At 43.2% G+C, this 60,573-nt stretch overlaps 4 protein-coding genes across 8 annotated transcripts; all 4 read right to left on the bottom strand.

Annotated features, from left to right (window-relative positions):
• Positions 1 to 4,025: 4,025 nt before the first annotated feature.
• On the bottom strand, positions 4,026 to 9,404 carry LOC143334885 (uncharacterized). The gene is made up of 7 exons (XM_076753839.1): positions 9,145 to 9,404; positions 7,621 to 7,719; positions 7,273 to 7,425; positions 6,961 to 7,086; positions 6,717 to 6,749; positions 6,007 to 6,159; positions 4,026 to 5,882 (listed from the first exon to the last, which is right to left on the bottom strand). Exons 1-7 carry the CDS (start codon positions 9,332 to 9,334, stop codon positions 5,173 to 5,175), a joined length of 1,464 nt encoding a protein of 487 aa, XP_076609954.1. The 5' UTR covers positions 9,335 to 9,404; the 3' UTR covers positions 4,026 to 5,172.
• A 164-nt stretch (positions 9,405 to 9,568) lies between these two features.
• LOC143335345 (progranulin-like) lies at positions 9,569 to 12,596 on the bottom strand. Its single transcript, XM_076754702.1, has 6 exons — positions 12,425 to 12,596; positions 11,979 to 12,128; positions 11,554 to 11,853; positions 11,178 to 11,351; positions 10,258 to 10,401; positions 9,569 to 9,968 (listed from the first exon to the last, which is right to left on the bottom strand). Exons 2-6 carry the CDS (start codon positions 12,126 to 12,128, stop codon positions 9,840 to 9,842), a joined length of 897 nt encoding a protein of 298 aa, XP_076610817.1. The 5' UTR covers positions 12,425 to 12,596; the 3' UTR covers positions 9,569 to 9,839.
• A 640-nt stretch (positions 12,597 to 13,236) lies between these two features.
• fam133b (family with sequence similarity 133 member B) lies at positions 13,237 to 22,472 on the bottom strand. 4 transcript variants are annotated; one of them, XM_076754703.1, is made up of 11 exons: positions 22,326 to 22,472; positions 21,409 to 21,506; positions 20,058 to 20,136; positions 19,759 to 19,878; positions 19,635 to 19,667; positions 19,339 to 19,410; positions 17,198 to 17,296; positions 16,996 to 17,037; positions 16,809 to 16,901; positions 15,385 to 15,435; positions 13,237 to 15,040 (listed from the first exon to the last, which is right to left on the bottom strand). In XM_076754703.1, the coding sequence occupies exons 1-11, from the start codon at positions 22,347 to 22,349 to the stop codon at positions 14,945 to 14,947; spliced, it is 807 nt and encodes a 268-aa protein (XP_076610818.1). In that variant the 5' UTR covers positions 22,350 to 22,472; the 3' UTR covers positions 13,237 to 14,944. The 4 variants fall into 4 exon arrangements, with proteins under 4 accessions (XP_076610818.1, XP_076610820.1, XP_076610819.1 ...); XM_076754705.1 differs by having other exon boundaries at positions 16,812 to 16,901; XM_076754704.1 differs by having other exon boundaries at positions 16,996 to 17,034.
• A 706-nt stretch (positions 22,473 to 23,178) lies between these two features.
• Positions 23,179 to 58,952, bottom strand: cdk6 (cyclin dependent kinase 6). 2 transcript variants are annotated; one of them, XM_076755244.1, is made up of 8 exons: positions 58,821 to 58,952; positions 54,489 to 54,858; positions 51,225 to 51,360; positions 46,119 to 46,286; positions 33,344 to 33,453; positions 27,059 to 27,109; positions 26,626 to 26,761; positions 23,179 to 26,506 (listed from the first exon to the last, which is right to left on the bottom strand). In XM_076755244.1, the coding sequence occupies exons 2-8, from the start codon at positions 54,710 to 54,712 to the stop codon at positions 26,354 to 26,356; spliced, it is 978 nt and encodes a 325-aa protein (XP_076611359.1). In that variant the 5' UTR covers positions 54,713 to 54,858; positions 58,821 to 58,952; the 3' UTR covers positions 23,179 to 26,353. The 2 variants fall into 2 exon arrangements, with proteins under 2 accessions (XP_076611359.1, XP_076611358.1); XM_076755243.1 differs by lacking the exon at positions 58,821 to 58,952 and adding an exon at positions 55,711 to 55,866.
• Between the last annotated feature and the right edge of the window lie 1,621 nt (positions 58,953 to 60,573).

Raw genomic sequence — 60,573 nt, 5'->3', positions numbered from 1 at the left:
ATCTCTGGTATTGTACATTAAAGCAATGGTGTGAAGCACTGGAGGTATCCTCCATTAAATGGCCAAGCTTGAGATAACATAAAAAGCTGTAACCCACACAGCATGGTATAAACAAAGCGTTGTGCACTATAATGTGCTAAATAAGATTTTAGTGGTCTCCATCTTCATAAAGCTGGTGCTAAAATAGAAATGGCTTTTCCTTCTAAATGTAAGAGAATAAAAGAAAATGGATACCAGATTGGTGTGTATACGCGTGTGTTTCAGTATCCTCTTTAGTGTATCGGTGGCATAGCTTCAAAAGTCCCCGTCCCCTCATTATAAAACTGGAACAAACTGGCTTTGCCAGAGAATGTGAGGGTAGCTAACAAGACCAGTCTGTGCGTGCATGTCTCTGTGTGTGTGTGTGTGTCTCAGTCTAACTTCATATTCAACACAGATCCTAAAAAGAGCGATCTTGCCAAGCCACACAACCCCATTAACTCAGAGGGAGGGATGAAGCGAGGGAGGACGAATGAGAGGGAAAGATTCAATTGGATGGAGCTTTTCTGCAGGCCTAAATTTTGAGTCTAATGGACTTACCATTTATAAACTCAAAAACGAAACACAGCCTAACAATCTTTCTGCTCCTACAGTTGGCGTTACAGATTTGCTTCTAAAACAGAAATAAAGAATGATGTTTGGGAAGCAAAGCGTGCAAACAAACAACCAATGTGTTGTCTATCCCACTTGCTTGCAGTGGGGATACTCTCAGGAGCGTAGCCCAAAGATGTTTACAGAGCACATTTGTTGCCATTTCCCAAACAGAATTAAATCTTTCTGTGAACAGTGAGGATTCATGTGCGTTTAAAGATGTCATCAGGATTCTGAAGCATAGTCAAACATGTGCACTAAGCAGGAAAACCCAAACCAAGCAGACTAAGATGAGCATTCCTCAACATGGGCAACAATATATTTTGTGATGTTCTGGACGTGCTTTTATGAGGCAGGTGGAGCTCGAACACCTGCTGCATTTATGAACCCGATCTCATCACAACAAGAGCATGCAGGCACAAATATCCACAAATAAAATGCCAATATGAGCTTTACTTCATGTGAGACTCAATGAGATAGGGCGCATGTGTAGGTGAAAGCATGCAGCTTGCACTGACCTCTGCTCTGACCCTGCCACAGGCTACACTGTGTGTAATGTAATCCCAGTGCAGAAACATGTGTGGGCGTGTGTGTGTATGCATGTGATGGGACATATACTCACACAGACAGCAGCAGCTTTTAAGATGCTAACATTTAAAGATTGCAAAGGTTTTAAAGATCAAGAAAGGATAATGTGATAAAGCTTTGCTGTCCGGACATGTGGAAGGTGATACTTCTCATTTGTTTTTAGTCATATTGGAATAACATATACAGTGTGTATATCCTTACACTGCCCTTGCACATTGACTGTGTCTACTAGCAGAGCCATAGACATGATGATAAGCCAGACACTCAAAAATGGGGACCTAAAGCAATTGTTCTGTATACTGTAGAACAACTGATGTATACTGTGCACATTTCACTTGTGCACAAAGATGTTGCATGGTGTTTAGAGGCTCTTTGTCTGAACTATGCAATGTGGATACATCTAAAAACAAACACAAACAAAACTATAATATGCTCTTTTTTATGGTTGACCTTCTGTTTTCATTGAGTTTGTTAACTCTTAAAACGCCTCTACCATCTCGGCCCTCTGACAGGACCATAGCCGGGTTAGGACACTCTGCATGCTCCTAAGCTACAGGATGCCCTCTAGAGGATAAACAGAAGCCCTTGCCAAAACTGACACTCACTCTCCAGTCATGTCCTCTGAGTGCAACTATTTTTGTCCATTTGTCCAGTTATCTGTCAGCCAGCACTACAGAGAACAATAGAGAATAGAGGGGGGACCTAATCACACACACACACTTCCGTTCGTTGCATTCCTGCTGACTGCTCGGAAGACTGGTCAGACCAGGACAGGCCACAGAGCAGCTCAACCACTGACCCACTTTGACTCAAGTTCAAATTTTTACTGAACTTGACACTTACAAAATTACATTTTACTACGATCCTTGAGAGCCACCACAAAATCAAGCATAGACCAGCACTTGTCTGCCACAATTACTTCAATGGGTACAACTAACAATTGTTTTCATTTACTCATTATAACTATTATTATTATGGATATTACTAATGAATAATTTAGCAAAAATTAATAAATAATGCCCAATGCCTATCACAACTTTAAACTGCAATGACATGAGATGGAGTAGAAAAAGCAACATATCGTATTTAGAAAGCTGTATCCAAGAAATATTTGACAGTTTTACTTAGTGACACAAATTGTTAGTAATCACAATAATGTCAGTTTTTCTGTTGCTAATTGGCTGAATGAATTGTTTTCTTGGGTAATTCTTCTATTCTATTCTATTCTCTCTATCTGTCAAACACAAACAACAAAACTATCTGGTGATTGGACTCAAATATTTAGCAATTTTTCTTCAAAATGTGATGCAGCACACATATCCATGTCAATGTGACTGACTACGCTTGACATAATAGATCAAAACAAAACAACTTGTGCGACTGAAAGTGTTTAAATCCTCACTACAATGCCCCATGCACCGCTGTCATTGGTTCGCAGCAGTGTTCACTGACAACTGCTTTAAGCTTGTGGAAAGTGTCTAATTCGTGGCCACAGCTGGGGACTTGAACCAGCACCACCTGCTATTTGGTCTGACAGCTCTTTGTTATCTCCAGCAACAGGTGACCGGTCGCAGCTACCCCGCAGAAAATGTGTAGGGAGCTGAACTAGACAGCTGACAAAACAAACTCCCCAGGCACAATATCGGCTTGCAGTCAGTTGGCTAATTCGGAAACATGCAATCCAACTCGAGATGACACGTCTCACTAACTTTATGTTAATAAGCTTACAATAAGGTGACATAACGTTAATATTAGTCCTCCGTGACTTCAAGCTGCTAACTAACACGAGCAAAGGAATTAGCCACCCTGTTAACCTCGTAGCTATCCAGCTGTGTTCACCAGTCCATCACCACCATAAAAAGCAACAACAGCGAGTCAAAAACACCCAAGAAAACTAGTAAATGGCCGTGCAACTATTGATCAATTTGACACGAAACTGTGCGTTTTAACCGTGCTAAGTTAACCAAAGGAAACAGGTGACTTCATGTTGGTAGGATTCCCATGTTAAATGGTTTTCTGTTGACTGGTTACCGCTAGCTAGCTAGTTAGCATGTGTTCACGTATCAGTTGACTTAACGGTAAGAACGACAGCAACAGTACGCGACATTAACTTCGCCATTAGACCTTTATTTTTAAATTTTCAATCACCAGACTGCTTCAAATCACTATAAACTGTTTAATGTCAATAAAGTTAAGCTCTCACTTAAATGAACCATCGATGTGACACGGTGCGGACTAACGTTGCATGAAAACATTCAAGTTTTACAGAAAAAAAGACACTAACGCGTTAACTTAACGTTACATGTTAGCATAGCTAACATTATAGATAGATAACGTTACCTGGTCTTGTATCTTCAACACAGCCATATTCCCCGTGTAACACCGAAAGGAGGGAGTAACTCGCCCGGGAGTTACTATAAATTAACCGGGGGGGCGGAGGGGACTGACTGAGGACAGACTCTCCAGAGCGGAGTCAAACGCTGCCGCTTCCCCCCTCTTCCTTCCTGCCGCGGACAAAGTCACCACATCATGGGACGTGAATGACAAAACAGGAACGTCGGGACCGAAACACAGCAGTCAACAAACTGCACACAACACATACATAACCGCAGTACACGCCGTTGACAGCTCTGGAAACACAGTCTCTTCAGCAACAACAGGCTGAAGGGAAAACCATAAATTCCGAACATTTACATGGACATTTAAACACTACACCTGCAGTATTTTACTGTTACTTCATCATAATTCTATTTCCCGCAACCCACAGTGCAAATGTCACATAGAAATGACTCATATATCCACATTGATTGTTCTTTTTTTTTTGGTATTTGTAGCGCTTCCAATATATATTCATTGTACTACTTATATGAAATATTGCAATTCAAAAGTGGCACATTCCTGTCTGACAGACATACATTTTCTGCTTTTGACAATGTCATAATGATAAAAAAAAAAATCATTGTCACACAAGCTCAAGCAGTGGTGGAAGAAGTATTCACATCCTTTGTTTAAGGAGAAGTACCAATACAACAATGTAAAAATACTCTATCACAAGTAGAAATCCTGCATAAAAAATCCTACTTAAGGAAAAGTACCAAAGTTATTAATAACAAAATTAAAGTAGTGGTTTAACCCCTCATGTAAGACATCATTACATTATTTACACTGAAGCATCAATGTGTAAGCAGGAAAAATGACGGGTGGAGCCATCTATTGAACTCATAGACATCCGAAATGTGCTGTAACCACGACTATGCTGCTTTTTGTAACATGTCAGAAACCAAAAAGGTTGGAAGACACTGGTTCAGTCTTTCACAGTGTGTTGTACTTTAAAAGTTGATACCTTATTCATTGTGACAAATCTTCACCTCAAAAGTAACTACAGCTGTCAAATGCAGTGGAGTGGAAAGTACAATGTTTCTCTCTGAAATGTAATGGAGGAGAAGCATAACATAAAATGGAAATACTCAAGTAAGTACAAGTACCTCTAAATTGTACTAAAATATAGTACTTAAGTAAATGTACTTAGTTGCTTTTCACTACTGAGCCCAAGAGCTCTTAGTACAGTAACGAAAAAATAAATTATTCCGACAGTGAACTTAAACCAGATTTCAAGCTGATGTTTACTGTACTGCAATGTACATCACTTAAAAGTAAAACCTGTTTAGTGTTGTTGTGATTGTATCTGCCTAAAAGCCTCTCACTTCCAAACTGATGATTTATGAATACATACAGGGAAGAAAAGCAAAACACATGAACACACACATTTGCAATGATATACAATGAGCATCAACACACTGCTCAGCATGAGGACTGAGTGAATCCTTCCATAAATACACCACTGGACTAGTATCTCCCACTAAGTAGATGTTACTGCAGAGGATCAGAATCCGGCAATCAAGGCAGTTTTTGACGCATTCATGACATCTGCAGGATTTTGCCCATATGTAGTTTTCAAACTGAAGACATGACATTAAGACCCTTTGGTCCGTGAAATCTCCTATGCTGTTTGAGACGGGAATTATTAGAAAACTGTTTGCCACATATACCACATTTGTTTCTCTTTGTGTGGCTTTGAAAGTGCTGGACAAAACTCTCTTTGGACTCTAAACGTTTTCCACAAATTCCACACATTCGAGTTTTATCCACTGCGTGTGCTTGTGCGTGTGTCTTCAGTGTGTATATGTAATGAAAAGTCTTTCCACAGGCTTTACAAGAATGAGGGCCTGTGGCGTTCTGACTGACAGATAACTGTGTTGATTTCTTTATATTTAAACTCAAGGGCGGTAAAGATCTTTTCACAAGCTTTCTCCTCTTTGAACTGGGTGCCTTCAAACCTGAAGGTGTATGGTTTGTCTTCCACTCCTCAATCTTGTCGTCAGTGTTGTGCTGATGTTCCCCTGCTTGCTGCCATATCTCACCAACTCCACTATCAGGCTGAGGTTCCAGAGGCTGAGCTGATGAATTACAAAGAGGATGTCCCTTGCTGCTTTCCTCACTGTTGATTTTAGTGGGATCTTGAATATAACTGCCCACACAGACGATGTTGAAGGCAGAGTATTGGGTGTGATCGGTCTCCAGACTTTGTTCTCCCATTTGACTGTTTTGTATTTGCTCACCTTTAATCTGCAGTTGCTCTGAGTTCTGCAGCTCAGGATGACTCACTGTGGATAAAGAAAAAAAAAAAACACAACAAAAAAATGTGTTCAGTTGTTTGCATCAAGTTTTAACAACAAGTTTTAACATGCAGCGAAAGTGAATTCTGCATGCCATTCTCTCCCACCAGACCTAGTCTCGACATTTCCTGTTCCTCTTTAATTTGAAGCAGCAGCGAGGTCTTTTCGTCCTTCTGGTCCAGACTGCTGAGCTCCTGCTGACACCAGGGTTCAGGACTCAGGGGAGCCTCCTCCTCAAAGGCAGAGCCAGAGGGCTGATTGACCTCTAAGGCGAAGGACAGAGCAGTGCATTTTATTCCCCGATACAATGACAAATGTCTCTTTCTTTACAGTCAAAATATTTATCTGAAGGCCTCAGTCAATGCACATCTGTGGCTATACCACCCATCACATTGTTTTAACAGATTTTCACTCAAAAATACATAAATGATCAAAATAATGCTGACGCTGATTTTATCTTCAAAACAATATGTTTTGCCTCAAAACACTTCACAGCAGTTTGAGGCAGACATGGTATACTGTCGCAAAGGACAGCTCAAAATATGCCTCCAGTAACCGAAAGCAAACAGAAAAAGGGAAGAAAACACTTATTATGTGATTATACCAGAATTCCTCAGAGAGTAAAAACACGAATAGCCAAGCTTCTTTCTTGAGATGATGAATGGAGAGTTATGCAAGTGCTGTATTTGTTTTTTGGACTTATGCAACAATAATTTCCAATTAATTGCACTGCAGTGTTCAGAGCATTATTCTGAAACTGACAAGGGTAATAATTCATCATTTGCAAGCAACTGAGGGGCATCAGACAGACGGTGTACTAACCTGCATCTTGGCTTTGCTGCAGTATTGCATAGCCTGTAAAGTCAAAAAGACACAGCAATATCCGATCACATCAATAATTACTTTACTAATAAAATAATAAAATGGTTTTTAGTACTAGAATAACAACCATTAACCATTATTATTTGCAGTGGCACTAGCACACATCTAAAGCAGAACTGAAACAACAAAGTACAGGAATGGTAAAATAACAGCAAAGTCGAGAATGCCAAGAAATTGTACTTACAATGTTGTTTAGATATGTGCCGCTCAAAGTTACATTTCCGATAAATGATCTTCCTGCAATATGGGCAGTGCCAGTGACTTCTGCGCTGGATCCGGTCTTTGCACATACACGGTACAACAAATTTTTCTGGAAAGAGAAAAGAAAGCCTATTGACCACTAGAAAACACCTTTAATAGCTGGGTGCTTATAAGAACATTGTTTTAGCATGTCTTAGCACACTCCCAGGGTATGAAAAGCAGCCAACACACTTGAAAATGTCTTGGCTAAGATAACAAAGTATCAGATTTTGATTTCAGTTTTAATAAAACTTACCTTTGCCACCCTCAGTAAAATGTACAGCAAATAGATAATGCTTCCTCATTAGGTGCGTCTCAGTGGCTTCAGTTGTCTTCAGACAGTAGGGACAGTTGCCTTTGGCTGCAAACTTTAGAAAGTCGGTGCGTGATGTGAAGACACACTGCAAATCTGGAAAATAAATGAGGACCTAGTTTAGTGACAGTATGGTATTAATTAGAAATGTGTTTGCAGTGACTGACTAGGTGCGTCACACTGGTGTGGCTAATGGTGCTTACTGTTAATTTTCCAATATTTTCCTCACAAGACTTCATCAAGAATTGATTTTACGTCAGAGGAGGATTTATTGTTAGACTTAAGTCCTACCACTGGAATGGCCGGGGCCTTTTCTGGCCTTGCGGGGCGGACTTGAATCTGATGAACATGGGCTGGTGGCAGCAGGGCTTCTTTGGTTGGCATGGCCTGCTGCAGAGAAAAGAGAAGAACAAAACAGTTTGGGGTTTGGGACAGGGATGTAAACATATTGAGATAAGTAACAACAACAACAACAAAAAGCTTGTAAGTTGTTCTGTTATATTAAAAACTGTTTTCTGAGGTGTTTACTCACAACAATTAACTCTGTTCTAGGGTCCAGGTAAACCTTGACAGCGTGACAGTGACCCTGAAACTGAAGCAGCTAAATGGAATTCAGCTATCATTAATTTATTATTTACAACTGTGCTTTTCCTGCAACCACATGTGAAAATGTTGTCAGTGAAAAAGACCCGCTGAGAGATGTTTTACTCGACACATGTGTCATCATCAAATCTGTCAGGAGTGACATGATTCGAGCCTGTATTTTCTGTCATTGACAAGTACCAACTTGGTAGGTGCACAGAATGACTATGCTACTGCTGAGGCACCGGTCACGACATGCATTGTAATGCTTCAGTTTCCAATGATGTGTTGTCACTCTGGTTTATTGGTGTATTATGTTTAATATATAAATTGTGCATAATCCTATATAAATGCAAAACTGCCAAAAAAAAAAAAAAAAAGAAAAAAGAAAAAGATAAAGAAAAAGAAAAAGCAAGTAACTCTTGGTGCTGCTCCCATTTCTGCATCATACACTAATATCACTGCTGACAAACAATTATTGTGCTGCTGGCATGCGTCACTTTGAAGCAGCTAAACTAGTGGTGCTGGCTGTGTTGATGTCCACAGCTAGCAAACCATGTTCGGACTCGCATTATGAATAACAACCGTAACATTGTCCAAATATGTGTGTCATGTGTATTTTACGATCTTAGTAGCTGTTTCAGTAACTCAATTAACGTTGGAGCCAGAGTTCAATGCGTAACATGCACAACAAGGTAAGATGTCAAACACATGAACGCACTCGGTCAAATCAACAGCAACAGATAGCACCTGTGTTTAGTTCGAAACGTTAGCTCTCTCATATTTTATCTACTGTTTTGAGAATTGACATATACACACTAGTTGTACACTTAAAACATGCTACCTCTGTAATGAGCATAACATTACAGCTAGCTAGCTAACTAACTACGAGTTTTAGGGGTTTTCTTCTTCTTGAACGTTGCCTCGTTCAGCATTTCAACTAACATCAAACCAAAACCCAGAAAAATAAGAACGTGAGACATTTCCTAGTTTCTTCATGGTCAGGAAATATATAACGTTAATGTTACGAAACAACTATTTTAACTTGACAACACTCTGCACCAATGTTTGAAGCTAGCTAGCTAAACAGACCCTAAGTGAGTGCCAGCTCGTTTTTCAATCGTTTCAACATGAACGGTCAGATATGAAAAGCGGTGAAACTAGTTTGTAGACTCGGGGGGGTCAGAGGACGACACCCGCCGCCTAGAGCGCATGTAGTTCGGATGGACCAACCTTCTTTTTGTGGTAACTTGGCTTTGAGGATCATGTCCAGCAGAGAACGATGGCGGTCGTTTTCTTCCTTCAAACGGCAGGTCTGCTCCTCGTAGTCCGTCATAGTTTTTTCGATAGCGCCTAATATTTCTGAAGCAGCGGTGTGAAGCCGCTCGGTGACAAATATTTTCAGGTCTTCGATTTGACCCATCTTTCCACCTTTTGTAAACACGCTCTACCTCCACCAGGAACGACGTACACGGGAAGTGAGCCGAAGTGAAAATGAAATTTCCGTTTAACCCTTTCAAAGTAAAAGCCCTTTGTTGAAAATCACAGTTTTAACTTATTGTAGTTATAATAATGTGTGTAATATATTCTGGGGAAGACAGGTGATCCATCACCAGGTGACACCTTCAGTTCAGGCAGCATGAAGAAACAGTTCACTCACATTTTTATATTGTTTATTTAAAAATGTTCCAATGTTTGTAAGTGTTAAAAAACTGTTTAAAAAACACTGTCAACATACTTACTGCACTACCACAATGGATATAAACTGTTGTATGAAATCTTGCTTAGCTGTTTGCTAAAATGAAAGTTAATACCCTATCCCACTATTTGTGCTAATTTTCTCTATTAAGGTTGTGATGCATTGTTATCTGAATATGTAGCAAAATAATAAAGAAGCTCTCACAGTGCACAAGCTTAAGAACATGTCCTCAGTCTGTTTTGGCACGTTCCAGTGGTCCTGAGGGAATCTGAGAGAGCCTCTTCCCGCATGACAAGGAGGTGGGGTTGCAATTATATCCATAATCACAGCAGTGCTGACCGTCCGCACAACACTGACCCTGAATAGGAATGAGGCTTGGTGTTAGAAAAAATACAGTACTGACAGGTAAATTACTGCAGTAAAGACGATAAGCACATTCATTTCTTGTTTTTATGGCAAGAGCAAGGACATTGAAGTCTATGTCAGCTGAATCAGTCTGCAATGTATATGATGTGGGTCATTTTATAGCTCTGTACATTAAACCCTCTATATTCCTGTTTGCCTAAGCACTTTTATCAAATCATTTTCCTTCAGGGCAATGCGGCATTATTTCATGATGGCTTTAATATTTGATGCACAATCCATACCAGCTGGTAGGGACAGCAGCTCCATTGGCCACCGGATCCTTTGCAGCAACTTGTCCCTTGTGCGCAGAAAAACTTGGAATCACAGCGAATCACTCCAGCCTCGTGGTTGTTGCTGCTGGCTTCTGTTAGAGCTGCCATTGGCCTCTGCCAAAGGTAAGCACAAACTGAGCATTATACACTGGCTATTATCTAAATATTTAATCATAAAGATGTATTCATTTATATTTTAGCTAGCTAGTCCTTTGTGATTTTTAATGACAGATTTTTGAATTCCCTAAAAACCTGGTTTATTAAGTATTTCTCAACAACATCAAATATTAAAAGAAAATTACGCAACGATCAAAGTAAAATCTGCCAGTTATTTGCAAACTGTGTTGCTTTGTAGAGCTCAGTGGAGCAGAATAATGTGATTTAGGTGATATGCAATTCTCAGAAGATTTGTTATTAAGTAAAACCTTTCATATGCATGTTGTATGTAGTCATTTGATCCATTAGTAATTATTGCAGCACTTTTAAATCTAGGGAAAAAAAATATCCTGGGGTATTGTATTACTGGGAGTTTTATTTATCAGGATTTGAACACTAAAAAATGCAGCTAATCTGCTTTTTTAGGACTTTGTATGTCGGGTTTGATTAACAATGCCTTGCCAGTATAAACAAGCCAATACCTGTCATCACATTGTGATTCAGATGATGCTAAATCCTGATTGGTGTACAGAAGGACGTGACTTCACCTTTTTTCCAAGTGAGCTTACTTCAGACCAGCGGAAAAAAAAGCAAGAACAGAAACCAAGGAATGCAGAAAACTCATGTGAAACAGCCAAAAGTGTCAAAAAAAAAGTATCTTCATGTATTCCATCACTTATAATCAGAAGCCAATTGAGAAAACATATACACCACATATAGAAAGAAACATTTACCTCTTGCAGGCTGCTCTTGTCCTGTGGAGCAGAGATGAGAGTGGCAGGGACTGAAGACAGAGCTTGTTTGGGGGAGAAAGGATATCTCAGGCCCTGCCTCACACAGTGCGTGTAAGTGTAGTCACAGTCGAAGCCGTAAGGGCAACAGTGGAAGCCATCCAGACAACACCTGCCCTACAACACACACATTTTACACCAACAGTCAATCCAGATTAGGACCAATACTCCTTCAGATTAAGACACTAAACTGTGATCACATAATAATAATAATAATAAAAGAGAAGTTTGGTTGCAAAAAAACTTTGAGTTCATTCCAGCAGTAGATATAAGGGATTTCATCTTGTCTTCTTCCACAAAATTATGGAGATCAACTCACGGGAGAGTAAGGGCAGCAGAACCAGGCGCCTTTTGGGTGTCTGCAGCAGGTGGTGCCGTCGGGACAGACGGTGTAGCCGTCACAATAGACTACTGAGCTCCTGTGTTGATCCGAGACGTGGTTGTTTTCAGGCTCCTGGAGGCTTGATACAGGTCGGACTGGAGGGCTTGGTTCCTCCACAGCCTTCCTCACCATGGGTATGCTCAGCCACGGCTGGTGCTCTTTCTCACACATCTGGGTGACCAGGTTACAACGAAACCCGGAAGGACAGCAGTGGGCCAAGTCAGAGCAGCAGACGGCCTGAAGGCGCACGGAGACGCGACACGCGCACAGATTACGGGAGGAATATTCCCAGCAGTCCTTCACACCAAAATGTTAAATCTTAATAAATGATCATGCTTTATGCATTGACAAACGTTGTTTACATTTGGGTATGGACAGCAGCTGTAGCCATGCCGAGTCATGCAGCAGGTGTCCAAATCCGAGCAGACATTCCCGTCAGGACATGTATTGGAGCAGGACGCGAAGGGCGCCGCCAGCAGCGCCGCGAACACGCACAGAGCTGTCCTCAACATCTGCACGAGAGGATTCACATGGAGTGCCGATGGATGGGATACAGCGCGTGCAGCAAGGGGGAAATAAAATAAATATCTGATTTTGTGAATTCAATGCGAAACTTTCACTCTCTTTCTTCACCTACGTATGACTTTCAGTTTCTATACTGGCCTTGACGAAAATCTTCCTTTTCCTCAAAACAACCTTACTGAGCAGTAATAATACACAGAAATGAGTAGGTACAAAGCACTCACTGACAGTTCGGCAAAGACAGGCCCAAGATTCAGTGGATTTTTGATTTTTCTTTTTTACTAACCTTGTGCAAGTGATTCCACAGCTTACTGTAAAGCGTCTCACACTTCCTCTATAGTGAGACTACAGACAGGCGCTCTTTATATGGCAGGTTAGACACTCCCTCTGGGCAGAATCTGGATCTGGACCTGAGCATCACACCCCTGGACCCTGCGACGGCAGCTCAGTGGAACTACTTCACATTAGCTGACCATACTTGGATAAAAGGAGGGTTGGGGTAATCATTGCTTCAGGCTGCAAACACACACCCTCACCTCTCAACGACTGATCGCGAGACGAGCTCATACTAACCTTAGGCACTATTATATTGTTTTCATCACATGATCCGCCTGTAAAAACCTAGTTCAAAGTGAAGTATGCTTTTAAGAAACTGTTTTACAGTTCAGTAAACACAGCAGTAGAATGTAATTGCACTTAAGTACATTTTACACGTTATATGTACTTGAGCACTGTACTTTTTTACTCCACTGCATTTAGTTACTCTGCAGATGCAATATTTTACATACAAAACATAGCTGGCATATCAATGCTTAAGAAATGATAAAATATAGTAATCTCATAGGGGTCACTCTGCTTAATGAGCACCTTTACTTTGTGATATTTCAGGTACACTGCTGCACATACAGTGCAGAAGGGAAACACATATCAAACAGGTAGGCTGGTTACCTTCTGGTTGATATCCTGTTTGTTGCAGCACTGCTGACCTCAATGTAAGCTGTAAGGAAGTAAGACAGTGAGGTTTCTTATGAACAATGGCAATAAAAGCCAAAGCAAGAAGAAAAAAAAAAGAGACACAAAAAAGTCCCACAATAGAGGTTGTAAGTAACAGCAATAAAGGCTAAAACAATACTTTATTAATGAATTCCCATTGTTTATACAATTACACTGTAGTGTAACAATTCAGAACAATTATCCCTTGTATAAATGTTGACTGTGTAGCTCACATTTCTTATTGTAAATCCAACTTCAATATGAGGCTGGCGAGACATCAGGTCTACATGCATGACACAGGCACTAGCAGAACAGCCTCATCTAGCAACTAGAAATGCAAGATGTCAGGTTTCAAGCGGAGAGAGGAACTCCGACAGGTCAGCATACTGAAGGTGAAGGAACAGTGCGCACGCAAAAGTTTGGGACCCCCTGTGAATATTCGAGAGAGTAGCAGATGAACTGATCTCCAAAAGTCATCAAGTGAAGGATGAATCATCTTCTTCAACATTGTGAATGCATTATTTTTGTTTTGTATAATTTGAGTAGAAGAAACGGAAAGGAGCACTATGCAAAAGTTTGGGCACCCCAAGAGATTTGAGCTCTCAGATAACTTTTTTTTTTTTTTTTTTTACCAAAGTCTCAGACCTAAATTAGCTAGATAGTGCTACGGCTTGTTCACAGTCATCATTCGGAAAGGCCAAGTGTTGCAAACGTCAAAGCTTTATACATACTCTGACTCCTAAAACCTCCTCCCAGCAATCAGCAGCCGTGGGCTCCTCTAAGCAGCGGTCTAACACTCTCAAGTTCAAATAAATTATGCCCACAAAGCAGGAGAGGCTGTAAGAAGCAAAGTGTTTTCACTCAGTTGTTTCTTCAGTTTGTATTGTAATGTAATAAATAGCTGTCAAGAGGAATGGTGGAGGTCAAGTTAAGGTTTGGAAGACCGAGAAAACTGCACAAATATGACCTTCATGGAGCAGTGATCAGAAGAAAACCTTTCCTGCATCCTCACAAAATTCAGCTTCGGGTGTTTGCAAAGGAACATGGAAACAAGCCTGATGCATTTTGGAAACAAGTCCCGTGGTCTGATCTGTAGACAGACCTCAGGAAAGCAGTACATGCAAGACGACCCAAAAATCTCACCGATCTAGAAGCCCTTTGGTAAGGAAGAAAATCCCCCAGACCAGAAGTGAAAGAGGCTGACTACAAAAAGCACTGACAGGCTGTGATACTCGCCAAGGGGGTGTTACAAAGTACTGACCCTGTAGGGTGCCCAAACTCGTTTGCTTCGGTTTGCTTTTTTGTCATTTTGAAACTAAACTAAAAGATGGAAGTAAAAAAGTAATCTTGCTTCAAAGATTAAAGAACGTCATGCCCTTTGGAAATGTGTTCATCTTTTCCTCTCTTAGCTATTCACAGTAACAAACTGGGCCTGGCAGGGATGCTCAAACTTCTGCATGCCACTGAAAGTGCTGGTTACACTACAATCTCCAAGATGGGGGGGGTGGGGGGGTGGGTATGTGGAACTCACTTCAGTCCTGTTGTTGAGGATAAATCAAAAAAAAAAATATCCACAAAAAAAAAAAAAAAAAGCATGGCAATAAAAATCAACGGAGGATATGTACCAGTAGTTGCCACTGAGAGGGATGGGAGGGGCTCAGGGACTCAAAGAATCCCAGCATTACAAGTCTGTCGGTCTCTTGCTCGAGCGTGATGACTGGAGCTGGAGAGGAGAACTTTTTAGAAGTCAAAGGCAAAAATAACACTACTAGTGAACTGTCAGGAGGACGAGGGAACCGTACAGCTACGGTCGTTAGTCAAGCTCCGAGTCTGACTGCGATGCTGCCTTCTTTTTCTTTTTCCTGCCGTGTTTCTTGTGCTTCTTTTTCCTCTTCTTCTTGGATTTGTCCTGTGAACATAAAACAATAGATGTTTGGCACTTTTTAATTAAGCCATAATTCTATAGCTTGATTATGAATAGTATGTATTCAGTAGGGAGTGTTGCTATACAGGTAAGGATTTTATACCAGTAAACTTCAGGCACACACTTAAAGACATATCGCTGCACAATGCAACATCTCTGCACTTCAGTATCTGTATTATTAAAATGTATGACATGCACGACTGTCTGCAATCAAATCTCACCCACTGAGAAATTGTTACATTCCTGATATTAGTCTTTTTCGTAGCCATCAGCTAAAAATCTGATTGGTGTAGTGTAACTCAAAAGAGGACATTAAGTTAACGTCTCACTGTGATTTTCTCCTTTTCTTCGCTGCTTCTCTTTTTCTTCCTGGCTTCGGCCTACGGGGGGGGAAAGTTGAAATGAGACCATGAGAAGAGGGAAGTCATGAGCTATACGCAATTCTAAAAATCCCTTTTCATGTAACAGACTTGTTTCACAATTATGTGACACTGTAGCAGCAGTTAGGTTTACAACAGAATTAAACGAGGTCATAAGATCGTATGTTTCTGAGCCAACTTGTTTTCTTCTATGCTGAATTTTGCTCCTCCTGGCGTGGGTGCACTTTGGCATTAATGTTGGTCACAAACATATGACAAACTCCTAATCTCTTTTTGCAATATGAGACAATGACTCGACCACGTTGATGTTAACAGAAGCTGCCGAAATCCCTTCATATCACTCATGAAAAACAGCATTAAAACTGACGTAACAGACAGGCCTAAGCGATGACAACTGACTGACCCCAGGCCTCACTGCTGGACACCCCTTCCCTGTCACAGCATTAACAGAGCACTGTGCATGTTCAGTGCTCGGCTAACACGAGAGGATGGCAGATAAAACGCATGCAAACCTCTGGCCATTTTGGTGAGGGCTACATGTTTAGACGGTGGTGATCTGTGAAGCTTTCCTGACTGATAATTCGACCATCTTGGCCCACTGTAGTCACATGCTCTCTCTCGTTCACTGAGGTGCAGCAGCAGTCTGCCTCACTCGACATTTAGAGCAGCACCACCCTCCTCCTGATTTAGGCTTATGGAGGTCAAACACTGGCACACTTTGGTAAATAAGGAGTTTTTAAATTAGAGACAGAAACTCAATTAAGTGATACTGTATACTGAAGAGTGACAGACAGAAAGCTTATGGATGACTAAGTGTAATATAAGTGTGTTTAGGTTCAGATCTACACTGCAGAGGAGTCTGTTGAACCAGTGACAACCAGAGATTAACCTGTGACCACTGTCTCATATGAATGCGTCCAGCTGTGATAAATATTCCTTTGTCACTGGAGTCGTCTCTTTTCAAAGAGTTATAACAGCGATGGACATGGTTTTCAACGTGTTTTTATTTATTCATTCTTTTCATGTTGTCTTCATTGTAGAACCAAGACACAAGTGCCAACTGAGTCCTTATGATACGTTGACTCATTCATGTGCAACGAAGCACATCACAAATTTGTGTCTACAGAGATCTGCCATGCATGCCCTTTCCGTTCTGCATGAAAGGCACACAGCATTACTAGTTTGTATTCCTGAGCTTTATTTTGCTTTATACAAAGCAAGAGGGGCTACTAGCAACCTTGTCAGTAAATAAAATGTTGTCACTTAACAACAAAAAGTGGTGAAAGAAATGTGTTAATTTAAATGTGTCCATCCTAACACTGTCCTACTGGCAGTTCATGAGCCATCTACAACCATAGAAGAATAATACTTACTACCTCCTCTCCCTCAGAGTCCACAGAGGACTCTGAAGATGAGTCTTTGTAAGATCGCTCGGCCTTCCTTTTTCTTTTACGGCTCTTGTCATCCTGACAGACACAAGAGTTGCATCACAGTTATGATTCAAATAGCGAAAACAAGGGTCAAGCTAGTTGACTGAGTTAGTGAATAAGAGGAGGTCACCTTATCTTTGTCCCATTCTTCCTTGATTCTTTTCTTTTTCTTCTTGGAAAGAAAAACATTTAGATTAAATAATGCCAGTTTAAATATCCACTCGAAGTCATCGTGGGACAAGTGTTTGACTGCACACTTTCAACACCACAACCCATTCAAAGGCAGCCAACTGTGCTGTAAAACAAAGAAAAGACCTAAAAGGAAGAAAAACCTTGCTTTCAGCATCAGATTCTTCCTCTGAGCTGTCTGATGCTCTCCTGGCTGATGACTTCTTTCTCTTCCGTTTTTTCTTCACGCTCTTCTTTTCATCCTAAACACACACATATGGGATGCAATCAAACAGTGTAGTGCTGCATTTTGCTGAAACTACTGTCTGGAGTAGCTGAGCAGATCTGTGGGACTGCTTTAAAATCGATCAGTTTGAGCTGCATTAAGTCCTATTTATTTCCCACCGGTTAGTAAGCTCAACCAATTCACTCCACACAGTTAAAAACACCTCAGTGCACAGGAACCTACAGTACTCCAGAACTGTTAACACTGACCTATGACAGATCATCACACGGCAGGCAACAGTTATAATCGGTCAGTGTCAGTGTTGTGAGTCATCAGGCAGAGCAGCTTTGGGTGTTTGTCTCTTTCAGGGACCATGCTTAGAAATTACAGCAGATTTTGGATCTAAGGACATTCATTTTCTATTTTGTCTTTACAGGTTAGCAATATATAGTATCAGGGCTCCAGACTAACTGCAGCACCGGTGTGAAAATGAAAACTTCAAGCGCACGAACACAAAATTCAGGAGCACTGATTAAATCAACATGCAATGCAGCGCATTCATTTTCCCCCATCTTTACTACATTACTGATAAATGCTGGTAATAACAAAACAATTTGATCTTATATTTTAAAGGAAAAAGGCACAAAGCCTTTCAATTACTTTTGCAGGGGAGGCTGCAGCACCTCCTGAAACCAGATATAAAAACCACCAAATGAGCTGCATAAACTACAATGTTTTCCCCTTTCTTATTGGGGGATATAGACTGAATGTGTAGTATTGTGGAAGGAGAAAGAGGAGTTGCTTTGTTTTTTCCTCTGTTTACTACTATTCCTTGTGATGTTGACTCTCTCACACACAAAAACACTGAGGCGATTTAGAGAAAGTGTTTCAAGCGTCCCATTGAATCCGAGTTACAGACATCAGGGTCAGACAGACCCCTGGAAAGAGTTCAGAAAGTAGCTGACGTTACTGCCGGTGTACAGTCACAATTCGTACAACAGGATCTGTGATTTGCAGGGCTCTACACTAACTTTTCCACTGGTAGCACTGGTGCGACCAACTTTCTCAGTTGGTCGCACCAGCACATGATTTTCCTATGAACTGGGCACATGCCTTGTCATTGGCATAGGTTGGGTTCACACTCAGCCCGTTTTTTTCCATCAGTGCGATCTGGGATTTGAATTGTGTGAACGGGAGTTCCTCTTTCGCTATGTTATAGGCAGTGTTAAACTTAATGACCATTTCGTTCTCTTCTGTTGAGCGATTACTCTCATCCATCCGCTGAAAAAAAGTCGGGAGGGGCTCAGTGTTTGGGGTGATGTATTGGTCCCGACAGGTTTTGTCTTTTATGCTGTGGTTGTGTAACTTCACAGTTTCCAGCTTAAATTGTGTCGACCCCGTAACAAATTTAGTGTTGCCTGCAACAGACGGGCCACACTGTCGACACCAGACACACAACATAGTTCCCCCTTCGTACCGCAACCACGGGTACTGTCAGCCATTGTGGTTGAAAGCAGTACTTTTTTTTTTTTTTTTTTTTTTTCACCTGCTGTTCGGCCGGTCTCTCCCTGTCCTCCTCATCAACAGTAGGCCCACCGTCTGATTCGGCACCTTTTGTTGGCTCTACCTAACCACCAGTCTCCTCCTCTCTCTCCTTATTTAGTTTTTGGAAAAAATCAGCAATAGACCGCTTCATTTTTGAGAATAGCGAAACGCTAGTCTTGGTGTCTTGAAGTTCTGTGCACAGCGCGTTTACGCGACGGCGCTGTCTCAACAGGAGAGAGTGCAGGTGGAGGCGGCTGACTAAACCAGTGAAAAAAAGGCCGACTTTCAACCACAATGTCTAACACGGAGCCATAAAACTGATGCGCTCGCACGAACGCGACCAGATGAAATTCTTACTCGCAAACTCTGAAAAAAAGGTCGCATATGCGACCATTTTGGTCGCAGTCTCGAGCCCTGATTTGGTTTATTAAAAACAGAACTGGCAACTAGAGCTCACTCTAAAATATGCAGGTTTGTCACAGTATTCATTTAACAATGCTGAAACGTATTGTATTGAAGTCTGTGACGACTTACCTCGTCTTCAGATTCTGAGGAGGAGCTGCTGGAGGAATCAGAACTCGATGAGGAGGAGGAAGATGGAGAATGCTTGACCAAAACACAATGAAAGCAGGGTTCATTAGACTGAGCTTATTCACTTGTTTGGGAATTGGAACACTATTGTAGGAGGAGTAAATAAGAGATCATCTCAGAGGACAAGTATTGTGTTTTCTTGTGTGTGTGTGTGTGTGTGTGTGTGTGTGTGTGTGTGTGTGTGTGTGTGTGTGTGTGTGGCACAGCTGGCCATCCAAATACTGGAAGTCTCTCCTCACCCTGTTGGATTTCTTCTTCTCTCTCTTCTTCTTCTAAACACAAATGAAATGCCAAACTGAGTGAGGATGGAGGAGATTTAAGAGTGAGATCATCCACACGCCTGATAAACTGGAGAGAACGTACCTCTTTTTTCTCTTTCTTCTCCTCTTTTTCCTTGTCTGTTGTCTTTTTGTCTTTCTCTTTGTCTTTGTCACTACCACCCAACAACTTCTCTCTGTTTTTTGCCAGCTCTCTCCTCCATTTCTGAAAAAAGAGGAAATGTCTCAAAAGGGTATTCATCTACTGCTATATGTATGTACTTTCAGTTAAAAGGCGGCCAAATCTTGACACTTTGCTTTTGACACTAATAGCAGGGCCTGAAAATAAAGGAAAACACTGATGGGGACAATAAAAGGTCAAACCTCTTCAAAATACAAACTTACATCATTCATTTTGTCCTCAAAGTCAGCCAGGGCTCGAGAGCCCTTCTTCTTCTTCTCCAGCTGCTCCTTTAACTCTTCCCTGATGAAGAGACAATAAATCATGTACTACACAGCAGACATTTGGGAGGATCACATCAATCCAAACTGAAGAAAGTGTCCGTCACCTGCAGCTCTTCATCTCACCACTTCACTGGCTGCTGCTTTTTAAAATTCCTCCAATGCAATATTTAAACTGATCCTCCACTCAACAAGAACTCACAGTAAACAGACACTGCGTGACCAAATTCTTTCCCAGCATTTGTTTGATGAATCATGTTTCCTGTTTTCCAAATCATTCGCATTAAACTATAATTCAATGAAGCCCCTTGGCTGACATTATGGTAGCATACATGAATTAATGTTCCTTTTACGTTTTTCATAGTGCGCTGAAAACACAATTGCTCTTTGCATATAGCAAAAGGGAACTTTCATACTGGCAGTGGAATGCAACTCATAATTAATTAAATGTGCCCCCTTGTGGCTAAGACTAAAATTCATTTCATTTAAGACAGAATTCTATCAGATATGAGATTTTACAAGACCCCTAGTTCACACACAGCTATGAATTGTAGAGCATCTCCCTCTCTGCTCGCCATCTTTGGCAGCACTGTTGTGAGAATACTCTGTCCTGGAGTATGCAGCTATACTGACTCAGATCAAAAAAGGGAGAGGGTGGTCTAATTTTTCTGCTGCAGTTACATGACATCAAGGATGCAACAAGTCTTCAACACTGAACTAATGAGGACAAATACTGTTAAATCACACTGAGATCAGAAAACCTGAATTCATGTCAATCAATCTAAAAGAATTTCTGTCCAAGTACACAAACCAGACACAGATGCAGTCCCCAGTCTACCTAATAACGTTGCATGAAAACAGACGTTTACAATGCAAGGCTCCAAGCTGCAGCTGACAACAGTGCAGAGGTAACTGCCTCTTTTGCCAGTGTACCATTTGTGAGACAACAAATGACACACTTACTCCTCAGTGCAGTCTTGATACTAGACTTGCAAACATTACTAATAACTTATTTAACTGCAACAAGCAAACCTGAAATATTGCAAAGCCCACACACCAAAATGCAAAGCCCAACTGTCACTTTAACAGTTACCTCTCTTAGCTCATAGGATAAGAGCCGGCTCTGGCTGTCTGTAGGGGGAACCATGAACTAGAAAACTTCACATCCCCCTCAAGCACCAGCTTCTTAAAGGGCTACATCTATGTGTGGTATCAAACAACACAACACTCGGGAATAACTGGAGAATGTAGCTGTGAGATAGACATTTGTCTCTTCAGGGTCCCCTTCACTCACCATGTTGGTCGAGGTCTGCTTAAATAATCCTGTATGGTTGGTCCAGAGTTCTGGGCCGGTCCCCTGGCTCGTGCAGCAGCAATGGGGTTAATGTACGCCTGGAACACCAGAGGAAAGCATTTAACACATTTCCGATGCTGGTTATTGAAATACAGATGTCAGGTTATTGCACACATTATTACTCAGCTGTGTCGTTAAACCGTGTTCTGCAGTACAGCTCTACAGCACCACACACACCCTGACAATAACCATAAAAATATAATAGAGCCATTTTCATTGTGCTGACGACTTGATTTCATAAGGAGTCTTTATGTTCGAGTAGTGCAACAGTTTTACTTAGGTGTACCTTCTATACAGTCAAAGAAATGTACCACACGGCAATTCCTCCCAATCTGTCAGCAGGCATCACTTTCGCCATGTTGACAGAATAAATATACAGGGAATCACTGCACTAACGTTTAGCCATTTAGCTAGCCACTAATGCAACTGGTTGAATAGGTCCCTGCTTGTATTCCAAGGCTGTTTATTGACTGAAAAAGCAACGACTAACACTGCGCAACATCACCACGTCACAACATTGTCCAAAATGTTAGGTGCTTAAGTTAAATTGCAGCTCGCGCAGCTCCACCAGCACTGGTGGAGCCTGAGACTCGTCTTTTGCAATTACCTACCACACGAAGCCACCAAAGCCCGGAAAATGTTGACATTGAAAACGTTCTGTTGTATTTTCAATATGATTTGCTGAACTTAAGTGACCACTGTCTAGGCCTTGCAGCAGAATACCTAGCAGAGGTATATATTAGCTAGCCAATGCTAGTTGTTGCGCTAAGCTCTGCCTGTGTTTAGCATAGCTAGCCTACCAACTGAAACCGTGTGACGGTCTCGCAGCTTTGCACGAATTATGTAACATAACTCACCACTCGATTGTCTCTCTTGCCCATATCGAGTTAGCAATGGGGGAAAATATCCGAGAGAAAGAACAACCATCAGTGTTACCTAGCTAACATTGACCTAGCCACATCAGACTGCGTTTGCTGACTCTTCTTCTTGATGTCTTTTTCGGCAGATCGCAAACAACGTAATGGCGCACTACCGCCACCAGCTGGTAGGAAGTGTGGACAGAGACTGAAAATTTAAGCCACTAAGACTAGGGATTCACACAGTAAAAAGATAAATAATAAAAATAATAATAACCAAGAGCACAAAACTAGTACATCCTCTCGAACAGATTTGGTCTCCTCAGATAATAAACAAAAACAGACAGCATCCATCTCCTGAACTTCTTTGTAAAATATCAGTCTCTTCTCTCAACCACCTTTCCTTCTACCTGTGCTTTGTTTTTGTTGACTCACACTCAGTCCCATGATCTGACTTCTATGTCTGATGTAATGCTATCAAAATATCCGCTTGTTCAATGGTTGCATGTCAAACTAATAATACTGTTAATATTTAATGCACACCCCTTATGCTATGGCTCCAGCCTGTTCACTTTACATGTTCCTCCATGTGGTAGTTTTGAAGATGACACTGATTTGTAGCTAAACAGACAGAAAACACAAATTCGACTATACAAAAATTATTATTATTATTATTGTTTTAAATGTGTTCTTGTGCTCGTATGACATACGAGCACATTGTTGAGAAAAGGCTGTGTGGCAGAATGCAAAGATAACAAACTACAACAGCAGCTGTGTTGCATCTGATGTTTCCTCATTCCAAAAAAAAAAAAAATGGTACTTTATAAATGAGTCCAAAACAAGATTCACAAAAAGCTGCTTTTTATTCAAATGGTGCAACACAATAAGACACCAACTCTAGCATTCATACTTAAGTATAATGCCATGATTGTGTTTTTCCTAGTCTCCATTTTTCATATGCTAGAAACAAATGTGACACAGGAAAATATGTGGAATTTGAGTTATACGATGGACCAAGGTACCTTGGCTTCAAAACAGTGACAGTTCGAAAAGCTCGAGAGTGGACTTCAGTTTTATGAGATTGAAATGTATTACAAACGGGTTAACTCATTAGAGAAGCATACAGTGATTGAATCAAGTGGAATGAGACCAGAGCAGTCATGATTTTAATTGTAAACTTCTATGTCTAAAGTATTTGGAGCTTTCATTGCATTGTATGCACCACTGATACCAGATATGAGTCCTTATCAGATAGAAAATTCACACAGTGCTTAGTCGAGCAGACAATTACATATGCATGGATCTACATTGTGTTCGCCGTCTAGCAATTGAAAGTTGCTGGCAAAAACAGTTCATACAGGCAGTTATCTTCAGACAGTAATGACTACAGTAACATATATTTGATGAACCTTGGAATGACAGTAGACTGATCAATGACATGATCCTGGAACAGCTTGAAAGAGAACCTGAAGGAGTTGTGATGTGGTCTGTTAGTAGCCCAGAGATGTGCAAACTGTGCCCGAAAGGTTCGGACGTCCATAACAAGAACCTGAGAAAGTAGGAGAGTGTGTCTGTGTGTGTGTGCTAGCAGCACTACCTGTTAGGAAAACGTTAACCAGTGTTAAAATATGTTACTGTTCTGCAAGAACTACTACATACAAAAATACAACTCTGCATAACTTGCTTTTTCCTTGCTGGTAAAAACGGGACTGGAATACAAAGACTGAAAAATAAAGCAAAAACTGTACACAAAATGTCTGTGCATTATTTCATTATCAAAACCACGGTAAAATTCTTAGTCGCTCTCAATCCAAAGCAAATGAAATTCAACAAGCACCCCAAGAGCCCACCCGACATTCTCAAGACAAAAGACTCCTGCCATACAACATTCCACTGACCCTCGCTAACTCTACATCTATCCATTTTTACGACGTATCTATGGGCTGACGATGCACATATCAAAAGGTTTCTATCATTACAGCTTGTACTGAGCACTCTATATCGTACAGTACCAATGCCTATCCTTTATACATTCCTTACATTGTCAAACTATTCTTACACAAATTCTATAATTATCTAAAGAGTTGGTGTAATTGGTGTAAGAATATTGTATGCCCCAGCATCTTTAAAAAAAAAAAAAAAAAATAAAAAATCAAGTAACAACTTGACTAAAACAAGCATAATAAGACTTGTCAATAAAATTAAAATTAAATACAGAATATTGGCGACACTCTTCTGTGCCAAATGTATTCATGTTGAATAGTGCTGGTGGGACTTTCTCCACCTATTGCAAGCCTGTGCATTACTGTGTCATTCGGATAGTAAATAATTGTATTTTATAATGATAATTCCCATGATGGCAGACTAGAAGCAAGTCACAAACACCGAGTGAGTGGCAGGAACGTTTCTATAAGGTTCTTTCATCATTGTCTCAGCGCTGATATCAGCCCATTATGACCAGTTCCTTGAAGAGTGCAGAAACCATTAGAATCCGGCTACTGGTCTGCAGTTACTCAGGACATCCTCAAGGTGGCAGTGACATAATACATGTAGAACTGGAATGATAAGTCAGGACATGGCAGTGAGTGGCTGGATTGTGGTGCCTAATAATGTTTCAATCAGTAGGCGTTGTACATGATGAGCGTGCTAAATGTCAGTGGTAGTGCACACACTAAATGTTGCGTACGTATCTTTGAGCATGCTTGTACTGTGTATCTGCTCACTGCACACACCCACAGTAAGCGTAAAGGCAGGCGAGGTCCATGCTGTCCACCCAGGCTCCTGTATGGTCCGGTCCCCCAGTCAAGGGGTCTCTTGTGAGGCTAAACACAAGATCCTAAAGCATCCTTTGCTCCGTGGCCTCCACCGTCCGTCTGCCCTCTACTACCAGTCAAGCTGAGATGCAAGTCTCTTTTGCATTGTTAACAGTCAATCATCAACATTTAACGACCTAAAAGCAGCAATTACAATCCATCAGTTCATGGAAGGAGGATAGCTTTTGTGCATTTTCAGGGAGTGAGAGCGGCGTCGTCCTTATTGACACCATCTTTACCCTCTTTAGGAGTACTTTCCTAGAGCTTTGTACATTGACTATAAAAAAAAGCATTTGCCCCCTTGGTCTCGTTCTTGTTTTGTTTCTATGTATAACACAGAAACACAGTTGATTAAGCTTTTTTTGACACTGATTCTCAGACCAAATGTCTCTCCAAGACATCAAAAACAAATGGATCTAAACGATGTATTATCGCTGTTACAGCCGACTGTTTTTTAGAACTGTCATAAACTCCATTATAAAAACAGAAGCCTGGGTGCATTTCTAGCTTTATGGCCAAAGACAAGGCCACTGTTGAAGAATCTCATGACATTTCAGCTTCCATTTGCCCAAAGGCATGTGGGAGAGAAGAAGGCGCCATGGTGGGAGGACACCAAAATCAAGCTTTTTGACCAACAAACTAAGTGCTATGCAAAGCGTGGTGATGGTTGCATCATGTTGCAGCTATGCGTCTTTGCAGCAGGAAAGCCTGTGAAGGTAGAGGGTAAAATATAAGCAAAAGCGGTAGAGGGCTGTCTTCCAAAGGACGACGCTCTAGTGGCCAAATCGCAATCCAGACCTAAATCCAATTTGTGGCAGAACTTAGAAACTGCTGTTCGGTCGTGCTCACCACGCAACCTGACGGCGCTTGAGGACGTCTGCAGAGAAGAATGAGGGAAAACTGCAGGATCCAAACAGGCAAAGATGATGCAGGTTCAACCACAAACACTCAAGGCTGTAAAGGATGCCAAAGGTGCCCCATCGAAAACCCACGAGAGGTGGAGAATGTTAGATTTGTACTTAAATTCCATCTGTTCCTACAGATTTATTTCCACTTTGTCAGTTGAGATTTATCTGCAGATCAGTGTCAAAAAAGCTTCATCAACGCACTTTGATTTACCGCCGTAAAAACAATAAAACATGAATAACATCAAGCGGGGGTATGCAGAATACTTTTTATAGGCATGTATGGGATGATGAGGGTGAGGGAGGACGGTCAGGCAGTCCTCTCCTCCATAGTGGGCTTGTTGCTGGGGATGGGCTGGGCCGCGTACACACTTCTACTGTGGCTGTCCACACTTTGAAAGTAAGGGTGACTCAGTGCGGCAAAGGCTGATATCCTCCTGGAGGGGTTGAAGGCCAGGAATTGCTGTGAAGGGGAGAGGACAGAAAGAGGACGAGATAAGTAAAGCAGACAGGAAGTTAAATAAATGTATGACTGCAATAGATGTTAGATTTCTAACATGGAGAGAGGCTCCTACTACCCACCATTAGGAGGGCCCGTCCTTGCTCGTCCATGTCTGGAACCAAGTTCTCTATTGGCTTAGGGGGCCGGGGGGTGAAGGCACTCTGTGGTAGGGCCACCTCCTGGGGCCAGTCTTCTGCTGAAGGTACCCCAACAACACTGTGGGATGATAAGGCTCGTCAGCACCTTCACTGCTTCTCAAGTTCAAATCTTCTGCTAAACGTTCCAAGGCTGCTGATGATATTAACTCCTGAGTTTCTGCACACTGGATTTGTTTAAAATTCGAGGGGACTGACTTTTGACTGACTGATTTGTAAGGACAGTCGAATAAAGCTTCGACCGCTTTAATCCAGTGTCTGGATATGCTACGTTTTCCCAGGTTTAATTCACTCCCAAGAAAATATAATGTACTGGACCTCAGAAGCTGTAAGAGGAAACAAAGCCAATAATACTTACTCAAAAATCTTTCCCAGCTGATCAACATCTGAGTTTCCTCGAAATAGCGGCCTGGGAAAGAAAAAATAAACACAGTTTACTTTCGACTGCTGCTGCTTAAACACTTACGTGAGTCCCTGTCTTCATATATTCTGCTGCACACGTGATTTTGGTTCAACGCGTAAAGCATCGGTTATTGACCCACTTTAGATATGAACCCTCTGCCACAGCACACTGCAGATGAACAGGCGTAACATATACACTACTGGCTCAAGGCAAAGAGGAATGTGTGACTCCGATGTGAGCATTTGAAGTACAGTAGCCACACACTCGCAGCTCCATCTCATGTTGTCAGGATTGTGAAGCAGTGTTGGTAGTACCACTGAGGCGGGGAGGGACGGAGCGATGAAAGGAGGGAGGAGAGCAGTAGCAGGGCTGCTCGTGGTTCCTGTGGCTTTGGGCCGTCTTTGGATGCCCGTGGGCGGCCATGCCTGCCCTGGCACCCGCACAAATTCCAGTAGTCATCATCAGCACAAGCCTGCCGGCCGCCACACGGGACAAAAAAAGGCTATTTATCCCTTATGTGTGTGTGTGTGTCTGCTTTTGCTCTCTGTGTGTGTGAATGTGTGTAGGAAAGTGGGCGGGAGAGGCGTGTGAAAGAAAAGCTGGATTATTCTAACAGAGAAAGAGGTATGGGAACTAGACCTTCCTGCTGAAGCTCCCCTGAAAGGAGATGAGGAGGCGTTGCTGTCAAGGAGAGGACTTTCTCTTCTGACTGCGTTACAGTATGAAATCATGCACTGGAGAAGGCGGAGGAGGCTTCTTTTTGTTATATTCTGCTTGTTTAAGATAATCAGTCACCAGCAGATGTCAATGTAATGCAGGATATTGTCACATACAGTAGGTGTGCTCGCGTGCGTTCTGTATCCAGGCCTCGATATAGTTCAAGTGCACCCCACTTAGCTGAAGTCAACAGACTGGCTAGCCACCATGTGCTCCCTGTGTTTTCCCACTTGCAGGAAGCTTTGCATAGCTCAACACCCACACTTTCCTACAGAGTCAGACACTGGGAAATTAGTCACACAGGGGTATTTTGCACATTTTTACAGTGACAGCAAACTCTCTGTCACATGCTTTAGTTCGGAAGTAGAATGGAGACAGTGTTTGTTTCAATTATCCGCAGCCGGCATCCTTGGCTAATGGATGTCTCCTCTGCTTCAAACATCTGACTTTGAAAGAGGATCATACCACACGTGCAGATCTTTTGGGGTAAAGCACAACACTGAGGTTTGAAAACCATTTAAGATCAGACCAAACCAGTTCTGACTGTTGCAACAGAAGAAGAAGAAGAAGAAGAAGAAGAAAAAAAAAAAGAAAAAGAAATCACCTACAGCAAAGTCATCATGCCAAAACAAGTAGGGCTGATAATTCCAAGAGGTCCATTTTTAAACCTGGAGCGGTTTGTTGGTTTGTTGGAGGGGGATAACTGGATTCACATCGAGCTGGCCACTGGCATGCACACACGGTCAACAGTCGAGTGCAAATGCACACTTGCACACACTCAAGCAAGTACACACATAAGGGCGTACTAACGCACGCACGCGCAAAAGGGATTGTTTCCCACTCTGAGATTTGCATGGGTACATATGCACACACGCGCATGCACAAACGGGTGGCAGTGAAAGGAGGACTGAGACTGGGTTGGGACAGGCAGCTGAGTCACGCTTCCTTTAGTGCCAACATGGCTCTGTGTCCCTCATTCCACTGAGACAACCTCTGGAATGTGTGTGCATGTTTGCACGTGAGAGCTTCAATCTGTCTGGGTGGGAAACAGAGAGAGGGATGTGTGTGTGTGTGTGTGTGTCTGTGTGTGTGTGTGTGTGTGCGCGCTCTTTGTGTGTTGGAGCCTGAGTCAGTGTGAACTGTGTGGACATGTAAGCCTGTGCCGAGCTTGGACGTACTGTGCACACACATGCGCGCATCTTTCAGGATTTATCAATCGAGTTCCAAACTGTGAGAAAGTCAACACGGATGTGGGGCCTCTCCCGGACCATTAGCAGCACACCGCGTCCAACCTTTTCGATTGGAGAAATGTCAACAAGCAGGCGCTCTCTCTTCCCGAGTCACTTGAACATGACTCACCCCGACACTATGCCAGCCATGCAGATGCAGACTTGCATGATATTTGCTCAAATTCCTTTAACAAGTTCCCAACTATTCTCGCTACAGTAGATTGTTTTTTTTTTTTTTTCCATGGCATGTTTGATGATGAAAGTGGAGAGGAAGGTGCTTCGGGGGGGAAACCTTTGAAGTTTTATGAGTCACTGGTTTTGAGATTGGATTCGCACTTTTCTGGCCTGCAACATAAGTGACACAGTGAAGTGGGGTTGTCACTGCGCTTCAGTGAACGCACTCCTACGTCGGGTTGCTCATTTTCTCCAGCCAGCAGCCCAAACAGACACAGTAAAGCAGAAAGTCTTCACATTTGAGAAGAAGGAACAAACAAATGATTGACATTTTCCAAGATTAACCACATTATTGGCAGTGAATTTATAGTGTCAGATTAACAGATCAAGAGACTAATTGTGCAGATGAGACCTCTGAGGTGATGTTCTCATTCAGTCCCAGAAAAGGCCATTCAATTTAGGTACCAACTCCTCTCAAAGGCAATTAAACCACCAGTGGGGATTTCTGGCTTGTTGTACTCGACCGATGAATTATTCTAATCTCCAATTCAACAGAGCTGCAAACCAACAAACTGTTTTCTCATCTTCTCTTGTTCTGCACTTTCCCTCAACCACGCTGCTTTCTCTTGCCCTCTTTCACCGCTTCTCCCAGGTGCCCTTTAATCTCTAACAGGTGGCCTTTTAAAAAGCCATCTTAATCACCTGCAGAGCGGGAGAGAGAGACATAGAGAGAGAGGGAGAGAGTGTGCATGTTCTGTTCATGGCCATCAAAGGGCTCTGCCTTGCCTTCCGCCTTAAGGCAAAGTTGGACAGGTGCCAGATTGTGAAAACACACACACACACACATATACACACCAGAGCTTTTTACAGCTTATTGTGTCAGGGTGAGAGAAGACGTACCTTAACCTAGACAACGCACACACATACACACACAAAGCTCAGTGTGTTATCAGACAAGGTAGGATTGCCGATCACGGTTTGTGCATGTTTTTAAGGGAACGCTGCAGGGAACGAGGACAGGCCTCTTCTGCACATAATACAAATGTTACTGTTGCTTTAGGCTGATTCTGGCTAATTTGCTCCCAATTCTATGGTGCACATATAAGCATTAAAAAAGTTACATAGGCATGAAACGCACTTCGTTTTTACGCCGTTCATGGTGTGTTATCGCATGCTGAGTGTGGCAGAAAGAACATTTAACTTCCACCTTCACCCTCAATGAGTCAAAGGCTCAACTGAGGTATTGTGTGCAAACATGATTGTGAATACATTAGCTAGCACCCTGTACCATATTGAAACCATTCAAACAAAGCAGTGCCCATGTGAGGGCTACGCTCGCAACTGCAAACCTGAATGAAACGGATTTTTCCACTTCATAAATCAGATACACGTTTCTTTATCTGGATATTTAAAGATACATGGCGAAATATCGCAACAAGACATTTCCTCGGGGTCTGAAAACAGTTTGTACTTTCTTTCTCCTGGAATACTGCAGATCATGCCTTCATATCTGAGTAGGGCTACGAGACTAATGATCATTTTCATTGTGGATTAGTCTACTGATCATTTTCTGAACTGATTTATCTATAAAATGTCAGAAAATTTCCAAACATCAAATGAATGCCTCTAAATTGCTTATTTTGTTCAGCTAGTGGTCCAAAACCCAAAGATATTAATGACAGTATCATGTAAGACAAAGAAAAGCAGCAAATTCTCAGGACTAAGAAGCTGGAATAAGAAAAAGAAGTGAAGTTCTGTTTTTGAAAGTGACTTAAACGACTAAAATATCGTCACAATAACTGTCAAATTGGTAACAAATATATATTGTATCTTAAGGTACATAGTTGCTTATTAGCATGCATATTAGTCATTAGAGTAAAAGTACTTGTTCTGCATGACCTTATTCTCCAAGAGTTTTCCCTCAATAACCTCATAACTACTGTTCATTGACAGTAAATAAGGAAGTTGTTGAACATAAATTATGATCTTAATAACCTAACGAGACTTGATAACTCTAACCCCCAGAATAAGGTGTTAAAAAGTGCTTTATACTGACTAATAAAGAGCCATTATGCTACTAATACGTATGCTAATAAGCAACCAGTTAATGATGAATATGTGCACTCCAATATAAAGTGTTATCACCAACGTTTTTGGCTTGTTGACTGATTAAAAAAGAGGCAGAGAGACATAATGGGCAACACTGAGCGCCTGAACAGACTGAGTGAAACCACCAGTAACACCGGTCCAGATATGCCAGATAAATTGTGGTCACTGCTTCACCATCAGCTGACTGACCAAAGACAAAGATCAAAAAAGGTGGAACACAGTGTGATAAAACGGCAACTGAAGTGGTTTCTTAACATTACTGAGTCACATCCGCCCATACTGGATTATCACTGGTCTTGTTCTAAAAGCAGAAAACCAGGAATATCAAAGCAGCCCCTTATCATTCCTTATCCTGTTTTCTCTGTTAGGTGTAAACATCATCTCAAGTGTAGATCTCATCTGGCATTATAAAACATTGTCAGGCGCCACCGTTTTTCTAACGGGCTACCACATGAAGTTTGGACACATGAGCTGGACCGCTCATAAGGACAGAGTGGGGTCAGATGCAACTAAACTGGCGAGTGTACAGCAGAATATGTTTTGTGGCGCTGTAAACTATCCACTGACATCTGGTAACTGCGGAGGCCATGACATATCCAGCGACCCCCCTTTTTCCCAGTATAGAAGCATTTTCTAACATTATGTTCCCCCGCTCATCTATTTGTATACCACATGACTGACACCGTCTCTGCACTCTGTGTCAGCGCTAGAGTCCTAGAAGTGGAGCGTGGGTCGTTGTGTGTGGCTGTGCATGTTGGGGTGTGGGGACGGTTGGGGAAGGAAGCACGAATTAGAGGCAGGGCTGCTGCTCCTGGCACTCTGCCCTACCTCAGACTGACTGTTCTTATCTACTCTGAAGCACACCACTGCAGGCTAGCCAGACCCCAGTTCACTGCACATGTCAAGACACAGTTTTATATATATATGTATATGATAAAGCATGCCCTTATGCCCTGGAAAAGTCTTTGTTTCTTCCACAGGCAGGCCGTTAAACCTTATTTATTTCTTCTTCTTCTTTTATTTTTTCCCTTTTTTTTTTTAGAAAAATGATCTGTTATTAGTTTGGCTCTCCAGTGTGTGAAGTTCGTTAGACCACAAACTGACAAATACCTATACCAAGAAGCAGAATCTTGACTTGCATGCTGCAACCACAGCAGGCAGCTTGTCATTACTGTAATGGTTTGATAAGCCAACCGAAATGCCATCGCTCACAACGCATCTGACAGGTGTCATTTGAGGAAAAGATGTCAAGTTTAAGAAACACCCCAATAACGGATACTGTAACGACGGCTGGTGATTTTTGTGGGTAATATCCTCCAGAAACTGACTGAGAATGAACCGCTAATGCAAATTCTCCTCTATGTGGAATTACTACTAACAGTCAAGTGATCGTCAGCCGATCATCTATTCATACTCAGATGCTTTGCTTCAGCGTTCATGCAAACAATTAAACCACTTCACAGGCTGACAGGTGGCTCTCTGTGGTACCAGCTCCATTAGGAGACCCAGTCACAGAGGATATGAGGACGTAAATGTGTGTATACAGTATGTGTACATCCCAAGTCATTGATCATAATCTGTTGTTTTAACAGCAAATGTGGTAAATGTGGCAGCTTTCTGGGAGCAGCTGGAGAAACTGTTTCTCTCTGCGCACTTTAGAGGACCAAAAGTCCGTCTAATCCAACGTGACGCTTCTGGTACAGGGTAATGGTGGCGGACTGAGATCTCTTACTTTGGCTGTGCTAAAGAGCAGCTAGCCTGTCTGTGAGCAACGCCATGTTTGCTGTCAGACATCCATGCCCGCGGTGGCGAAGGGAGGATGCGCAGGTGGACCAAGTGGTGAACGGACTCACCGACGAGCAGCTTCAGGTTAGCTGCACAGCGAACAAGCAGCACAAAGTTGACTTAGTTACCTAGTTATCCATTTTATCCAAGTTATTCCACTACGTATTTACAGCACGAGGGGTCTCGCCAAAACTTCAGTCGACAGATCGTTAGTTGGTTCTCTCACCGTCTCCTGAACATCTCAGCGAAGATGCAGCCGACACTCCAAAGGTCCACTGGAGTAGCATAACTGGACTGGAGCAGCACCTCTGGAGCTCTGTACCACAGCGTCACCACCTACAACACACACAGCAGAAACCATTAAGAAAGAAAGATTCAACATACAAAGACACATGGACACAATCGTTCCCAATTGCTTGCAGTTCGTTTTAGCTGCCAGCAGCAGTGAGGAAATGTCACCATGCAGGGGGGCTGGGGGCTCCCACTCACACTCACACAGGGTTAATACTTCTCTGCCCCCATCTTATGCTTACGTAAGACATGAAATCATATCTGGCACAGGACGTCTCCCTGCTCCCGTTTTGGTGTACCCACATCACACAGTCTTTCCACAGCAATCCAGGGACACTCAATACTGTATGTACACGCGTGTGTATGTACGTGCAGCAGAACCAGTAACGAAACAATACAGCGGTTGACTGGACTAAACCTGGCTTGCGCATGTGAAGTGATAACAGGTCGGCTATCATTGGTAACCACTACACCCGGCTCCCTCCCCTCCTGCCGAAACAGAAACAAAAAAACAAAACACTTCCTGTCTTGCATCCAGCAACCCTGCACCCACCTGAGGTATACGGGCAGCCATTTTGTGCCACTTCACGCTAAGCACGGTTTCCAAATATGTCCCTGTAACTCTATGGGGAGTTCTGAGTGTGTGTGAGCGTGTGCGCGTAGCCATAGCCTGCAGGAAAGCAGCAGCATTGTTAACAGCTACAGTAGGGAAAGCCTCCAGACAAAACTCAGTGACCCCTAGTAAGAGAGTGGACTGGTTCCAGGTGCTTTCCTAAACTCCAGATTTTTCCAACTGCTTTTGGCTGCAGTTCCCCCCTCAGGCACTGCAGAGTGCTTATCGAGATCTTAGAGTCTGAGGCGAATGTTTGTAAGCAGAAAGAGTGCAGTGTCACCTCCATATCTTTATTAGCTGGTTCAGACGCTCCGCGGGAGTAACTTGGAAATGATACCCAGAGCTTTTTACATGCCGTCCACAAAGCCTGTAGGTGTAACATGAGAGCAGAGATCTGTGAAGGACGTAGACAGGCAAATATGAACTATTAAAAAAGCAAATCAGGCACTTGCTCATGTGCTCAAGTGCCCCCCGAGAAGTTGCTTTGAGTCAGCAGCCAAGCAACCTTATGGTTTCTAGACTTTTAGACAGGATTTCTTTCACCGGGGGAGGTTGGACGATTTCAGTACCAGGGATTTTAATCCTGTCCAAGAAACCTTGTGTGTGTGTGTGCGTGTGTGTGTGTGTGTGTGTGCGTGTGCTCCCTGTATTTCAGCATGCACACTTGTTCATCCTTTCCTAATTTCATTCCCATTGGAGGAAAACAAGTTGTGTTGTCGCCATGCTGGCTGCAAGGGTCAGCCTGTCGGTCCAGCATTTCACCCCAGACTGAAATATCTCAAAAGCTATTTGGATGGACTGCTGTGAAGTTTGGTACGGGCATCCGTGTTCCCCAGAGTCCTACAGCTGTTGTCCTCTGCCTTTTCTTCTAGCACCACAACGAGGTTCACGTTTATGTGAAATTTGTTCCTCAGAGGATAAACTGAATTTAGATTGCACCTTAGATTTGCATCTGGTACCATCAGCAGGTCAAAACACTGACCAAATCCCTGCACAGCTAATGGCTAACAGGCTAAACTAAGCTGATGCACCTGGTAAATTTTACCTGCTAAACATCTGCATGTTAGCATTGTGACTGTTTGCACATTAACACGCTGATGCTGGCGCTGTGTCTGGGTTCAGCCTTGGACATCTGAGGCAAACAAAGTGACCAAACATTACCCCGAGCTGGAATGCTTAAGCAAGGCAGCCAACAGAGACTGATAAGAGGAATAAAAAGTTTGGTCACATTTTTGCTTCTAAACTGAATGGCACTATTAATAGAGCCGGGGGCTGCATTTTGCAGATGTGTGATACTTTCTCATCTCCTGCTTCCTGCTTCAGTGGAAACAGGGAGGAAGTTGAGGCTAGTTGGCTGAGATGTGTCGGCGGAGCCACGTGACCAGAAACGAGACTGAGACGCTGAGAATGAACAGACTGACTGTTGGGGTCATTGAAGATTTTTATAACAGTGAAACCTCAAAGAAAAACATGAATGGAAGGTGCACAGCTGCCCACATAGTCAGGCACCAAAACGTCATTGATGTTTTTTTTTAACAAAAGCAAATCCAAGGCTGCGCTGCTTTCATTTTTGTAGGAATTATTTCTAACTTTCTTTGATTTTTAACTTCAAGTTTTGTGCCAAATGTTCACTTTTCAACCAAGTTCAACCATTCATGGCGTTGCTAAAGCCACCGACCGCTCAGACGCAGGTTGGTGTTTTAAAATGTGGATGGATGCATACGAGAGAAATGGTCAACATCTTCCTGCAGCTTTTGTAACGTCAGGCTCAAATGCATGCCTCCTCAGTCTACTGCATGGAGTTTGTAGCCCTGCAGAGTCAAAAGTCAGGGCTTGCATGAACACATGCAGAGCCTTCTAGGAAGAACCACAGACCTAGAGCTCAGGGTATATCCGCCGAAGTGCAATACGGAGTTATTCGAAAACCTGGCCACAAATGCAGATTAAGGCATGTATATCACACATGCACGCACTCACAGACACACCGGAAGATAGATTTTAAGCTTACTGCAATCTGAAACTACACCCTGACTACTTGTACTGTAAGAAACGTTTTTTGTAGATGTGCATCTATGGCAAGGTGGTCTTTCACTCGATCTTTGACTGCCATTATTCTATATTTTTCTGCCATTGAACTCAAAAATCCTGCCCCATCTGTGACAGTCAAACTCAAACCAGCTGCTTCCTCCTGAGGACACTTCTAAAAATGGTCACACATGCTTTCATTTGCATGGTTAATGCATTTCATTCACATTTGTTGGGGACTATTTTCAGCTTCAGACTAATACACATTTGTTGCACTAGTTAGTATTTGCAGCACCGGGACGACCAGCCCGTAACTAGTTTCTCAAGTCTAAAGCTGTTCTTTACTTTGCCTGTTATTGTCAAATCATTAACTCTCTGCCCCTCAAATGGCTCATCTCAGACCTCAGATTCAGGGTGCTCATTTTCATTTCCAAACAAACAGTCCACTCTCAGCACTGCTTTCCACTCAGCAATCCTCCTCACCCATTCCTCCTCCCTCTCTCCTGCAATCTCTTGTTCCCTCTCCATAAAATGCCTGTTTCTGTAAGCCCGTGAGTCTGTAAAACACATATGTCTGAAATGCAGTAAAGTCTACATATAACAGTGGGAGAGCCTGTAATATCCATGAATGCATTTCGATCACAAACGGCTTCACAGTCGCCATAAAAACACTCAAACGCCTCTGTATTAAGTAAGTCTCAAGTCTGTCACACTAAATATCTCAAACCTACTACTCTGACAAAGGAACGTGCTCTGAGTCACGGCCTAAACACACAAAGTAATAACTGTTTTCATGGAGATGATTATAACAACACATAGACTTGCTGTAAAAGGAAAAAGGACATTCCCCAATTGCAATGTTTTTCTGTGCTTTTTTTTTTTTTTTTTTTTTTGGCCCTTTCCCTTCCTCTTCTTCCGACCACGTTTGCATTCCTTCTTCCTTAGTCTCTCTTTCTCACCGTTCTCATTCTCTGTTCTGCTTCACATATCCCTTCATTACACGCTCTCCCTCCTCTGTGCAGGCCACATGAACACAGAGGTACAGGCATACATACATAAAGTATGTGGGACAGTCAGACACAGAGAGAGTGAGTCAGCCCTGAACTGTGCAGTACAGCCTTTTGCTCCTAGGTCAGCTGCTTTGCATTTTCAATCTGTCTCTCTGCCTATCTGACACCCCTCTTCCCTTCCGCATGGTAACAGAAAAGCCAGAGGAGGTCAGATAAAGCCGAGGGAAGGAAAAAAAAGGGAGAGTTAGAGTGAGAGACATAGAGTGTGTGTGAGGCTGACTCCAGATTAAAGGACAACATTCTGGGAATTCCTCTCTGCTGAGAGCATCCTCCCCCTCACCACCACCACCACCACCACCACCATCCTCCTCAGCCCTCACTGCTGCTCTCTGCTCCCCGCTCCGCTTCAGGGAGGAAATGGCTTCTCCTGCCCCAGAGGACCTCCAGACCTCCTGGGCCGGACCTCCAAGCCTGTCTGACTTTCAACATCCGGACCTGTGCCACCAGCGCACTGTGCATGCACAGTGGAGGGATATGACAATAGGGTGCATGCATGTGAGCGCGGGGGCGTTTGGTTTGTGTTATGTTTGAGTACTTGCACGTGACTAAGTGAGCACCTGCTTTGGCTTGGATTCACGTGCTTCAGTGCCAAGTGCTTTTTGTGTGTGCGTCTGCAAATGTATGCAAGTTATCTGCAGCGTGTGATTGATGTTTTAAGGATAAGTCCAGACTGATACACACATATACTTGCTTTCTTGCTACAAGTTGGATGAGAAAATTGAGATCACTCTTATGTACGTTCAATGTGGAGCTAGAGATGGTTAGCCTAGCTTAGCATAAACAGCCTGGCTGTGTCCAAAGGTAATACAGCTGCCTTGCAGGACTTCTAAAGCTCGCTAATTAATATCTTCTACCTTTTATATTCCGGGAGCAAACGGGATACAATGTGTTAGTGAGCTTTAGAGGTGGTGGTAGGTGGACTTATTAAACTTTGGACAGTGCCAGGCTAGTCGTTCCCAGCTGCTCCCAGTCTTTATGCTAAGCTAAGCCGATCGCCTGCTGGCATTAGCTTCATGCTTAACAGACAGACATTTAAGAGACAAACTGCTGTCTTGTTGGCATCCTGTTTGACCACTTGTCCCCCACGTTAAGTTATGTTGAAGTGTTCTTAAATCCCAGAAATGACTTTAATGAGCATAAAGGTATAGTGACCAATAAAAATGATGGCCCAAACTACAAAAAACCAAGTTACAATAAACCCATATTGTCCTTTAAATCAGGGGCAAATTATATTTGGAGTTGTTAGGAACCACATTTTTCATCCCCCGCCCTCATGACACTCTGCATGTGGACTTCCAAGGAGGACTTCTTAGTGACCTGATGCCATGAGGACGACTGAGGCCGGGGATTAAGGCTGCAGCGCCCGAGGCACTGGGGCTGATGGAGCTTGGCCGGGGGCCCGTGTTTACATTCCCTCTCACTGAGGAAGCCCAGGATGAAAGCGCACCACTGCGCACACAGACACATACCATCTACACACACATGCACACTCACAGACGAGCACTTTGGATGCACCAGAGACCAAATAACTGTTGTAATTGAATCAATAAGAGCATGATTGGAGGTTTTAGCTTTCAACAATTACTGAATAAAGGGGAATAAACGTTGCAGCGCATTTAAGTCTCTCAGGTAAATGGCTCAACTGTTTCATGCTTTGAGTCTTAGGCTAGAATTTGATTACATTCCTGAGAGCAATCCACCACAAATTAAAGTCTTCCTATGTGAATCTAAGGAAGGAAAACGGATAAAGGCCTCCAAGTGTATAGGCAGGCCGCGTATGGGAGAAGGAGAGCGGATGTTATAATAATAATATGAGCAAAACTATGCACTCTGAGAGTACAGTGGAACTGAGGCTGTAATGTTGTGTCTCCAGAGAGGCCCCATTCGAAGCTCTAGCAGTCAGCCATGTTGTAAACACCATTATTTCACTCCTCCCTTACTTTCCCTCTTTCTTTCTCTTGTTCTGCAAAAAGGACAATTTACAGTCCCAACAATACAGCTGCACCAAGCCAAGAAAGGAAATAAAGAAGGAGAGAGAGAGAGAGGGAGAGAGAGAGACGGTTCGAAAGAGAGACGAGGGGGGAAAGGTAGAGGCTGAGGGAGGGAGAGACAGAGCTACAAGGCTAGAAAGAAAAGTGCAAGAGCAGCACACAAACTGTATACAGTAAAACAGAAAAAAGGGGCACTACAACTGTTGCCAAAGTATGCACAGTGTACAGGAATGCAGCATGGGGCCCTCGGCGAGCGAAACAAAGACAGCACAGTCAGTGGCTCTCTCTCCCCAGTGCTACCACATCCGCACATCATTAGCTGGAAAATTCCTGATATATGCTGTAATTTTTTCTCTTTTTTTTCCCCTCCTCTTCCTCTTTGCCGTTGCTGGTACAGACAAGGCTTTAATATCCAGATGCCGGTGTGTGCGAGTGTGTGCACATGCTCAGTAACCCCTTTTCCCCACCTGGAGCGCTGCCAAGAGACCATCAACAATTAATACAGTGAAGTGCAGAGGAGAGTGTGAGCGTGTGTGTGTGTTTGTGTGTGTGTGTGTGTGTGTGTGTAGGGGGGCACTACCGCCGCTCTTTCGGACACACTTAGCAGGGGGTACACACAAGATGAGCTAAATAAGACCTGCATTGTGCATGTTAGGGTGCATATCTATATGTGTGCAAACAGTAATAACAATGAGATTGTCTGCGTTTGAATGTGTGTGTGTGTGTGTGTGTGTGTGTGTGTGTGTACAGTACGCCCGTGTTCATGTGTGTGTGAACTGTGTGTGTTTGCTTATGTCAAATTGGGGCCAGCCCCTTCGCTCCAGCCGGCTGCAGTCAAAGCAGAGAGGATGACTTTTCCTTTTTTTTCCCATGCAGAGCCGTTTGAGGAGATATCTAAACATTCCCAGAGTGCGCTGCACGTGCTCTCCTGCGTGCAGTGCAAAGGGTTTTTCCCCCCTCCCTCTCCCTGCCGCTGCTGCCTGCCTGCTTGCCTGCCTGCCTGCCTTTCTGTCTGTCCAGAGTAGAAACACATTGTCTGGCAAGAGGAGCGATTCACAGACAGGACTGTCCGCTTCATCCTTGGTCATCACTGAGAAATTTCAGTTTCATCAGCCTTAGTTCCTGAACTCTGTTGCACTGCTACTGATGCTGCACGGTTTAAACATTTAAAGATTATGGGAGTCATGAAACTGCAAAGGAGTTTTCTTGCAATGAGTGTCTTAAAACTGTTATATAAAGATTTGTTTTAAATAACAACTGTAAAACGAGGGAAAATCTTCAAGAAGCACGTTGTCTGCCTACTTCAAGACATCTTATCTGTATCATTATCTCTGTCTTATAAGATTATCATAGCGTGCCACAAGTCAGAAAACACCAGTCTACACACTTTCCCCTGACCCACACTCACAGATTGTAACGTGCACTCATACAGTCAGACCAGGGCCCACAAATGGGAAAGTTTCACAGTGAAAACACAAATTCAGACTGAATAGAGTCTGACTGCTCTTGAAAGCTTTGTATTGTAAAAGCCTGTCTGCTGTTTGAGCACGGGCAGGAAATCTGGTTTCAATTTGTTTAATGTCGTCTGAGATATGGGTGTCTTATTCTGGTAATCGTAGTGGGAGGGCTATGCGCAGAGGGAACTAGGGGGAAGAATTGGGAAAATACCTTCGATCAGGTAACAGTTTCACTCTGCATGTTGTGTGTCACCAACAACAAGTTCACAAGAGACTGTGACCGTGATTGTGTTAGAAGATGCTGTTTTAAAAATGTTAGCGATAATAATTGATTCATGTGATCAAATAAGAAGGGAGCAATGTATTTAGCTGAAAGGACCGGGCGTGGAGTCCCAGAATGCCTTTTGGCTGTCATGTAACTAAATAATAGCGTCACTAAAGATAAGCTCAGAGGGAAGACAAAAAAACATTTGCGCCACTAATAAGCTTATCTTGTCATCTCCTGTAAATCACGGCTGCCCCTCAGTTTATTTTGGTTTCCAGCTAGAAAACTATAGTTTGACAACAAGTGCTGACATAAAACTCTGGTGGCATTCCCCTTGAGTTCTGCAAATCCAATTTGAAAGGCAACGACATGCGCATGACAGGCATGAGAGCGGAAGCTAATGGGTTTCATGGGACCATCCCATCAGCCTTGTTCTACAATGGCTGCCAATGTGTGGACGTAGATGGAGAGACCACCATGGTCAGGTCACTGGAAGCCATCTTTTTGAAAACAACACCTGACCTAACCTCCTCCGTCACCTCCACAGTTACCTTCCCACTGGGAGTCGTACATGCAGCTAATGGTTCCTAGCCAAGTCAGTTCCTAGCTAAGAGTTCCTTCTAAAGACCCGTTCACTGAGCTGCTGCTGACAGCAACTTCTACTGAAGAACGGAGAAAACTCCTGTTAATCCAAAGGTTGGGTTTGTCCCCTGTTGCTGTGGATGACATCATGTTTCATGTATTACTTACACCACAAGAGTGGGGGATTAAACCAGATTTATGTGAGAAAAGTGCATTTTGGTTTGATGAATAATTCTAATTGACATATTTTTAGTTCATCATTGCTGCATCGGGCATGTGCAGCGCTTTGATTATCCTAATTTATGACTGGCTATCTGAGTGAAGCAGAACCTTAGTTTGAATGTCCATTGTCTTTTGTATGTGGCCGAACTTATAGAACTAAGCTTTACATTATATTTGTAAGGTGTCACTCGCTCTGTTGAGTTGTAATTGGTGGGACTACTTATGTTTTAAGTCCAAACTTTGCACACTGGAATGTCAGAAAGTGAAAGATGCAAATTTATTCCTATGGAACAATTCTGACACAGAGGTAATTCAGTGGGATTTATGTAGATAAATGCAAAGTAACGTCAATATATAAACAGCATTAAAAGACAGTACAAAGTACATAAAACAGTAATGAGAAAATTAAAAGATAGTATAGTGTCTGTGATTAAATTAGATGTGAGAAATGGTAAATCAACGCCATTCCAGTGTGCTCTCAGACCAAAAGTCTGACAGTCAAGTCTGACAGACAAGTGAGGACTCTCCGTCCTCAGCCAGTCAGGATTCAGTCATCTCCTGAATCTGACTGCATGGGTCCAACACAGATGATGACAGCTCTTCATCTAACTTGTTAGAAATACACATTTTAGCAGTATTTTGGATGTTAGAGAGTCATGTTTTAAACAGCATTACACAAAGAACTTTCAGCATCACTGCAGACTCCTTGGATGTATTTTGCTACAGCATTTACTCCAAATTCAAACAACATCAAAAGAAATGTCAGAAATGGGATCTCAACAGAAAAAAGGCCCCTCTCCACTCTTTTCTGGTATGTCAGATTAACCCATCAGCTTTTCCCATCTGCCCGTCACTCAAGGCAGCACAATGAGCCTTTAGCCAGACTGGGGTCATTAAAAAACCATCAACAAAGCAACGGACCTCCAGGGACTGCCAGGGGCAGCCTAATCTGGACCCCCGTACCAACCCAATGGGTGGTCTCCCTCCCTCTCTTTCCCTCTCTCTCTTTCGGGGAGGGTGAAATATGTGCAACATGGTAGGTGGGTGATGCCGATGGGGCCATCAGTCACACGCAACCATGCATGTGCAAATGCACCCAGACTCCACTGTACACGTTTTCATGCGCGCGCAGAGACCACATTTTCTGTCAATGACATATTAACAAGCCAGCGTGTTGCTAGGTGAGAAAGCAAATTCATCACCTAAAAGAGACGTTCAAGCATTGCTGGTAAATCAACAGCAGAAAGTACGAGAGTGCTACTTTCAGTTAGTGACGCTGGGAAGAAAGAGGGGAGCAAGGGACTCTTTTTGACGACTTTATGCAAATGCTCACTTCAGCCATCTTGTCATTCTAGAAGTGCTAAATGAATCACTTTGAAAGTGAGAGAGAAGTGTCTTGTTCGCTTATGCAACAGCAGTTCTCCAAAGCCCATCTGTCTGCCAGTAACGGTGGCATTAGGTGACTAAATAAGCAACTGCTGGTCTGTTGGGCAAAGGGGAAGATCCTCTTAAGCGCTGTGTGTATTTGTGTACATGTGCGCTGCATACAGTGTCGATTATCTGCTTTTATTAGCAAGAGGAAACACTGAATGGATGAATGACGATCGTGTGTGTGTGTGTGTGTTTGTGTGTGTTTGTGTGTGTCTCTTGGACTGATAGGGGGATTCCAGACACAGGCACATTAATCTAGAACCGAAGATCCCGTGCTCACGTTGCAGCGCTCCACTCCAGCGCATGCGTGCACTAACACATGCACGCTCAGAGACACACACACACACAGACACACAAAACTTCCATCTCATTTTTGTGGCCCAATCCGTTTAACCTAGAAAGGAAATGTGCATGTGTCGAGCGTGCGTGCAAACAGACTCACATTCAGTCATGTTATGTGAGCACATGAGTAGTTTCAGGGACTTGGCACTCACCGCTCATATCTAAAGGTGAATTCCCGGGTAAATATTCTACTCTCAACAACAGAAGTGTCCCCGTCCAGTCAAACATGAAGTACAACATCTCCTCGGAGTCAAAACCTCCGGTGAAACCACACACACACTGAATATTGTGTAACGCTATGTAAATTCTATGGTTAAGTACGTCTTCCTCTGCGAGTTTGCTGTGTGTTATCACCAATCAGAATGATAAATTATTGAAATTAACTCAGAAAATACTGACTCGTCTCATCTGAATCACAAAAATTTCCCTTGGTAATAACACTGAGAAGTTACGGGCTCGGGGGCCTGGACTGCAATCGTAAGTTACTCAAACAGAAAAAGCTCGGGAAAGTTTTTAAATTCATAACCAAAGATGAGAATCTATCATTTATCAGCACTTCCTTCCTAACACATCATTACACTTCAATTATCAGTGAGTCAGTTCGATTCAAACTCATCGCTAATGCTCTTTCATCAATATTCTACTTTAGTGGCTAAAGCTACACAACATGTGAAGATGTTGTTAACTCATGCACTCAAGAACTTCTCTTCTTCTTCTTCTTCTGCTTCTTCTTCTTCTTCCTCTTTGTGTGTCCTGGCCTGTCACTGCTGCTGGACTCCACGCTGCCACCAGCACCTCAGCAGGACCCAGATTCGTCAGAAATGGCTTTATGCTATGGTTTGAACAAAAACTGGGCATCTGCTGATCTTAAGAAACCGATCACAGAGCACAATGAGTCCTTGCTACGTGAGACTTACTGTACAGTACACGCACGTCAGCTCTAGGTGACATGAAAGGAGGAGCACGTGTTCGTGTCCACTCGCCCGGCTGCTCGTCTCTTGTTGTGCTGTGACAATGGCACAGAGGCATCTGCCACTCTGTTCTGATGCCGCCAGCACAACAAAAGTTTGCATACTTTCCCAAAGGATGTTTATATTTACTTAAGATGGGCAGATGCTGCACTACTGGATGTACTGGATGAGCCTGACTGAAGTTCCCATGAACTTTGCTAGCTTAGCATGACAAAAGTTGCATGACCCTCACCTTCACTCATCCTGCATTCCAATCACTCTGATGCCTCGTCTGCAGATTCGGTGAGTAACATCGACATCAATGTTTTGTCGTCTGCTCATTGTAACGTCAAGCCATGTGTCTCTGTGAGTGTATGAAACTATTTACACTTTCAGCAGTTTGATTGCATCTGCTTCACCGCTAGTAACACATGCTGACGCCTCCATAATGAGAAAAACACAACTTGTGCATTGTTTGTCAGGAAGGCCGGAGCTAAAACACAATCACAACACGCTAAAAATATCCGAACCCAAATGAACCTAAAGGGTGCATGTGTCAGAAAACCTTCTCATGGTAAATAAATTCTTCTAACAAGGCACTCAGCGGCTGTTCTGGCAACCTTAATCTGAAAACTCTTGTCTCTTCTGATTTCAAGCTCTCCCAAAGACTCCTTTCAGTCTCTCTCTCTACTTTATCTGGTCATCAGAGCCCAGAACTCAACAGTTGGACATCAAAGTACCGACAGTGGGAAGGGAGGGGTGTCTGTCTCTCCTCGTCTGTCCCATCCCTGTCTGCAACAGCCACTGAGGGATTCCTGAGACAGACCACGGGGGCCCTTGGCTCTCACTTTACATGGAGAAACCCTATCATTTGGCCCAGTGCTGCAGAGCTACCCGCTGATGCCCTGTAAGTGCCCGCTACGTCACATTAGACACTTTTCATCTAACTCTCTAGAGATGGGACAGCAGTTTAAGGCGGTTTGTGTGTGTGTGTGTGTGTGTGTGTGTGTGTGTGTGTGTGTGTGTGTGTGTCAGCAGCAGGTTGAAAGATAGAAATTTGCAATGATAACAGCATATGTGCAGAAGAGAAGCGGAAGACACGACTGGGATATGTGCGTAAGCTGTCTTTGCATTTAACGTTGTACATCAATGAAGGGTGGGTACATTCTTGTCATTCTCTTGTTTCTGTCGATGTTTTCTTTGCGTGGTTTCTCTTTTTTTTTTTTTGCTTTCTGTTCTCTCTAAAAGAAAAAGAGGGGGCTGCTAATTCAAGGGTGAGAAAGAATCTAAATTTGCTCTCTCCTCACAATACAAATATAATCATTAAAAATAAAAGCACCTCAATAGATTGGTAGATTATCTGTTGTTAGTGGCTACAGAAAAACCATTCAGACTTATTTTGCATAGTTTGAAGCAAAACGCACTGAAATGCATCTCCAGCAAGAGACTGTCAGAGATGTCAAAGATAAGATTAAGGATGCAGATGTTGGAGTTAATGCTTTCCAATGTAAACAGTCAGAATCTGTTTGTATGAGGGCCTGAACTTCATATGACATCACCAATACATTAGATCATGTGATATTCCCCTATCCAAGTCTATTTGTGGCTTTGACCCAGTTAAAACATCCTGCGACCCACTTTTGGGTCTCTATTCATCCGTTGGGCTCACAGTGTTTGGGAGTGTTTGTTTTGAGCCCCTCTGTTGTAAGAAACTATTGGATGAGTCCTGCTGTGTTGAGGAATATGAACAAACAGGACTCACCACAGAGGTGAGCGCCATCTGGAAGCTGTAGATGCGGGCGAGACCGAAGTCGGCCAGTTTGATCTGTCCTCCGCTGGTGACCAGGATATTCTGGGGTTTCAGGTCACGGTGAACCACGCGGTGCGAGTGCAGGAAGTCCAGCCCCTGGAGCAGCTGGTACATCATATCCTGTACGAGAGAAAACAGAGAGAACAAAGAGAGAGTGAGGGGTGGCTTTTTGGAAACATGACAGGGAATTAAAACTTAAAATGAGGAGGATCTAAGCTGGAGGACGCTTGACAAGGTTTAAGGCCATGATATATATAAAAAAAAAAATAATAATAACACTGATGAGTGTGAGATTGAGCAGACAGCACAGACCAGATGGCTCGAGTTTGACTACTTTTCATATGTGGCTCTGAATGATTAATCCAACCTGACAAAATTTGATGAATTTGGTGAATATTTCCAAAATAGTTCGGTCTCAGTGGTCCTCACAAAATGTCAAAGACAGATGGCTTCAGGAAAAAAAAAAAAAAAAAACCACACCTCTTCATCGACGTTTGAATTCATGACTCCGTCAAACCGGGCAACAAAAGGCCTGAATGACAAGACCCTGCAGTGAGAAGTTAAGTAGAAAGGCCGAGACATTGTGGCACGGGGGGAGTTAACGAGGGGAGGCCTGTGTCTTTTCTTGTCCACTGTAGCAGATGTTTGATAACTGACACACACACACAAGATAGGGGCAGGGAGAGGCCCCGCTCTGCACAAGCATGGATCTCTGTTCCTCAGCAGCTGTCCTGCTCCAGTTAATTGGCACTCGTTCTCTTTTTATGCCCAAAAGCTGACCTCAGAAATGGCCACGTCCATGACACACTAGCAAAAGTAAGCTGGCGTGAACAGCAATGAACTATGTTGAAACCAGCTAAGACTTGTTCTTTCCAAACTGAAAGACTCTCAAACAGGTCCTGCACCTGTAAACAAATAACAAGTCATTACAAGGGATTGTGGCCGGGTGGTTTTTGGCAGAGCTTTGGTTTGGACTGCTTCATAAACTAAAGTCTAGGGAGAGCTATTTCAGTTTAAGGCCTATTAATAGATAAAAAAATAAATACGGAGTTTATGGAGGCAGAAAATTAAGTCTCCATAATCATTTAGTCTCGTTAGAAAACCAAACATGGTCACGGAGACAAAGTGGGGATAGGAAGAGAAAAGAGGCTTTTGCGAAGTGAAATAACTTGATGCCGGTGGTGGTGTGGGTGCATCCTAGCCCCGTGCACCCCCCCGCCAAAACACACACACTCCCTCCCTATACACACACACATGCCCCCTACACACACCCCCAAAACCCTCCGCCAAGACCTCACAAGTGACATGGACCTGAGCCCGCAGCTCTATTCACTGGCCGACCAGCTGGTGAGTGAGTCAAAGGGGTCTGCACACTCAAGCAGAAAACATTAGCAAACGGCGCGGGGCTGGCTGCTGTGCCGGCCATAGAGGAGGGGACAGGGCGGCACACACAATGCTGTGGAGATGGGGACGAATGTGTGTGTGTGTGTGTGTTTGTATACGCACAAACTGAGTGTCCCCCTGGGTCTGTCTTAATGTGATATATGTGTATCTACATTTTAATTTCTCTCTGTGCGCATTTCAGACTGTGTAAGGGTGCAACAGTGTGTGTGTGTGTGTGTGTGTGTGTGTGTGTGTGTGTGTGCGTGTGTGTGTGTGTGTGTGTGTGTGTGTGCCCTCTGACCAAGGGCAGGCAGGATGCATAAACAGACCTTCCTTTCTACATCTCCATCCAGCCATGACCCAGCGAGGAGGGCAGCAGACAGACAGGGCCAGAGGAGAGAGGCAGGCAGTTGGTTATTTTGTGTGCGTGTGTCTGTGTGTGTGTGTATGTGTGTGTGTGTGTGTGTGTGTGTGCGCTGGGGGGGGGGGGGGGCACTGACACAATAGCAACCCCCCCCGCCCTCCACCAGTTCCTCTCTGCTTTAAATAGCCATTTCGCCGTGTTTCCTTTGAGCAGCATTTCCTAGTAAACACTAATTATCTCAGAAGTGTGACTCTTGCACAAACACACAAACAATCTTGGCCCCCTTGGCCTGAGTGCCATCATCTTTGCTGTATCAATTACCCAACAAACGCTGTAATGAAAACTATTCCAAGTACGTTCAACAGCACCACTTGCACCCATGCCAAGTTTCTAATTAAAATAGCCAAATCAATACTGCAAAGTTTAAGACCACATGCGGCACAGAGAGCAATAGTGAGACGTCCCTTAACCTCACACACACTTGATTTCAGCAGCAAGAACACTCACCAGAGTTGCTCAACACACAACTGTCTTCAACTGGCAGCAATTCAACCATCAAACCACCACAAACAACTTGGCCAGGTGGAAACAAAAATCACACAAAAAGGCAACAGATCTAACCCTGAAAAAGCAGGAGCACCAGGAAAAAAGTAGTCGGCCCTCTGCAAAATGCAGTCAAAACATGGCTTTCTGAGTGCGCCTCCTTTTCTGATGCAAATGTGCCAGAGGCAGCCATATTGTTTATTGTAGCTAGGCACAATATGGGACATCTGCCGGTTAGCGTTAGTGTAATTCCCTCCCCATGCTTCATTAAGCTCCCCCTTTATAGGCCAAGAGAATGGAGTTGTGGAAGCTTGGACGGTGGTGGTGGAGGAGGGTGGGTGAGGCCCAAGCGCTGGCCCAGCTGAGGAGCACTGAGGCTGGGGCAGCCTGACTGCTTGATGTCCTTCCAGCTCATTTGATTCCTGGAGGAGGACCTCTTTCATCAATGACCATGTGGTGGGTCTTGAGTCTGAGTAAGGCTGAGTGGGTGGTGGAGGGTGGGGGGCTGAAGTGGACAGGCTGGGCCGGGGTGGGGTGTCTGGTGCTGGGAGTAGATTGGTTTTGAGGAAAAGCATGTCTGTTCTTTTTCACTTAGGGTCTTTGGCTGAGGGTGAATGTTTTTCCTTTGTTTGGGGTATTCAAGGGTGACGCTCTTGAATGGCAAACTTTTAATCAGATGGGCACAGGTGTGCTGAATTTGGGACTGCTGGACTGGGATCCACTAACTGGTGTCATCTGGTACAGCCGAGGGCAAATTGAGTTGCTGGGAAGGGGGGGGGGGTTACTGTGCAGTGTCCACTGTCCTAGAAATAACACGGGATGGTGCCCATGTCATCTTGTCACTCCATTATTGTCCTGGTGTCTCCTCGAGGCTCCAGCTGTATGGATGTTAGGAGAAAGCTAAAGAAGGAGGCGCGCCTTAACGGGTCAGTATGCTTCAGACCAAGTGCCTGCCTGATCGCTGAACAGCGTCAAAAACCTCCTCCCCCAAACTCTTCCAACACCAGAATTGGGGGGGACAACGTCCAACAATATTTGTTGCAACTCACTCTTCATCTTATTGTTTAGCCTTGTTTTTTGTGTTATGTCCTCATTGAGCTGAATATTTGCAGCTTAATAACAGAGCGCTGAGATGTCCATAGAAACCACAGTACCACACACTGTATCAGCTTCAGCACAAACCCTGGGAAAGCCTCAGGTGTGATCTACCTGACTCGTCTACGCTTGCACAGCATCCCACCAACGTTACAGCTCCACACAAAACTTTCACGCATCAGCCCGGCCCGAGGGGTGAAAACCCACGGTTACTCAAGCTTCCAGAACTTCTCTGTTTCAACTGTGACACTTTAAACTCTGAGGCCCTGCTGTCCAAAAATAGAGATGTGCCTCTCCAGCACTGTACACGATACATTTACAGACCTTGGGGTGAAACACGATAAAGAGATTTTAAAGGGGTCTGAGTGTGGGAAAGATTAAAATAAAAAGAGACAGTTACAGAGGAAAGGAGCTGGCAACACATCCATTTCCGACCTTTTGGCAAAGTGTAAATGGACACGGAGAGGATTTACTTACTGAACTGGAGAAAGTGATGGTGAGTTTGAGTGTGTTGTACCTTCACTGGAATCATTGGTACAGAGATTGAACTATAGAATTGTAAGCATCAAACTGAGTACTCTTATGCCGGCCCTGCTTTGAAGGATAGCCAGATTGGGCAGATTTTGGGTCAGATTCATCCCTCTAAACAATCTCTGGTTTCTCGATTCGAGGCTGGTCTGAACAGATTATCTGTCCAAGTGACCCTGCAGTGAGAGGGCCTGACAGGGATCATCTTTATGTTACCGACTGGGTCACAGTCTCCCTGATTCTGAATCCTAAATATCAACTATGTTTGATATTTACAACCTGACATCCGGACATGGGATACTAAGCAAAAAACCCGCCAATTGCCAATGAGAGCAGGCTGACCAGGAAGCGGCACCGTTATTTCCCACTCACCTCCTGCTCGCGCTGCAAAACGTATAAGCCATCCTGATTCAGCCTCCATGTTTGTGTTTTTTATGAAGTCCCGTTCGGTCACGCGAGTTTCTGTGAGATCTGAAATCCCTGGAATCAGCAGTCTGAATTTTTTTTTTCATAGAAATGCCAAGTGTGTGGTCCTGCGTCTCGAGGGAATCGTCTGGTCTGTGCGTTCTTATGATCAGAATATTAAAAATCTGTTAAACCTGTCTGTGGTCTCCCACATTTTTTAAATCAGTTAAGACCTCCAGTGTGCACCCGGCATTAGTTTTCAAACATGAAGGGAAGATCTTTAAGTCTACTTTCACACACATTTTTTCTCTGTCTACATCTGTAACACAGTGTAAACTTGGAGAGAGAGAGCAGAATGAAAATAGAGAAGCCAGGGAGCCTCTAATTTGGAGCCCATCTGCCACATGTGCTGCCCTTCAAAACGCCCCGGTACCTCTGATGTTGGAGGGAACTGCTCTCCGTCCTCCGTGTCTCTGGCCAAGAAAACTCACTCGGTACCATACAGACACGGCTGTGGTCATGCAATGTTCAAGCCACAGGAGATTAGCAAATAGCTTCCTTTATAATTCAAATAGAACCTGAGAGTAATATTTCAAATGAAGTTCCTACATGTTGAAAATTGTCTGGGAACAACATTTATGCACTCCTCGCTGATGTTTTAATAGCAAAGCAAGCAATGTCACTCAGACTGACCATTAAAAACCTCCAGCGTACGTCTAGAAAACAACGGCGATGGTTACCTTGATGGTCTCAGGTGGTACTCCAGGGTCAGGAGCCTTCTCCAGGTAGGTGGTCAGGTCCTGATCCACGTGCTCAAAGACCAGAGTGAGTTTGGTTTCTCTGTCAGTCCGAGAGACTGTACACACATCAAACAACCTAGAACAGGGGGAGCAGGTGGAGGGAGGTCAATTCAATTCATTTAATGGGGTCCAATCTGCTCAGATAGATGCAACAACAATTCTGAGTACAGCTAACAGGACTGAATCTCTGCACTGGTAATGTGTCTGCAAAGGTAAAGCATTGCATTGGCCTTTGGGTAAGAAGTGGCAGACTTTTATGGACACAACCACTTTGGTTGCACCGTGCAAAGCTTTTAAAAGCTCTCTTCATCGTACCCATTTTACACCTGAACACACATAATGGAGGAAAGTAAATATAGTGCACTTTAAAGCAAATAGGCAGAGACACTGCAATAGGCATATCAAACACAGGTGTAACTAATGGCATTAAAGCTGACTGTTATGACTTACTGGAACACCTTAATATAATGGGGCCGGTGCTAATGTTGTTAGCTACACCTGTATGTTTCCTGCTATGACAAGTGAGAATGTCTACTTGAGAAAAGGGTCTGTGGGTGCAGCAAAACGAAGATGTCAGCAGCTGAGAGTTGAACATATCTGCTTTGTGGTTAGTGAGGACACCATGATCCTCTCTACGGAGTCTGGACTCGGGGATCCTGGGGATTTCTATGTTACAGAAACCTGTGAGAGAACATGAACGTGCTTCGAGAGCAGAATTACCATTTGCTGTAGGACAAGCTAAATACGTTGTGTCAGGTTACCCTGAAAAACGATTTCTATGCAAAGCTTTTGAAGATTCAAGACCATCAAGCCCCAAACACCAGCGTTTATGGTTGTGTTTCACTAGGCAACAAACTAAGGCCAAGAATCCAGATTATGTCGGCAGACCTGCCAAGGCAGGCTTTGGTGAAAAGCTGAAAAAAGCTATCCAGTATGTCCTCTTCAAAGAGCTGTGGACCACAAGCAGCATTCCTCCACCAGCACTATGACAACTCCTGATGCTCTATGGGAAGTGGAGTGGACCCTGGCTGGAGCTGCTGCAGACGCAGCATCTTTCATCACAACGGCCGAGGAGACGAGAGGAGCCATGAAGGATCTCCATCTGACAGGTGGTTGGCAGTATGGCTCACAAAGTAATGGGCTACTGTAATCACATTACCTTTAAAGTATTCTATTGACGCATGAGACTACATCTATGATTATTGTTGGAAATATTAATTCATAATGATCCTACTCAATGTCCCATCAATATTTTAACTTTCCACACATGTGCTGCTATAAATCACACTGGTTAATCTACATAAGCCATTTAAAATGGAAGCATGGAAGGAAATTGCTAAATCTCTCCGGAAACTCTTTCATTCCTAGCCAACGAGGCACCATGTGTCCCTGCCAACACCCTTGTAATCAACAAACGTGGAAGTGCTGGAGTTAGGGCGGTGAGCAAGAGGTGATTCATTCAAGGTATCAGTACTGTGCATGACGTCACAGAATAGACGGCGTCCTCCGTTTGAAGCGCTGGGGTTAAACGCCCCTCACAGCTCAATTGTTGGGCTACAATGGGGGCTCTCAGCGGACACTGAACATATGGAATGAATAATGGGCCTCATTACAAACATCCAGGGGTTGCCTGAAGTCACACAGAAGGCCCACAATGCACCCTTCCTGGCCTGAGCTGCTTGGCTTTGCTGGTAGGTTAAACTGGAGGATGGTGAAGCTCCTCTGGTGGTTCAATGAGCTGATGGTTTGCAATCTTGGACCAATTTATTGCAACAAAATGCGACTGCATATCATCTTAACTCGTGCTTTCACAGTAGTGAACAACATGTGTTCAACCAATAAATAAAACTAACCTAGGAGAACTTCCCGCTGACGTATTTGTCTTCAGCGAGAACAAACCCCATTGTGATCCCATTAAGACAAAACCATTATCCTCTATTACTCATTGATACGCTGGGGAATTATTGTTAGAAGCACAATAGCTCTAGTCGAGCTCCTGAAACGTTCATTTAGGACTTCCCCTCCAATCCCAAAGCACTCAATATTCCATAATAAAACAAGTACCAAGGTCAGTCCCTGGTTAGTGCCAACACATGACGCAGTATCTGACTGTTGACCTCTGACTGAACAATTCAATACAAAACCGAAAGAAAACTTTGTGTGCAGAGTACAGAGGACGACAACTGAAGAAAAGCTGTGCTATAGTTAACCTGTAACAGTATATTCATTGTCAAGAATGTTATATTGATTCATTGCCATTTTTAAGCAAATAAAAAGGTGTAAATTCACTGGATGAAGCCTTTCAAATGAGCATATTTTCTGTTTTATTCTTCTTTTCTGACAGTAAACTGAATATTTTTGGTTTTTTGACTGTATGTCATGAAAAAAAAAAACAATTACTTGAGATAATAATCACCACATTGATCAATTATGAAAATAACTGTTATTTGCAGCCCTATTTCACTCACTAGGTAGGAAGTGAGCCATGAGCCTCTAATATTTGGATATCTTACCAGGTACATAATAATCTAATTAAAACTAATGTGAGCTACAAAGATCTTCCAGAAAGGTGAAGGCCGAATCATTCAGAGTTCATCGATGCTCTTCCTGAGCAGGACGCTCATTACCTGAAACAATATTCCACTTGATCAAATTTGGATTTTTCAACTTAATCCTGCATTTAAACAGCTAGTCTGAGGTCATGCATGCATCTTAAAAAAGGTGCACACACTGCTCCACTTTACTCTGCAAGCCGGTGACCTTTCTTGGGGGCACGGGGCGGAAAGTTTGTAAGGTGGTTTCGCTTCGTGCCATTTAGGCCGAGCTGAGTGAGCGGAGTTACGCTTCTCAGAGGAACGCACATGAGGTGGATCAATATGACTGGAGCCCACCAATACTGATGAATAAGAGGAAGCGGCGGAAAGAGTGGGTGGAAACTAACAATGCAGAGAACAATGAATATGGAGAAAGTTCTGATCTGACAGGTGTGCTCCTAAAGCCTGCTCATGGCGGCTGCAACCTGCTGCTGTGCAAGATGCATTTTCATATTACCAGCAGAGAATATTTAAAGAAGAGGACGTCTGCTGAACCAGTATGGTTGCTGACACCTCAGACCATCAAAAAGGAAGTCTCATACACACACGTATCCCACTCCCTCTCTCAAACGCACACACACAGGGCTGCCCACCTCTCCCCCTCACTTACCTGACAACATTGGGGTGCTCAAAAGCTTCAAGCTGCCTCAGTACCGCCACCTCCCGGATGGTGGAGAGAGGCATCCCCTCTTCCTCCGTCTGGACTCGAACTCTTTTTAGGGCTACGAAGCGTCCCCCGTTCTTCAAATCTCTCGCCTTGTACACTTTCCCGTAAGCGCCTTCTCCAATCTCGGCCACGGGCTCATATTGAGTACCAGTACTTTCTTTGTCCATTTTTGCAGATTTTTTTTTTTTTTTTTTTTTTTTTGGTCCTCTCTCGTCTCTTGCTGAAAATATTGCGGGGAATCCCGGCGAGGGTGACGAGCCAGAGAGTTTCTCACAAAGCCATATTCACAGAAAAAAGTTGGCACGTGCGATGCCTAGATGACAGGGAGACACAGATGGAGGAAGACACCATCTTTGTCACATTTGGTCAAACTGTGCTCCAGGTAGGCAATAACAGGACTGTCATCATGTTTTATTCCGACTATCAACATAAGAGCCCCGCTGCGTCCCAACTTCCACTCCTCCTCCTATTACGCATAGCAACTCATGTCCTCCTACCACAAACACAGAGTAATGTCAAATCATTTTAAAATAACCACATTTAGCTTCCTTTCAAGCCAGGTCGGCGTTAAATAAACTGTCTCGTGCGCTCAAAAAAGAAAAAAAAAGAAAAAAGAAAAATCACTCCGCGTGCAGTGTTGTTGTGTTCCTGTGGGCTCTTACTCTGTTAAAGGAAATTAAAGAAGAAAGTTTAAAGAGAAGACGCAAACAGGGAGCACAAACCTTGCACGCCGAGCTGCTTTTCGCTCGCCAAATCGCCGGCTAACATCTTTCCGTGTCGTGTTTTATCAAAAGCGTCTGAGGCGACACAAACTTGGCGAGCACGTGGCTGTCTACTGATTGCATTGTCTGAACTTCCTACAGCAACAGTCCATTTAAAACAGTGGAAAACTCAACTTTCGGACCCCAAATGGTTGTAAACGTGTGCAACAAAGCGGCAGAGGAGTTTTAAGGATGTTTTCATGAACGCGGATAGCTTCCTCTAATTTTTTCTAATTTAATTGTGCATGGACCCACATGGGCTAATTATAATCAATCCTAGCAAGTCGGGGAATTGCTCGTTTAAGTTCTTAAAATGTTATTGGATTGTAAAGCAACATTTTCAACCCCTTAAAGACATTCTTGGCATAAATGTGTGTATAAATATCCACTCTTTCGGTGTTTACCTTGGTTTGTGTTGTCAATAAAATGTCGTAACGTCGGCATGTCCGATAAAATGCTGAGGAGGCATTGGTGTGTCGGATAAAATGTCCTGCATCAAACGCATCCCTGTCCACTGTCCTCCATGCGGGGGCCACACAGGTAGTTGGACGGTGCAGGCTCTAACCCCCCATCCCTCAGACTGCACCAGCCCAGGCAGAGACACTCAAACAAGGGAGGAGGAGGTGGAGGAGGTGGTGGTGGGGGGTTGTACGAAAACTCACACACACACTCTCACTGCAACTTTGTGGGTCGGGGGTGTGGAGGGGAAGGGGGTGTGCGATGGGGGGGTCATAGGACAAAGGCAAACGCGTGATGCAGCCCTCCAAAACCACGCTCTTCTTTGGGGTTTCTCCTTTCTTTCTTCTTCTTTTTTTCTTCCATATATCCCCGGATAGGCCTATGCAACTGCAGCCCCGCTCGCCTGTGTGAGCTCCGTCTCTGCCTGGCTTTCCCACGCCGGCTGAATGTGGCCTGACCCCCTTCAGAGAGGTTTGACACGGAGCGGGGACATTTCCGCATTCCTCCCCGACTACAAAGGCTCACCGCCTCCTTTTTGCTCTCCCTCGGCCTCCTCGGTGCTTTACCATTCATAGTCCTCTCCGCGGGTTTTGTCTCCTGTGTCAAACCCGGGAGCACCGCAGGGATCGGAGAGGGGAGAGAGGAGGTTTATTGGATGGACGGCCACACTATCTATCTCCCTCAAACCATTGAGGAACTCCCGCGGCAACAATGCGCCAGCGGGGATGCAATGTGACAAGCTCGCCCGAGATGGTCCAGAGGGGTCAGGTTCAAGGCCCGGTGGCTTGATCTGTGGCAGGGGGCACTTCTCAGCTCGGGTGGTCCTTTGCGAGGCTCCATGCCCCAACAGCAGGCCGGCGTGGTGGCCATGAGTGCTACGAGATGGCAAACTTTTTTTTTTTAAAATAACTATTATTTTGAAAATCTGGGAAATTCTGCAGAGTATCATCATCATCATCATCATCAACATCATCGTCATCTCAGGGTATACGTTTTCATTAATTTCACAGCAAAAGATGGAAAATTGTGAAAGTCAATTTACAGCATACCACAACAATAATAGTGACAATAAAGTTTTTATATTGGTACTTTTGCAAATGAAAACAAAATTAACGCAAATTCTTGCGTTAAAATCCATGTAAAATATAAGTTTTTTTTAATGGAAAGGAATTTATTATCAATACTTGATGCTTGTCATTGTCACTTCCTAAAATGTATATTTTATTTCTGTGTGTTGAAAGATATTTAAATGTTAATTATTAATTTTTAAATTGCAAATATGTTCTGTAAACCTTGGCTTTTATCTATCTCTTTTTATTCTTGCTTTATTTGATTTAATTTTGTTTTATTTTATGCACCAATTTATGCTTAAAATTCTAACTCTGTTACTTATATCAGGTGTAGACATTAAACGCAATGTGTTCTGTCTGAAAAGTTCTTCTAACTCTCACATAAAGTTTGGATTTCACTTTTTTTTCTCTCTCTCTCTCTGTTTCATGCTGGACACGGTTTAGACATGACAAGACTTGATGTCAGATTATTCCAATGAATAGCCAATTACAGGCGTGTAACCAAGCTCCATTATCATAACTTCATTGGAAGGCGTGTATTAGAGGCGCACAGAAGATCAGAGGAAGGACATTCCTCCACTGCTATGATTTACATGCAAACTTGTCCTGCATGCTGCTTGTAGAATCCACTGATTTCCATTGAAAAGGTGAAGCTGGGGGAGATAATGACATGGAAGTATGTATGGCAATCTCCCCTGCCCAACTTTATTTTAGGCAACCCCAAATTTAAATCATTTGCATCACAAAACACACAATGCAGACAATGTGCCCCAGACCAATTACTGTAAATGTGAGCATTTACATTTTTTCATCATCATTGTTCATGTGAAATCAGCTCTGAGAGCCATCGCCCAGATTGAATACATTAGCATGCATACTTCTTATTTGGCTGGAGAACAAACCAATTAGATCCGTTGTGTGTGGGATAGAGATGAGAGAGACACACACACACACACATTCTGCAACTGTGATTCGTGATTAGTCAATATTTGACGTGTAAACTTTCTTTTTTTACGTTTCCTCAGTCTGTGTTTGTCATGTGTTTACCTTGATGGGGCTCATGCTGGGGAGTAATTTTTGACAAGATGCAGGAACAGGATGGTCCAATTAAGACATCCTGTTCTGGGAACAGCATGGTCAGAACGTAATTTAATGTTAAATCTTGTGCTTTACTTGAGCTCTCGTTGCAGGATGAACAGTAACTGATGATTTAACAATTCTGATGCACTTGTTTTAGCTGAACTAGCTACAAAATTAGCCTTTTCAACACTCAACTGTCATCATGTCTAATTATTATTATTATTATTATTATTACTATTATTACTATATGACTAATTTCATGAAAGTGACACCTTATTTTGGAGCTTTGACAAGAAGCAGCCACAGTAAATAGGACCAGAACAGCAACCTGTTCATCTTGATTTTCAGGCACAAATAGATGCTTAAGCTGTGCTCATGTGGATTTGTTGACTTGCTGTACATTTACCAGGATGTTATTCAATCAGGGTGTTTCTAATTTTGCCGCTGACATTTATTTCATCTGTCTGCTATTTATTTTTGGGGTTTGCTACAGGCGTGCATGCTGTGTTGGTCAGTAGTTGAAGACGTATTCAGATTCTTTACTTAAGTCAAAGCAGTGATACAAAAATGAAAAAAAAAAAAAACTCCATTACAAGTAGAAGTAAATGTGTATCATCAGCAAAATGCACTTAAAGTTTATAAAATACATGTGTGAATTTTGCAGAAAACACGTCCCTGTGAGAGATGCATGATGCATAAATGTTTATGGAGCATTTTGCAGCTGTAGCTGGTCGATGTGGTGCTAGTTTTAACTTCCTCTGAAATGATTAATAGGAGGAAGAAGGAGGAACAAAGTTCTGCTGAAACAAAATTATGCATTTTCTCTTTTCTTTAATCTTTGCTATTTTGTGAAATATTGGATAATTTTGTTTGAAAGTAGCATAAATGAGGTAAATTACACATACCGTAAATCTTTACACTGTTGGTGATGGCAGGTGCCTGATATCTCCCTCAATGTCGCTCCATGCCAGTGAAGATTAAATCATGTCCTGTTGTCACTCCTCCTTACCCCAACTGGCATTTCAGCTCAGTATTCCTGAGAAACAACAGTGCTTAACAGAGCCACTCCTTCACATTTCACTATGAAATGATAGTAAAAAAAAAGAATCTCAGTCGCATGTTCACTTCATTGACACTGTGGTGAAATGTTTGTCAGACAGATCGTATTGACAGCTCCTCAGGTACGGACAGGTCAGGCAAAAAAAAGCTCTTTCTGCATACTTGAATGTTGCTGTGATAAGACAACTCAACATGTTTGGGAACTGCACATTCTTCAGGTTCAAGTAAAACCAGATCAGGAATCAAATGGCGGGGCCGAAACCAAACATTATAAATGTTCTGATTGTGAGAACAGAGCGTCTTGGGTTTCTTACTCCCAGTTTGTTTGGGGGTTAATGGCATTAAAGTCTGGTAATTGAAGGCAAATCCTTTTCAATCTCTTATCAAATCTGGTAAAAGCACTAAAACTTAGAGCTGCATTAATTGATTTTTGAGCCGCTTGGGAGCAGCGGACGAAGCTGCGAACACAACACATACACACATTATACTGAATGAAGGCATGATGACAAACAGTTGCCTGTTTAAACATCCAGCAGCGACAGAACAATGTTTGATATGTTGTCATGTTTCTGTCCCTCCAACCGATGTAAATGGAAAATAAATGGTAAATGGACTATATTTCTATACTGTTTGGAGACAGTTACCTGTTGTGTCTGGACACAAGTTTGATAAGAGAGTGAACCAAAAGCTGTCAAGTTGAGAGCCAGAAAGCCAAAGAAAAAGATGTGAAAACGCACTGCAGAGCTGAGACAAACTGCAGAGTCAGGTGATAAGTCGATGTGGATTCATCACCATAGGGAGCTCATTACATATACTTGATAGAAATATATTGATTAGAGTGACTGTAATTGAATTTAGTGTTTCCATTTTTGCCAAAATAAAACCACCTCATAACAGTTCTCATAAATCTGAGTTCAGCACAGTAATAACATGATATTATGCTTTTACTAAGGCAGGACTCTTGAGTCACAACATGCTGCTGTTGTTGAGAACCCCGAAAAGACCCGGCCCGATCTTTCACTCTGACTCTGAGATGTGAAAGAAAACGCACTATGTTTGTGTGTCTGAATGTGTTTGCTTTTGTCCCTATGTGTGTGCGTTTGTGTGTGTGTGGGTGCGCGTGGCAGCTGCTGATCAGCCCAGCCAAGAGAGAATTATGACCCTCCCGAGGGGGACGAGAGAGGCCAACAAGGGACAGGTGACTCCCAGTCTCTCCCAGATCTCCTTACACACCCACACACACACGTAGAAGATCTACACACACACATGCAGAGAGAGGGAGAGATTGATTGTGGGCCTGTCTACCACGTCCCACCTAAATAGAGGGGGATGTCCATGCCACAAGGCATAGGGTGCAGTGAAAATAACCTGAAGTCTTTAGGTAGACAGCTGTCACACCTGGGGAGGAATCTGATAGGATGTGTGATATTGGATTCCTTTTTAAGTTCCCAATCCCATTGTCGGGATTTACTAGCATCACTTAGTCCGCCGTGTTTCATGTGAGCTAGGTCTTATCCACCCATCAGCAGCTTAATATTTAAGGGACATTTTGAGTGTACAGAGCGGGGCCGGGCGCCGGGACAATCCGAGCCTGTTTTG

Source organism: Chaetodon auriga, chromosome 17, assembly GCF_051107435.1.
Source record: "Chaetodon auriga isolate fChaAug3 chromosome 17, fChaAug3.hap1, whole genome shotgun sequence".
NCBI lineage: Eukaryota > Metazoa > Chordata > Actinopteri > Chaetodontiformes > Chaetodontidae > Chaetodon > Chaetodon auriga.
The sequence above is the reverse complement of the archived record's forward strand: the minus strand, read 5'-3'. Positions and strand labels throughout refer to the sequence as shown.

What these genes read in the sequence shown, in the direction of transcription:
- cdk6 (XM_076755244.1), bottom strand. Translation starts at nt 54,712, where the DNA reads ATGGACAAAGAAAGTACTGGTACTCAATATGAGCCCGTGGCCGAGATT. An exon ending in GCTGAGATGTTCAGGAGACG is followed by an intron (nt 27,110 to 33,343) that starts GTGAGAGAACCA and finishes TTTCTTTCCCAG; the next exon opens with GCCGCTATTTCGAGGAAACT. An exon ending in AAGGACGGGCCCTCCTAATG is followed by an intron (nt 26,507 to 26,625) that starts GTGGGTAGTAGG and finishes TCCCCTTCACAG; the next exon opens with CAATTCCTGGCCTTCAACCC.
- fam133b (XM_076754703.1), bottom strand. Translation starts at nt 22,349, where the DNA reads ATGGGCAAGAGAGACAATCGAGTG. An exon ending in AGCAGACCTCGACCAACATG is followed by an intron (nt 20,137 to 21,408) that starts GTGAGTGAAGGG and finishes TCTCTTCATCAG; the next exon opens with GGAAGAGTTAAAGGAGCAGC. An exon ending in AGAAGAAAGAGAAAAAAGAG is followed by an intron (nt 19,668 to 19,758) that starts GTACGTTCTCTC and finishes ATTTGTGTTTAG; the next exon opens with AAGAAGAAGAGAGAGAAGAA.
- LOC143334885 (XM_076753839.1), bottom strand. Translation starts at nt 9,334, where the DNA reads ATGGGTCAAATCGAAGACCTGAAAATATTTGTCACCGAGCGGCTTCAC. An exon ending in GCAGCAAAGCCAAGATGCAG is followed by an intron (nt 6,160 to 6,716) that starts GTTAGTACACCG and finishes CCTTCGCCTTAG; the next exon opens with AGGTCAATCAGCCCTCTGGC. An exon ending in ACAGGAAATGTCGAGACTAG is followed by an intron (nt 5,883 to 6,006) that starts GTCTGGTGGGAG and finishes CTTTATCCACAG; the next exon opens with TGAGTCATCCTGAGCTGCAG.
- LOC143335345 (XM_076754702.1), bottom strand. Translation starts at nt 12,128, where the DNA reads ATGTTGAGGACAGCTCTGTGCGTGTTCGCGGCGCTGCTGGCGGCGCCC. An exon ending in TCTGCTGCCCTTACTCTCCC is followed by an intron (nt 11,352 to 11,553) that starts GTGAGTTGATCT and finishes TGTGTGTTGTAG; the next exon opens with GGCAGGTGTTGTCTGGATGG. An exon ending in GCTGCTGTCCCTACCAGCTG is followed by an intron (nt 9,969 to 10,257) that starts GTATGGATTGTG and finishes ATTCCTATTCAG; the next exon opens with GGTCAGTGTTGTGCGGACGG.